Here is a 67526-nt window from a genome sequence, read left to right as displayed (position 1 = left end):
AGGTAATAGCAAACAAGTTCCATTATTCTTATGCATTTGAAGTTATAAAGCTGGATATATGACCAAATTGAGGCTACCGCATTACCGTGTAGATATAGTGTAAAAATGCTCGAGGGTGCTCAGAAAGAAACAAATGAACGGCGCAGAGGCGGACGCTGGTTTTGAAGTGAGAATTATCCGTGCGTTTTTGTAGCAGAAAATGCGCGCGGTCCGGAGCGATCGAGAGGCACTCTCACGTCGCATGCTTCACAGGGCCTGTTTTCAACAGCCGTCGTGTAGGCTGTCACGCTTAACACATGTTTATCTCAGCTTTGGCCTGGCGGTAACATGATATGGCATGGCGAAACCGGCTTGCGCGGCTCCCCACAGCATTGGAGACGCCGCCGCGATGGACCGTGAAACGCAAAGAGAAGACAAACCAGGCACATAGCAAGGGGGGGGGGGGGGGGGGGGCATGGGGCTCGCCCCCCCCAAAAAAAAAATCTTCTATTTTGCTTGGACCTCCTTTCCCCCCTCCCACTCATACAGTCTATTTTGCTGGGACCGCCTCCCCCCTCCCACTCAAAACTTTAATATCATAAACTACAAAAACGACCACTGACAAATATTATGAAAGCTTACACGTGTGCTTTAAATGTGACACTGCTCTTCAGCGGTATTGGAACTAGAGTTAAATCAAAGTTGGCTGCTCGTTCATTCGACAGCTGCACAAGAACTACCGTATTAATTCAAAAATAGAGACCCGTGTTTTTGTAGTTTTTTTTTATATATTTTTTTTTCGGCTGTTTTCTTTTTCTAATTATTATCAGAGATTAATTTGCAATGAAGACAAAGAAGGTCAATCTGGAATAATCCTGAGAATGAATTCCGTGCCTATTTACTCATTGAGCTAACCCTCCAACACGTCAGCCGCTGCTCCTAGCACTCCGGTGCAAAGGGGTGAAGCCCGACGCATGCACGCTCATGTGTGGTGAGATGTAGTGAAGGTTGACAGGAGCGGCACAAGTGCCACGGTACTCTACAGTCACGGCACGAAGGCGTGTGGCAAACATGATAATCGAGTGATTTCACCAGGAGCACAAGATTCTAGTTCTGTCTTATCACAGTATACCACCATCCTACTATTTTGCAAAGCTTTCTCGAGACTTTCAGTTCCTGACCTCGCGGACATCGTCTGGTAATTTAGACGATGTCGACGATCAACTGGCCAGCGCATCAACCAACCAGAGTGATTGACGAACAATGCCTATACTTCGTTTCACCCGAAGTCGACACTACAGCCGACTCTACGAGCCAATGGAACCAATCAAACAGCATGAAAGCACGACATCGTGGCATTCATCTCCCTGTACGTGTTTTTTTCATCGGCTAAACCAATCGGGTTTAGTGAATGCCCCGTGACTCGCGCTTTTACTATGCGTGTTCGAGGTTGGATGCATGCGAGCTTTCGATTGTGCTCATACCTAAGATGAAACGAATTATATGGCGAGTAGAGACGCCGTGAAATATATTCGTACCATTTTGTTTCCTTCTACTTTTCTAAATATTAGGACCGACGGATATTAAAGTATTTTTACATTTTGTTTTAAGCCCATCCTGGCGCAGTTATGGCGCAATTTTGAGCGAAAATGACGCTTTGGCACGAGATTTAGCAGACTCGTTCCTGGCGGAATTTGGCGCAAATGGCGCAGCACTTCCATCACTGTTCCTTCATCAACTCGCCACTTGATCCAAAAAGCAAGGAAGAACCAAGAGACACTCAGAGTGTGGTCAAATCAGCGACCCCGGAAGTGTATTTCAGGGGGGGGGGGGGAGGAGGAGGAGGAGGAGGAGGAGGAGGAGGAGGAGGGGCTAGCGGTCAAAATAAAGGAGGCGGGGGGGTTGGTGAAATTAAAATTGAAAGGGACAACTATTGCCAAGATTTTACTGTTTATACAAGGTTTATTATCACTACCTATACCGTGTGTCCGTGCATTCATCCAAAGTTTCTGTCACGAAGCAATGAGATGTTGACACAGTCGGATCCAACAGTATATGCTACGGTGGCATCGATCTACGGTGTCGATGTAAAATGCACTGGAAAATCCAGCGCCTGCACGTAGAAAGCTCACATTTTCAACGAAGGTGTATCTTAATCGTGGACGCATTTCTGTGAAATTTCTTGGCGCGGCTCCGTTCCTGTGAAACTTTATAACAACGCATTCTTGAAAATTTTGAAGAAGTTTACCACAGGTGAACGCAGTCGTCCTTCGGTGGTAAACCTTCACTGGTGCTGCCCTTTTTGTATTTCAACATGTTTTATGTTTTTATGATCGTCTTTGGAAAGGGTGTAAAACAGTTTGGTTGTATAATAGGGTGTTCGCCTGAACATAGCAGACTGGCTCGCCAAGAACCAAAGCAGCAAGAACTGCTGCCAAATGTAAGGATGGGGGGCCGAGGACTTGTCAAGCTGCATCATGCAGCTTTTTTCCTCGGTCTCCCTCCGTCATACACTTTTGACGGAAAATAAAACATATTATTATTATTATTATATGGTATTTCGAAAACCAGACACAGAAATACAGGCGAGAATGCCGCGATTCTTTGATGTCTCCGACGGCCACCGTGATAGCGGCGCTTCAACACAGACTGCAGTGCGATCTCTCCCTTGACAACCTTTGTCGCCTGTTAAGTCCTCCTCTTGCCTCGGGAGTTGGGAAACTTTATTCCCTCAACTTGCTACACTTGAGGCAGTACCACGTTCAAGGACTTCTTTCTGGCGCAGACCATCTCCCCACGGAAGCGATTACCCGACCCTCGTGGTTGCTGAGACTGGCAAAACGACAATAACAAAAAAACGCAGCTGCAAAGAAAAAAAAAAAAAAAAAAATTGTGTGTGTGTGTGTGTGGGGGGGGGGGGGGGACGTTACTGTTTAAAATAGAAGCAAAACGAAGAAGGTGGCTGGCTGGGTGGACAAAACCAGTGCGCTGCGCGTTCCCCTGCATGGCCAACTCGCGAGTGCAGTATGGGAAGGCAAACGACCAAGCAGGGGAAGAGAGATCTCCCTGACTGTGCTATGCAAACTGCAGGCGTCGGCTTTTTTTTTTTATCTCTCCAAATTTATTTGGAGCTGCCGCGTCGTCCGCGGTTTACTGACACTTTGCTTTAGCTCGTAATATTTTCTGGAATTTCGTGGGCGAAGGTTGTGCCCTGATTTGGTGGGTAATCAGCCGTAACAAAAACAGAGCCACGTGCTTTCCCTTAGCCAGGTACGTGGCTTGGCGGAGCTGAGTAACGACGGGAACACGGAAGAGGGAGGGGGGGGGGGGGGGGGGCTGCAGGCATTGTTCAGCAGGCCTTGAGCCAAACGCACGGGGACTCAGCACACTGTCCAGCATTCCATGGAAAATGTCAACAAGTGGCCGTCCACCGCAGATGAACAGTGGGAGCGGAAGAATGACCTTCCTGCTTTCGCATCCACAAGTGCTTAGGTGTCCTCAGAGTTTTGTCTTCAGTGTTTGTCTCAGGCACGTAGCCAGGAATTTGTCGCCGAGCGCCCATGACAAAATTCTGTACGAGTAGGAGGGGGGAGAGGAGGTCCCAGCAAAATTGAAGATTTCTGGCTATGTGCCTGGTTTGTCTTCTCTTCGCGTTTCACGGTCCATCGCGGCGGCGGCTCCAATGCTGTAAGGAGACGCGCAAGCCGGTTTCGCCATGCGATATCATGTTACCGCCAGGCAAAGGCTGAAATAAACATGTGTTAAGCGTAGCAGCCTTCCTATACGTGGCGTACACAGAGACATGCCGGCTATTGAAAACAGGCCCTGTGAAGCATGCGGCATGAGAGAGCCTCTCGATCGCTCCGGATCGCGCGCAATTTCTTCGACTCTTAACACAGTTCTGGTATTTATAGATGCGGAGAAAAAAAATTGAAGCATTTTTGCGGAATGTGCTATGTTTGCGTTTTTTTTTTTTAGAAATTAACAGCGTCGATACGTAATGATAAACATTTTGAGTCAATCCTCCTTATACGCAGTTTGTAAGTATTTCTAGACCGGTATCCACAACAGTATTTTTTTTTTTTTTTTGGGGGGGGGGGGAGAGAGAGAGAGAGAGAGAGAGAGAGAGAGAGAGAGAGAGAGAGAGAGAGAGAGAGAGAGAGGGAGAGAGGTGCCCGAAATACCAACTTCGCGCAATTCGCAGGAAAGCACTTCGCGCTGAGAGCGTGCTTCTAACTTTTTTCCGCAAGGACTTTTTTTCGCGAAACAGATTTCGGTTAAACATTTCGACAAAAACCCCGAGACTGGGACAAAAAGGGACGGACAAACACAAACCCGTGCTTGTGGCACGGGGTTTCCCAATTCTCCCTCTTTTGTCTTTCGTCTCTTTTGTTTTGTGAAGGTTTCTCCCTCTCTTTCCTTCGTCTCTTGATTTGTGTAGGATTTGACGGCTATATAAGCACCCTTCGTTGTCAAATAAAATTCAGCTGTGTTTGAGACCTTGTGTTTGTCCGTCCCTTTTTGTCCCAGTCTCGGGGTTTTTGTCGAAATGTTTAACCACCATCTGCTTGTTTGCGCCCTTACCTTTTGTTCACAGATTTCGGTTTTGTTCTGATGGGCATTGGGTCTACAAAATATCTTTTTTTACGTAAAAATCAACAATGGTCACCGGACAGGGTCGGCCGAAGTTATCTGAAAACACCCCATAGGAGCTTGCGCCGAGGCTGTGACGTGGCGGCATACCACATTTTTGCTGGATAAACAAAGTTAATTTTGGTTTGAGGTGTCATGGTGCTGTCTAAACAGTCCACGATAAACAACATTTTTGAGGCATCAATAAACTTACCATGTCATAAATTTCACCAATGTTATTGTGTAGAGGAAATCATCAAATACCTATTCTTTATGTGTAGCCATCCATATATAGCAGATCACAATAAAGAAAAAAAAATCCATATATAGCAGATCATAATTTATCTTGCCACATTTTTAGATGAACTTGTGATACGTAATTCAAACTTTTTATGATTCACACAAAATTTGTGACTTCCTGGAGTTTGAATTAATGAGTGTCTACTGTACGTCACATTCAAAGTGAAGGTCTAGCGTCTTGGGCCTGCTGGAATCTGAACCTTTCTCCACTGGCAGTGCATTCAAAGCAAAATAGTACAGCATTGCTTTTGCTCTTGGCTGCGCATTGTGATAGGTGTGAGTGGCAGGCAGAGTTCAATAGAACCAAGATTGTGAGAAAATTCCAAACAAAACGGGAATGCGAGGTACTTGAGGCATTCATGATAAGGGCCGATGGCACGAATGCGTGTATCAGTGCTCCTTCTGTTGCCCTATCCGATAAAGGAGCAGGCTTTTATCAGTCAAGCTACGCTAATTCAAGAGTGACGGCAGGCATGCCAGGTGGTCAATGAAAGTCCATCATCTTTGCGCATGTGCGGTTTTATTCTTTTTAAATGTTTCCTTCAATAAAGTTCACTTGTAAGTTACGCCTCGTCCTGTGTACTTCTTCCTCTGCCCGTTTTTTTTTTTTTGTTTGTGGCGTATTTCCCACTATGCATAAGTACCAATTATCGCAACTCGCAGTGTTAATTTTAGGGGCGAAGCTCCTTAGAGGGGTATTCACACGAGGGAGAAATGCCGGGGATTTCTCCCCGGCACGCGCGCATCGCGAGATGAAAACGCGAGGCTTTTGCACATCGCAAAGCCTGACGTTTTTGTCGCGGTATGCGCGTGCCGTGGAGAAATCCCCGGGATTTCTCCCTCGTGTGAATACCCCTTAAGGGGGATTTCTCCCCGGCACGCGCGCATCACGAAATGAAAACGCGAGGCTTTTGAACATCGCAAAGCCTGACGTTTTTGTCGCGGGATGCGCGTGCCGTGGAGAAATCCCCGGGATTTCTCCCTCGTGTGAATACCCCTTAAGGGGGATTTCTCTCCGGCACGCGCGCATCACGAAATGAAAACGCGAGGCTTTTGAACATCGCAAAGCCTGACGTTTTTGTCGCGGGATGCGCGTGCCGTGGAGAAATCCCCGGGATTTCTCCCTCGTGTGAATAACCCTTCAGGGGTATTTCTCTCCGGCACGCGCGCATCACGAAATGAAAACGCGAGGCTTTTGAACATCGCAAAGCCTGACGTTTTTGTCGCGGGATGCGCGTGCCGTGGAGAAATCCCCGGGATTTCTCCCTCGTGTGAATACCCCTTAAGGGGGATTTCTCTCCGGCACGCGCGCATCACGAAATGAAAACGCGAGGCTTTTGAACATCGCAAAGCCTGACGTTTTTGTCGCGGGATGCGCGTGCCGTGGAGAAATCCCCGGGATTTCTCCCTCGTGTGAATACCCCTTTAGGGGGATTTCTCCCCGGCACGCGCACATCACGAAATGAAAACGCGAGGCTTTTGAACATCGCAAAGCCTGACGTTTTTGTCGCGGGATGCGCGTGCCGTGGAGAAATCCCCGGGATTTCTCCCTCGTGTGAATACCCCTTAAGGGGGATTTCTCTCCGGCACGCGCGCATCACGAAATGAAAACGCGAGGCTTTTGAACATCGCAAAGCCTGACGTTTTTGTCGCGGGATGCGCGTGCCGTGGAGAAATCCCCGGGATTTCTCCCTCGTGTGAATACCCCTTAAGGGGGATTTCTCCCCGGCACGCGCGCATCACGAAATGAAAACGCGAGGCTTTTGAACATCGCAAAGCCTAACGTTTTTGTCGCGGGATGCGCGTGCCGTGGAGAAATCCCCGGGATTTCTCCCTCGTGTGAATACCCCTTTAGGGGGATTTCTCCCCGGCACGCGCGCATCACGAAATGAAAACGCGAGGCTTTTGAACATCGCAAAGCCTGACGTTTTTGTCGCGGGATGCGCGTGCCGTGGAGAAATCCCCGGGATTTCTCCCTCGTGTGAATACCCCTTAAGGGGGATTTCTCCCCGGCACGCGCGCATCACGAAATGAAAACGCGAGGCTTTTGAACATCGCAAAGCCTGACGTTTTTGTCGCGGGATGCGCGTGCCGTGGAGAAATCCCCGGGATTTCTCCCTCGTGTGAATACCCCTTAAGGGGGATTTCTCTCCGGCACGCGCGCATCACGAAATGAAAACGCGAGGCTTTTGAACATCGCAAAGCCTGACGTTTTTGTCGCGGGATGCGCGTGCCGTGGAGAAATCCCCGGGATTTCTCCCTCGTGTGAATACCCCTTTAGGGGGATTTCTCCCCGGCACGCGCGCATCACGAAATGAAAACGCGAGGCTTTTGAACATCGCAAAGCCTGACGTTTTTGTCGCGGGATGCGCGTGCCGTGGAGAAATCCCCGGGATTTCTCCCTCGTGTGAATACCCCTTAAGGGGGATTTCTCTCCGGCACGCGCGCATCACGAAATGAAAACGCGAGGCTTTTGAACATCGCAAAGCCTGACGTTTTTGTCGCGGGATGCGCGTGCCGTGGAGAAATCCCCGGGATTTCTCCCTCGTGTGAATACCCCTTTAGGGGGATTTCTCCCCGGCACGCGCGCATCACGAAATGAAAACGCGAGGCTTTTGAACATCGCAAAGCCTGACGTTTTTGTCGCGGGATGCGCGTGCCGTGGAGAAATCCCCGGGATTTCTCCCTCGTGTGAATACCCCTTAAGGGGGATTTCTCTCCGGCACGCGCGCATCACGAAATGAAAACGCGACGCTTTTGAACATCGCAAAGCCTGACGTTTTTGTCGCGGGATGCGCGTGCCGTGGAGAAATCCCCGGGATTTCTCCCTCGTGTGAATACCCCTTAAGGGTATTTCTCCCCGGCACGCGCGCATCACGAAATGAAAACGCGAGGCTTTTGAACATCGCAAAGCCTGACGTTTTTGTCGCGGGATGCGCGTGCCGTGGAGAAATCCCCGGGATTTCTCCCTCGTGTGAATACCCCTTAAGGGGGATTTCTCTCCGGCACGCGCGCATCACGAAATGAAAACGCGAGGCTTTTGAACATCGCAAAGCCTGACGTTTTTGTCGCGGGATGCGCGTGCCGTGGAGAAATCCCCGGGATTTCTCCCTCGCGTGAATACCCCTTTAGGGGGATTTCTCCCCGGCACGCGCGCATCACGAAATGAAAACGCGAGGCTTTTGAACATCGCAAAGCCTGACGTTTTTGTCGCGGGATGCGCGTGCCGTGGAGAAATCCCCGGGATTTCTCCCTCGTGTGAATACCCCTTAAGGGGGATTTCTCTCCGGCACGCGCGCATCACGAAATGAAAACGCGAGGCTTTTGAACATCGCAAAGCCTGACGTTTTTGTCGCGGGATGCGCGTGCCGTGGAGAAATCCCCGGGATTTCTCCCTCGTGTGAATACCCCTTTAGGGGGATTTCTCCCCGGCACGCGCGCATCACGAAATGAAAACGCGAGGCTTTTGAACATCGCAAAGCCTGACGTTTTTGTCGCGGGATGCGCGTGCCGTGGAGAAATCCCCGGGATTTCTCCCTCGTGTGAATACCCCTTAAGGGGGATTTCTCTCCGGCACGCGCGCATCACGAAATGAAAACGCGAGGCTTTTGAACATCGCAAAGCCTGACGTTTTTGTCGCGGGATGCGCGTGCTGTGGAGAAATCCCCGGGATTTCTCCCTCGTGTGAATACCCCTTTAGGGGCTAGCCATGTCCGTATGTCCGGCGTCGGGTGCTCGTGCTCACGAGCACGTGAGCACGTGCTCCCGTGCTCGTGTAGAGCAAAAAAAAAAAAAAAAACCCGCATTTTCACGTGGTGAATGATGTTGATTGGGGCGAAGCTCTGGTGGTGCTTGTCTGCATAGACGGTGAGCCGCAGCATGCCGAGCCTTTCGTTCGTTTTCATCCATGTCAGAAAAAGAATGTGTGGTATGGAACGTGGTTATATACGCATTTGAGCATTTGACCGCAGCGTGACATGAATGAAAACGAACGAAAGGCTCGGCATGCTGCGGCTCACCGTCTACGCAGACAAGCACCACCAGAGCTTCGCCCCAATCAACATCCTTCACCACGTGGAGATGCGTTTTTTTTGTTTGTTTGTTTCAGGTCTAAACATACAGTTCTAGCTTTGTCCTTCGCCGAGATCCCCCGTCGTGATGTCACGAGTGACGTCACCCTCGAGACGTCACGCGGGCATACCCTCCCCTCCTCCTCCTCAAGAACTGCGCTCTAATTCGGCATTACAAAAAATTGTAAACGTCTTTCTTCTTTTTTGCTCTGGTTTCATGCACTGGCACAGGCTAGTGCAACTAAGTGCCTAAAACCATCAAAATGATGCTGAAGCACTTTTTTTAGAAATCTGAGTTAGGAGCACGTTTGCAAGTCCGGCTTCAGGGCATCGCCTTCTTGTTCGGCCGAGGTGCGCTTGGGCGCGGCCATAATCCGATTACGACGCCTTAACCAGGCTTCGTAATCGGATTATTACGCGCCTGAGCGCACGCCAGCAAAACAAGATGGCGCCGCCCTGAAGCGTGTGAATCCAGTAATCGCACTAAACTTGGGCAGAAGTCAACGTAACCCCCATTTATTTTGAAAAAAAAAAAAAAAATGAACAGCGATGATTGCAGAGGTTTAGGATTTAGGGCAGAAAATCTTTCTTTTGTGTGCGTGTGTAAAGGAAGGGGGGATAGAAGGGAACCTGTATATTTTTTCGGTGCGCTGCCGTGCATCAGCGGTCCCCACGCTGCAGAACTGGAAGCTTGCCACCAGCACGCGTTCGGAAGTCGCGCACACAGTTATGGTCGCCAGTGAATACGCGCTAATATACACACCAATCCCCCCCCCCCCCCCCCCCCCCCCCATCCCTCCTCCGCAACCTAAGTGATGGACATCCCCCATCCTCTACCCCGAAGAAGAATTCCTGGCTAGGACACTGACTTCCGGGACATTGCTTTTGTGCCCATTGTAGCTTATCTTCCGCCCACAGGAGCAGAAAAGCTTGGCCCCTTTCCTTCCTACTGCCGTCTTTTCTTGCCTAGACTTTCCTACCAAAAATAACCCACAAACCAAGTTTCTGACAGGAAGCACCACTTCTGCCGAAAACGTACAGCTGCTGCGATGTCTACACGTGGCTTCCATGCCATTTGGCAGAAGATCGAACTCTAACCCCTTTGTTGTCCCCACCCTCGGTGTTTACACAAGGCCTGCGCACATGCCAACAGGCCTTATGGGCATGTCCATGTCATCTTCTACAATAGAGCGCAGGTTACAGTTTAATGTAAAAAATACTAACAATCGACGAAGCGACGTTAAGTGCCGGATCTATCCTCAGAGAATGCGAGCTTGACCCACTTCGGCTTTTGTGCGGAGCTGGGACCTTGCATGCTGCATTGTTCACGCAGGCCAGAGTGGAAACTAGAGCCCCTCTTCCCCCTCACCGGAGAACATGAACTCCAGCCGAACGCTGACGCCGCGTTCGGTTACGTCGGCCGAGCGCTGAATCATTGTATTTGTTGTCCCCATCCGTGCAGTTCTAAAGTTAACCGCTTGGGGCGTCGCGGTCAGTGTTGCCAATTTAGCGGTTTTCCCGCTAAACTTAGCGGTTTATGGTTCTGTCTAGCGGGATAAATTATTGTTTTGCGGGCGGCGGGATTTTTAGCCGGTTTTATGTAATCTTGGCGGTTTCCTAGAGATATAGAAATATATCGATTTTCTGTCTACTATGCACCTTTCACATCCATAATAATAAGGATAATAAACCACAGTAGTCTTCGCTTACTCTCAGTAATGTTCTGGTTTGTGAGAGTAATGCCTGTGACGTCATCAAAACATTAAGGCGTCGAATATCGGAACATGCCTCCCTGTTATGTGCGCGCACGTTTGAACAGCATGAATGGTCCAAATTTCCTTTGACGTTTTTGTCACTGTTTCGTGAAATGGACGCGGCGAAGTACGCTCAAAAGTTTAGAAATGACTGGCTAGAAGACCCCAAAGACCGGCTACTGGAAGTTCCTGGTGATAGCTCACGAGCCATATACCGCTATTTCAAAACGGAACTAACGGAACTATCTGCGAAGAATGTGGATTTCGTCGCGCACGCTGCAACGGAGAAGCATGTTTCGACCGCTGCACCTCTCTCCTCTGGTAGCAGACGACTCGACGAGTTGAACGGGTCTGACCAGGTCACGCACTGCTGAAGGGTCCCTTGCCATGTTCGAATGCGCTCACTCTGCAATTTTGGCTTCGGATCACCTGGGTGAACTGTGGCGTGGCGTGACGAAGTTCTAGTCACAACAAAAGGAAAGCTTCCTTTCAGATGGTATTGATATATAATCTATATTGTTATTATACCTTTGTTAAGAATTAAAGCAAAAAAAAATGTTTAATCTTTTTGCGCTGTGTTTTGGATTTAGCGGTTTTCGGGATTCCGACTGCGGGTGTTCAATTTTTGAGTTGGCAACACTGGTCGCGGTCGTTCCTCCTCCCCAATAAGGCAACATGATGCCCCGCGAATCAAAGCAATCAGCAGGCTTGTAGTGGCACCACATAACAAAGATCAGTGTCACACAAAGCAAGCCTTCAGGAAGTCAGACGAAGTAGAGTAGTGTTCATGTAAATGACATTTTTTATTGTTTTAATTTACAGCAGTAACAAGTGTAGTACTTTACATAACAAACCGTAGCCAAATGCAATGTCGCATTCCATCCCAAGCTACGGTGCCGGGGTTCCCTGGGCTCCGGAAACCGTCATGAACTGACATAGTAGCTCTATCGACGTCGAGGACAAAGCTTTTCCCTTCAAAGTAAAACACCGCTCATCTGTGCAAAGTAACGTGGCATGTCCACTGGTAAAACTCTCCCGTCCAAACCAAGCACAAAATGAGTCAAGGAAGCATGCTGTTCAACGTAATGTGATGAGTCTGTTGCTTAAAAATGTTTGAATTTATTCCAACAACTGTTTGCACAGAAGGATGAGGCTACATTGTGGCTGCACAAGCCATGTCTTTAAAACAAGGACTTAGTGTAACTCATTTCTCGAGCAACTTTTGCTGCAAATGAACGGAAATAAAACATCTCCTTGAGTCGGCCTCAAATCACCCATTCCGACAAAATAGAACCGCCAGTCTTTCCTCTTCATATCAAAAACAGACAAAAAAAAAAAAACTTTCAGCTTTTTTACTCTGGTGAAGAAGGAAGACCAGCGTAGCTGTACTATGGTGGTAATAAAGTAATGGCCAGCCGCAAGTCGGCAAGCCAAAGTGGCAAGGCTTTAAAGGTTGCCGCTACCCATCTATGAGCGACGGCAGCAACCATACAACCGGCAAGCCGGTTGTCTGGTTGCTGGCATCGCTCATAGATGGCGGTAGCTGTTCAGAGTTTTGTGTGGACATATCTTTGCTGGCGGACATGGTACTCGGGAAACTAGCCCTTAACAGCTCAGCTGTAAAAAAACTGACTCCTTTTAGTTATGCCATTTTAATGTTTACTATCCCTAAAATTACCTTTGGGTTCTCTCCCATTTCGTTTTTCTGCCAAATCCTCTTGTGCAATTTCTAAACAAACCCCTTATTTTTGCTTTCTTCGCACTCGGACAACTGCCATCCCCCGTTTGCGTTGGACACAAACATTTCTACCAAAGAGCTCAAGTTCAACGATCGTCAAACAACTAAATAATCAATTAATTCTCTTACAGAGAGTTCGCCATCCCACTACAGCTCTGAAGAATATGGAACACAATTCACTGTCCTTTGATGTCGCTCCAAACTTGAACTGCTCCACAGGAAGCATAAAAAATGCAACAAAGCGCGTTCAAGAAAACAAAGAAAAAACGACTGACTTCGAGGTGGCCAATTTCTTTACAAAAATAAGAAAAAAAAAACGAAGAGCAAACACCATTAAATTACTCTCTGCTCGCTTTTTGCAGGTGGTCACAAACTCACAAAAAACATCCCAGTCGAATAATCTTGCCATATGTTGTTGTGGGGATTCTTCGATTGTCTTCAAGACAAAGGACTGCGGTGAAAGTTACGCGGGCATCCCAGAAGATGAAGGGACTACCTAGATGCCGAGGCGTTCGCACGAAGTGGACGAGACGTTTCGACGAACCTGCACGTAGTAGAGAGATCGCAACGAGTTTTCCCACGACGCACAAAACTCCGCCAAGCGCGTTTGGATGCTTCCGGCTCCTGCGACCCTCGAACCATGACGTCACGAGCCGAAACTCGAGTCCGTCCGTTACAACTACAAAGGGTGGAACGAGTTTTTGACCGGTGTGTCTAGCACCCAGACTCCCGCCGTTTGGTCGTGAATATGCAGACGATAGAGTGGGTCCTTGTGGCAGCGGCGACCCGTCTCGTGTCCGCTTTGGTTTCAGTTGACTGCCTGGCTGCGAAGCGACTTTCGGCAGAACAGGCGTCTGCTGCATCCACCTCCACAGCTTTGTCGTCGCCACAATTGCAGCAGACGGCGGCGCGACACTTCTAAGACGCCGTTGGGCAGAACTTGCAGACACAGTAAATACGCTAGTCGGAGACGTGGTGCGGGCACCAATCATAACTAGAGGCCGGATGGTTTAGGCAAATAAAAAGTACTTTATCTGGCCAGGCCTTCGAATGCGGCGACAGAAGGGCCCGGTGGGAATTCAAGGGGCGTTCCCGGCAGCTGGCGGCGATGCTAGAACTCGACAACGAATTCCCAGAAGGTGGCGCCGGGCCCGACACGAAGCTGGTCGCGAGACGCGGTCCACAATGCCCCGTAAATTTTCCAACCATTTCCAGCCACGCGCGCGAAAACAGTTGCCCAAAACATCCGTCCTCCGGCCCCAAGAGCCGATCTGCGAGAGTTGAAAAGACAAACGGCGTGCTGTCGACGAGGCGCGTTTTCTCCGAGTCCCGGGGATGCGTCAACAAGTCAATTTGTCTAAAAAAAAAAAAAAAAAAATGAAAAAAAGAAGAAATGTGGAAACCGCAGAGGGGATCCAACGTTGGGCCGCCCTAGGAGCTGACGGCCCTCTCTTGATCGGGCGGTGGGACGTCGTCGTACATTTCGCGGTCGCCGGGGCGGCCCTTGATGTAGAGCGGCGCGCACTTGCCCATTGCGCACTCGTGCGAGATGTGTACGCTGACCACGTCTGAGCCGGGGATTTCGAACATGGGCTCGAGGAGGATGGTCTCCTGCGGGGGGAAGACGGGAATCGAGATTCAGACACTGTTCAGACTGGTATACAGTAGTGCCTCGTTAATATGAACCCTGTTAATGTTCATACCCCACATTATAGACAGAATTGTTGGAAACGAACTGGGTAAATGGATGCATTTTTGTCTCATTACTGAGGACGACTCACATTATGTGCTCTTTTTTGGGAGAATGGAGGTGCCCATACTGCCACAGTGCATCAAGCCACTGGAAGCAATCTGTAGCTTGGACTGTATCACATGACTTTTGGTTGGGCGGAGCAAAGTGTGGAGTGTGAAGTCACGTGGCATGCATATAGCACTGGGTTGGCTAACATAGCTCGTAGTGTCCGTAGTGGTACACTGTAAAGCGATTCAGAGTACGCGAGGTCAGAATGTGTGTCGTACGGTTGAAGTCATTGCGGGAACCAAATAGGTGTTCATAACAGAATCTGGACCATTGCTTGGATATGGGCAGAATAGAAGTTAACATTATATGCCGACACAAAAGTGATGACGCCAGTTGGGAATATTAGTATAGCACTAAAATTGTGATCAAAATTACAAACCAAACAAAACCTAAATAATAATAATAATCAGTAGCTAATATCAAAATTAGAATGATAAAAGTGGAATTTGACTTTTTGTAGCAGGCAAAATATTGGTTTCGAGCAGCCACTGATGCTTTTGGAGCAGATGCCAACATCTGTTTACTCATCACTTGAGAATGAGCAAGTTACTGCATCACTCATCACCTTAAACCTCGTGTAAGGATCCGCTCATACCACACGCCATGCTTTTCCTTACCTACAGCGTAAACACTGTCGCCATGTCAACCTTTCCTAAGTTAACATGGCGACAGTGTTTACGCTCCATTGTATTTAGGCGGGGTTCGAGTATTTGGGGATTCTGCTGTCTGTCGGTGTGCCCCTTTCCGCCTGATATTGTCGCCCGTGACGTCAGAGAGTGGGATGGTGACAGGCACAACTGCTCAGTAAACAGACATCGGCAGCCATATTTTGCTGGTTAAAGCGAACCCCCTTATCCTTGACAGCGAGCGGAGAAATGCGAAAAAAGATTGTATTGGCCATTTTAACACAACCAGCGAGGAGTGTTGTCTGCTACTTCCGTCAGCTATTGCACCATAATTGTGATCTTTGCGAAGTGATTGTTGCTAGCCACAGAACACTATCACGCAGAAAGGGAATGCTTAAATATGTTTTTATTCTAGAAGTCGGGGATATATATGAGAGAGAAAGATGGAGATAGAGGGGAAGAGAAACGAGCATATAGTGTTGTAGTACAATAAAGTAAACAAAATTCTCAGTGGCCAATGGCTGCATGATCTTTTCTCGGATAACTAGTCCGTAATATGATACCTCCTTGTACGCAGTAGTTTCTCCTCACTTTTACTGTGTGAATGATTGCTATAGTTATCAATGGCCTCATCTGAATAAAAATATATAAAATATGTGTGCTAGTTTCATGAAACTGGAACTTCGAGTGACTTCTCATATAGGGCACTACTAAGTGTAGGCTTTGGAAAAGTACCCTACTTTGGGGAGTTATGGCTCCTTTCTCAATCATATAATGAAACATGTCTTTAATAGAAATGGATGCCTAAATAGAATGACAGGAACCCAAAGTTTAAAAAAATTGAAGGTGATGTTTTCTTAATTTACATTAAAATTTTTCGTTGTTTTATTTTTTTTTATGTTTCCCTAGATATATCACGATTACCATATCACTGAGCTACCTAATATATATATCATATAATAGCCATATATAAGTAGAATACTGTCTGAAAAGTATATGATGGTGATAAATTATTTCATGAGATACAGGTCTCCAAATTTTGCCCATACTTTGTTTCTAAAAAGTATTAGAATTATCCTAATTTTATTGTTTTAATTATTCACTCTCAAACGTGCCCCCTCCATCAGCGCGCGTTAATGCAACTGTCCACCTCCTCATGCCTTACAACTTTTCCTGTCCCCCAATTTTTTTTTTTTTTTTTTGTCAGAATTAAGTGTGGATTTGTTTATACCTGACACTAGGCAATGGCATATAAAAACATCAGTTGATTTAAAAATGTTGACCAGTCACTCTTTGGTCGATCTTATCTGGAATCACCCAGTTGCACTTCAAAAAGCAGCCCTGAGCTTTAGCGGAATTGGAGCCAGAGTTAGTTGAAGTTCGCTACCCTTTCCATCGACTGCGGCACAGAAACTCTACTGACTAGTATGTAAAGATATAAAGACCCACATTTTTTTCATCCTCTCCCTGTCAGCTTTTAAAAATTAGAGATCAACCTACAATCAAATAATTTCAGAACCTACTGCGCTAGGCCAGGCGCACCCCCATGTCAGCCGCCGCTCCTAGCACTCCAGTGCAACCAGTGAAGCACAACACATGCACGCTGGTGTGAGGCGGTGAAAGTTGATGCGAGTGGCAGAGGTGTCATGGTGTATCGTAGCCACAGAGTGGAGGCTTGTGGCAGACGTATGCTAATCAGGTGATCTCATCAGCAGTGAAGGGCCCTGGTTTTGTCTTACTACAGCAGCCACAATTGCACTAGTTTGCACAATTTTTTTGCAACTTTTAACTCCCGACATTGCCGACATCGTCCGAAAATTCAGACGATGACGAGGTCAGCGTGGATAACGAGCAGCCTCTATACTTTGTTTCATCGTAAGTCAATGCACAGCCGACGACACCAGCTAATGAAACCAATCAAACGGCGTCAAAAGCACACAATCATGGCATTCGTCATCTCTCTGGGCGGGTTCTTTCATTTAAACCAATCAAGCACAGCGAATGCCCCGTGATTTGAGCTCTTAATGTGTGTGTTGGGGGTTTGAGCCTTCGGCTGTGCTCTTAGATATCTAAGATGAAAGAAAGTATATGGCGAGTAGAGATGCTGCGGAATTACATATTGGTAACATTTTTCTTTCTTTCTACTTCTCTGATTATTAAGATCAACCAATAATTAAATATTTTAACTTTTTTCCCTTCGTTTAAGTTAATCTCGGCGCAGGCGTAATGTAATTTTTAGCAAAAATTTAATTTTGGCACAAGATGTGGCAAACTTTCCTTCATGGCGCAATTTGGTGCAAATGGCACAGCATTTTCATTAGAGCACAACCAAGGTAAAAAGGATAAGAATCACAATCACATTCCGATGAAACCATGATGGCAATAGGCACCAAGATAAAAAAGAATACTGGGATCAAAACTGCGATCAGAAACTGCACCGGAATAGTAACCACGGTCAATCGGAATCGGAACAGAGATCAGAGAGCAAACTCAGAATTTTGGTTAAAAGTGGGATGAATGCCCTTTCCCGGGGGTGAGAAGCAAAATGCAATCTCCATGTTTGTTCAACAGGGACTTACCATGATGGCTCTGAGACCTCTGGCTCCGGTTTTGCGTTCCATGGCCAGCCGGGCTATCGCCCTCAGGGCGTCCTGGTCAAAGGTCAACTCCACCTGAAACGACATTCACATTCGCCCTTCTCACGGTCCCACACACTGATCCAGGCTGAGTACACAAAGAGTGCCTCCTCTCAGTTTGTTCAGCGACAGCAGACTCCAAGACTACACTACATGGAAGGAGAGCCCTCAGTCGAAATGTGCTCGCCGTGCCAATGGCTCCCTTTCGCGGGTGGGCTAACAGAGTACCGTGGTAGCCGAGGAGTGTTCCCTGGTTGCCACTACGGCACTGGTCTGCCAGAATCAAGTGGCACACAACGGGAACTTCTATGCAACAGCCCCAAACAGCATGAGTCAGCATTGCAGCAAACACTAAAACTTAGAATGAAAAAGGAACGACTCAAGCTGATTCCGCAGCCACCGCACGTGTCTAAAGGCCGATGTATACTTTGCGCTTTCCACTTTTCCTCCTTTCCCATATTCTCTCTACCTTTCAACTTGCCCTAATGCAGTCTTCCTCGCACTTTAGAAAAGGAGGACGCTACAACGGTCATCTCTGCAGAAAACCGAGGCTGTGTGTCGGGAGCTTAAAGGGGCGGTGCAACAATATTCAGTTGGAATGTTTTTCACTTTACACGAACTTACTGGCACTAGTAGGACTCAAGGATACTCGCACGCAACGCCACTGACCAAGAAACTCCTTTGTTGCGCTGTAATTTCGAGGACAAAACCGAGTGTTTTCATTCAATCTCTCCTTCGAAGAACCTGATGATGTAGCTGGGCGGTAGCAGTACCGCCCAGTGACGATATTTGAATACGGCTCATAGATTGGACCTGAGCATGGCGTGGACACTCGATTTGGACTCGTGATAATCAATAGCTCGAGAAACATTCGGGTAGTGTCCTGTGTCCAATCGCTGCAATGACGACTACAGCCGAACCATAACAATGTCTGGAAATCAGCGCGTGTCCTGTGCCATGTCAACTCCAGCGCATGGCTATGATCAACATTGGCGGCATATAATCGGCTCCAAATCACGGGGCCGCTTGTTCTGGCTGCGAGTTGAGGGGGTGAACTCTGCTCGTTTTTCTTTATTTTTTTTCTGCGACTTCGATTGCATGTGGTGAAAACAAACGGGTATTTCACAGATCATTAACATCAGGGATTCGTCCTAAGCGGTATTTGAGCAAAATACAAATATCAGTGCATCGCCCCTTTAAGGCAGACAACTGTAGGGCACTGCGGAAGGCTCGAGCGCCAGACTCGCAAAAGTGCATAGATTCCAAAATGTGTAAGTGGGGTCAAACAGTGTGTCATCATGTTGAACCTCTGCCGTATAAGTGTGGGAATGACACAAACAACCGGATGTGGGTGGACTATGACGTCGCCCTTACTTGGAGGTAAGGGCTCACACCTGCACCTTCCTATTGCTTTGTTTTGTGCATGCCAAGCAACTGCCACACATGACAACCCAATAAAGGACTAGGAAAGTAGGGAAAGAACTAGAAGCTAAGGAAAAAGAAGCAAGCAAAAAACAAGAAAAAAACCCCTTTGGCTATCAAAAAAAAAAAAAGAAAAAAGAACACGAGTTAGCACAGAGAGGAGTGGCTCGAAGTATGCTCACTGAAAAGTAAACTGACACTTTTAAAGGTTGACATACAACCTCGGCTTTCTGCGGGGAAGATTATTCTCTAAGGGTCCTCTCCGAAACTACGAGGGGGCCCGTGTTGGGGCAAGGTGGAAAGGATACAGGAAAGTGCAGCAGAAGCTACAAGGGTGAGCTACGGGATTCCAGTGTCCCTGCCAAGCACGCAAATGCTTGTAGATCTTGCATCGCTTGCACACAAAATGAAGCAGGCTAGAGAGAAAAGCGCACCTTGTCCATGCCGATGAGCATCTGGTACTGGGGCACCAGTGCGTTCCTGGGCTCGGTGAGGATCTGCACGAGCATGTCCTCGCTGAGGCTGTGGAAGGGCACCAGGACCGGGAAGCGCCCCACGAACTCAGGGATCATGCCGAACTCGATCAGGTCCCGTGCCTCCACGCCACGCAGTAGGGCATCCCGCTCCGCGTTGTCGTCGCTTGCGCTGGAGTGCGGCGAGGCGTTGGCCAGCCCGGCCTGGGACGCCGCACGCCGCCCCGGCGAGTCCAGCACGGGGGCTCCGAACCCCAGGTACTGCAACCGGATGGGCGGAGGGGGGGGGGACACTGAGGACACGTCCCAGCGCGGTATCCCAGCGCACTCCGAGTGACTCTACGTGCTCTGCTTGTGAAGTGGAGTGTTCAAACAGTTTTAAATGTTTTGCGAGAATATGTTGAGGGCCAAGGTCTGAACCCCAGGTACTGCAACTGAAGACAGGACAATAGGTATGCGTCTCGGCACGGTGTCCTGGCACACCTACCGTAATACCCATGCCACACAGACATGGCAAATGCCATTCAGGGCAAATCTCATTTGGGCACCGAATGACATTCCATTTCAAGCCTGTGCTACACGTACATTTCGAATGTCATTTTGCGCCATGATGATGATAGTGCCTGCTCTCTGAAGAAAACGAATTGTAAAGTTTTTTGTAAGCTAAATATGTTTGTTCAAGGTTATGATCTCTAAAAGTGTCTATAGGTAGTTTTAAACAAATTTTGCAGTCAATTACTTTGTTTTTTTGCGTTCCCGCTGCAATTCATTTGTGAGTGACGCTCTATTTGCTGTAGCTGCAATAAGCCAAAGCCAAAGGCAGAAGCTGACCAAAGCGAAAGGAAATGGCGCCTGTACAGTCGCGAGTGTCGGTCCTTGCACCGAAGGACGGTAAACGGATGCGACGGTTAATGAGCGCCCTCATTTATTTACGCGCCAAGCACCGTGCCGAGCAGCAAAGGCTCTAAGCCGAAGCTGAGGACGCTCACTCTCGCGTTCGTGAAATTGAAGGGCAGCTGCTCTCAAACTCCGTGGCTCTGGCTGCTGCTTTCGCTGCGCACTGCCCAGCGCACCGATCGCGGCTGCTTGCGGCTCCATCGGAAGGAACTTCGAAGTTCGAACTAAACGTAACCAAACCGAGAAGAAACGCGAAAAAGATGGCGACGCAGGCAAAGTGGCTGTGTCTACTGGGTTAAAGAGTAGTCGCTTGCAATTATGTGACAAGCCGCGCTTCAAATCTAGTATAAAGGAATGCATACATAAAAACGAACACAAATAAATAACTTTTAGTACGGATCTACTTTGATGAACGTAATCACATTGGTGTTTTTTTACTTGGGGCCTGGGGTAGAGGCTACACATCTGGCCCATGACTGAGTGCGAATGAGTTCCGCCGAACCCCTTTGGTGGCAAATGACATTTGCAGCGAATGCCATTCGTGTAGGCCGTGTAGCACCAGTCAAATGACATTTGGGGTGAATGACATTCGTTGTAAATGGCATTCGAGTTGCCCGTGTGGCACGGGTATAAAATCCCTTATGAACGCTCATCCCCGTTTTGGGGGCAGATTATTAAAATTCCAGAAACATAGCCCACCCCCCCGATTCCTGCCGGGTAATGATCACGCAATGTCGGGCGGGAATTGCAACAACTGCGGGATCTGCGGTACCGATAAGTGTGACAAGCCTGCTTGCCACGGGTTCTCTCGTGTTTATCTCTCTGTAACACGCGAATCTGTTACATCTGCGATCTGCGGTATTCATTCTTGTGACATGCAAACTTGTAGCTCATTCCCGTGCTTTTTGGACAGCAATATCAGTTCCCACGATACGCGGGTTTATAGCGGTCTCCAGCGTGTTTATCGCACCGTGAAGCACGAATCTGCTGCATCAGGGTTCTGTGGTATCCGTTCTCATGACGGGGTGTTTGTAGGGAATTCTCCCATGTTTATTGCATCGTGGAACGGGAATTTGCTGTGTTCGCGAACTGCGGTGTCAGTTCCCAAGGCCCCAGTGTTTAGCGCAAATTTTTTAGAAATTAGCGATAAACATTGGGGCTTTGAAAACCACAAGTGCAACAGCAAAAAATTATAAATCTTTTGCTGTTGCATTTTTAAAGATCACCTACCCCCTATTTTTCACCACTTACGGTATCTTCCCATTTTGGGTGGGCGAGCTTACGGGGCTTTAAGGTATAGTCACCAGTTACGTGCAGCGTTCCCAAAGGTATAGAGATGAGAGTCTAATGCAAGCAGTTGAAGGAATTCTCCTTTTACCCGAGCCCTCCTTTATGCATCCCACACATCACTTTTGTATCCCTCAGAGATCAGTCAGTCGCTCAATATTCATACAAAAAGGACTTCCCCCTTTCTACTGCCCATGCCTTTAAACACATTGTTTTTACTCAAGATTCTAAAATGTACCATGATTCTGGTTTCATATCGGATTAAAAAATGGTATTCACACAGCAGCGAAAGCCACGGAGGAATGTGCGCGACATCAGCAGAAAATGCAACTCTCTCCTCAACTTTGTCGCTCACATGCAAGACGGGACAGTGGAAGAGATGTTGACGTTAGCAGTCTAATTTGGCGACAGCTAACGTCGTCACAGCCTCCACAGGGCGAGCGGACGAGTCAGGGAAAAATTCAGTCCTCGCCGTGACGTCACTCCAGTTCGCCGTAAGGGGGCGCCACGCGAACTTCTCGGGGCTAATACTAGTACCCCATAAAATTGGTTCACGGGGCTGAAACTTTGCATGCCCTACCTCTATATGGCTACAAACACCACCTGCAAATATCACTCCGATTGAGTGAGCGGTTCAAAAGTTGACATTCCCAGGTAGTGTCCCCTCCTAATGCCCTAGAATAATTTTTCATTTCTCTGTCTCGAGTGTCTTTGAGTGCTGCTTTAGGTTTTCTTCAATATTAGTAGGCGCTTGTCACTCTGCGTTGTCATGCTGCCTAAGCTCATTGATGTAATGTTATTCTTTGATTGTCTACATTGTAGTGCACATGCTATACCCTGATCATCCTTGCCTTGAACGCCCTCTAGGTGTCTGGCAATACTTACAAACAAATAAAAACAAAACAAAAAACAAGCTGATCTGCCACCAGACAAGGATTATGTACCGCCTGAGCATTCCCCCTGCCCTCCGCCGCAAAGGCGACATTACTGTGCCACACAGCGAAAGCACGTTTTCGTCATGTGATCAGCGTTCCACGGAGGAATCCCTGAGGTTTCTCCCTCGGGCAAATACGGCTTCACCTTTTGATGCCCAGGGCTGCTCAGCAGCAACAACTCAAGAATGATTTATTTCTCCCACGTCATGTGCGCCTCAATAAATTTACCGCCCTCTATCGCAAGGGCGGGGATAGTTGCGCTTAGCAGTGAAGAATTGAATTGCATCTTCAAAACAGATCACTTGCCCTTTAAAGCCAATGTTCACAGGGGGATGTAAGGTATGATGGCATGCACCACTGACCTCGAAACTCAAAGAAAAAAAAACAGGCACAAATATTGCAAATTCAGTTACAAGTGTTCGTACCGCGCAAAATGCGAAGTGCACCTGTGCCTTCTCCCAGGTCATAACTGCTTTCGGTCATTGCACGTAAAATAATGCCGCAAATGCCCAATGCAGCATGGCCTATGTTGCTTTTTGTGCCATTGAAAACTTAACTTAAGCCGATGCCCAATGTTGCTGACAATGAACATTTCGAAAACGTAATTACGAAGAAAGGTTATTTTATTTCTGAGACCAGATTTATGTTATTCTATGTGTTGCAGCACCACGCCAGGATTTCTAGGTTCTGAAGTATTTCAAGTAAAGTTTTGGGCGTCAAAGGGGTTCATGTGCAGGCAAGTTTCAAATATACTTTTCTAAAAAAAACAAAAAAATGTGTGTGTTAACCGACCTTCTCGTTGCGCCTCCTGCCCACGATGCGGTCGAGGCCGTTGAAGGCCCCTGACGCCACGAAGAGGATGTTGGCCGTGTCCACAGTGAGGGCCTCGCCTCTGAGCTTGCGAGAGCTGCGCTCGGGGACGCTGACCAGGGTGCCTTCCAGCATCTTCAGCATGCCCTGCTGAACACCTTCTCCGCCCACGTCTCGTAGCTGGTGGATACCTGGCACAGCGCCGATCTTGTCCACCTCGTCCAGAAACACGATGCCTGTGGGGAGAAATTTCGGCCCTCTTCGTCGCTCCGAAGGTCTCTCAAAAGTTTCGGCTAGTGGCAGAAGTCGTCCACAATTGTCGCCAACACGAGATTGGTATACATCCGTGTAGAGCTGCAACTTTGCACAATTCATTCCTACTCCGAACCACGCTTTCATGAAACCATCTTCCAGCATCTGTGGTTGCAACGTAAATGTCTTAGCATAACTGTTTTGGCAATGTTAACTTCTTAGCATGCCATTAGCAAGTAACTATTTTCATTCCTAGAATTTGCTGATGTCTTCTTATCGCTATACCTTGTAACTAAGCCGTAGGTTTTTCAGTTTTGACCGAAAATCGCCAGTGGCAAAAGTACAAAATCAGATAAAACCGAAAAATACCAATTCCAGGAAATATCTGCTCTAAGCAAAACTTTCTAGAAATCCAGACGGTGTTTGTTGAAACCCTCCCTTCTTAAAGGTTGGTCAGGTGCATACCCTTACCTAGAATCGAGCCCCCTGCCAGCCTCGATTTAATGAAATCATCAAGCTTAGAGGGTGGTAGAACGCGAGTAAGGTCAATTACTCGGTCACCACGGACTGTCACAACATCTCTGTTTTGTTCAGGACCGAGCTGAACGATGGTGTTTGAAACTACACTGGCAATCGCGAAAGAAGCAGAAGTGACGTGACTTCCTCATTGCGTGACCATTTCTGCAAGACAACAATTAAAATTTTGCCGTCACACAGAGAAAAAGGGCTACTTCCCCGCCTCCCTCCCGCGTTTCTACCGGCGGTGTCAACAGCATCGCTCGTGTCGTTAGAATCTTTTGCTTTGGCAGACTAGGCGCAAGGAGCAGGCTAGAACACAAGAGAATGAAAGCAGCCGTGCTGTGTGTAGCGTGCAAACATGATGCGCATGTGTAAGCCTAGAATGAGAGTGCATTCAACTGAGCGATTCCTATCATGTGGTTTACGAACACCACAATGCGACTACTCTGGGCAGGCCACATAAGACTTCTGCGGGACAGAATCTGGATACATCTGGACGCTTTCCGGGGTTAAGGCTTGGTCACAAACTTGCAACCGCGTAGCACCGGCAGAGACGAGACTGGTTTTTAAGCCTTTTCCGACAACTTAGGATCTGCTGCGCAGTAGTGCACATGGTATTACGTCTTCGCAAGAGGCTTAAAAACTGGTCTTGTCTAACTCGGTCGTACTCGGTTGCAAGTGTGTGAACGGGCCTTTAGAGGTCGAGCTTGCAACGTACGTCGCGCAGAAGTGCGCAATCAATCCCTACCCGTGCAACGCAATCGCCGAGCAAGCACGGAGAATGCAGTTCAGACGGTCGTTTGTAATGTGTGAGGTTTCATTGGACAATGCCGACGGCGTGTCTTGGGAACGTAGCAGCGATGTTGACAGGAACGACAGCACCGGTACGGACGAAAGACATTAAGAACAACAGGGAAGAGTGCAGTCGTCTCGCCACCAACGCGAGCTTCCTAACTGGGATAGCCCCTCGGCATCTCGTGCGTGCACGTGCAGCTAAGCGCGCCAGAAGGCGTCTAGCGTGTGCCAGAAGCCAGGCATTCAAAAGAGGCGCCCCGTTATTCTCCCACGTTCGCCGTAGAACGCTCCCCTAAAGCATGATTTTTTTTTCTTGTTTTGCTGACACGCAACATGGGGGGGTTCGACTTCCAATCGTGTAAAAACAGTAACATCCCTTAAAGGAATGTCTCACAAGTGCCACCAAGGAAGTGTTTGAGTCGTACAGAACCGAAGTCAGTGTTGCCCGACACGAGGCTTGAAGAAAGAAGGTAGACGAGGAGGGAGAAGATGAGGGAGTGAGTGCACCCACCCTGCTGAGCCCGGTCCACGTTGAAGTTTGCGTCCTGCAGCAGCTTGGCGATGACCGACTCAATGTCCTCCCCCACGTAGCCGGCCTGCGTCAGGGTGGTGCAGTCGCAGATGGCAAAGGGCACGTCCAGGCAGCGGGCAATCGTCTGCGCCAGCAGCGTCTTACCTGCAACGAGCAACCCAGGCAGTTGCACCACCCGCCCTTGGGACGCAGTGCAGCCTCGCTGCGCAAAAGCAGCCCCAAAAGCCAAAGAAAAAAACCCCAGGGCTGCACCTGTCATTGACGGAGCCCGCACAATTCCATGCCACGCGGAGAGTTTGTGTAATAAATCCTGAGGTAAACGTCCGCTAGCATTATCCCACATTGAATTGGTGGGGCATAGAAGCAGACGTCGGTGGTCCTGGTGAGCCCAGCTTGCTGCCGAGCCTTTAATGAACACAAAGCAGCAGCAAAGTACCGCCTTCAAGAACAATATTTTGTGTTTCTTTAGCTTGACTTCTCAAAAAAAAACCTGTACCTGTATCATGCATGGTATAAAGAGCAAAAAAGAATGTAGAGCCCTTCCACTTCATGTGAAGATGGAGGATCAGCGAAGCTGTTATCTTTACTTTTAATTGTAATGCGATTAAATGCAAAGGTGCAAGCGAGCTGGACAAGAATGACAAAAGTAATCCCTGGAGAAGAGGAACAAGGGGGCAAAAGACAAACACAAATCTCCAGACACAGCTGGGTGACTGGTGCGCGACCGAAAAAAATCTGCCAGGTTCGGGCAGCTGATAAAACCTGTTTGCTCTACTGACTTCTGACCCCTGGTTAGCTCAGTTGGTAGAGCGCTCCACTGGAAGTGGAAAGGTGCCGGGTTCGATACCCGGACTTGGCGGATTTTTTCGGTCGCGGACCAGTCACCTAGCCGTGTTTGTCCTTTGTACCCCTTGTTTCCCTCCTCCAGGGATTACTTTGGTCATTCTTGTCCAGCTTGCTTGCACCATTGCATTTAATTGCATTATATTCATAACCTTAAAATACAAGTCTTTCACCCTTGTTGGGTGTTAGACTGGTGGCAGCTGATAAAACCCGTTTGCTCTACTGACTTCTAAGCCCTGGTTAGCTCAGTTGGTAGAGCGCTCCACTGGAAATGGAAAGGTCCCGGGTTCGATACCCAGACCAGGCGGATTTGTTCGGTCGTGCACCAGTCACCTATAGTCTGTTGCAACCTATGAACGAAGGGCGAGGGTAAGACGGGCCGGGGAGGAGGAAGCAGACGGAACGCTAAAGAGAAAAGGAGGTTTTTCCCTCTCTTCTCCAGCGTTCTGCTTGCTTCCTCCTCCCCGGCTCGTCTTACCCTCGCCCTTTGTTCTTATGTTGCAACGGACTATAGCTGTGTTTGGAGATTTGTGTTGGTCCTTTGTCCCCCTTGTTCCCCTTCTCCATGATTACTTTTGTTATCTTTCCGACGTCCACGATGGCACCTAGAGGACGACGTCTAGGACAACCTCAAAGATGACTTCTTGGACGACCTAAAGGACAACTCCTAGAGGACGACATCTAGGAAGTCTATAAGGACTGCTCCTAGAACGACCTCGAAGACGACTTCTAGGACGACGCCTAGAGAAATTCAGCCTTTCCACTCTGGTGAAAACCAGAGTGGAAAGGCTGGAAAGGCTGCCGCCATCTATGAGCAACGGCGGCAACCGGACAACCAGCAAGCCGGTTGTCTGGTTGCCGTTGTTGCTCATAGATGGCGGTAGCTGTCCAGAGTTTTGTGTCGACATTTGTTTGCCCGCGGACGCGATACTGGGGAAGCTAGCCCTTAACAGCTTCGCTGTAAAAAAAAGAAAAAGAAACTAAGGTTGACAAGCAATTGCACAATGTCGCCACATTGCAGAAAAATGAATACACTTGTAGTCCGTTGCAGGCTAAGAAAAGCGAAACAAGACTTTTCCACAAAGTTCTCCGCTTGCCATAATTGCAGTACTGCTGAAATTCGGAAAAATCTGTTATGCATTAAGAAACCAAAAACATTCTGATGTACAGTGCAATCCACTTATAACGATATTGAGGAAACCCCTAAATTCTATTATATTATAGCCAATTATTGTTGCGTCTGGACTAGCAACTAATCGTTTGTCTAGAAACTGATTGTTAAAAGCAGTACATCGTTATATGTGGTATCGTTATAAGTGGATTGCACAGTAATTCTAATAAAAATCAGTTGTTGGTCGGCGCTCTGTGCACTTCTGTTTGTCCTTCGTTCATGTTCCTACTGTTTTTAGTTTCTTAACTGCAAAGATTCATGGCCTCCCCTTATCCAGTATTCACTCTGCTAAGGAGGAAAGAGTGGAGGGCTTCTTGGAAGGAGCTTGTCCAGCTTTCCCTAACCTGCAACAGATTACAGTGTATCATCTGCTTTCTTTTTCCGGTCTTCAGTCGCTCTCTTTCTTGTTTGTCCTCATTCAACGTTCAACTCCAGTTTTTACCCTTCCCCCCTTGATGCCACGGGACGGCAATACCGATGACCTGCTACTCCCAAAAACTGCGAAGTCCTCACTGCACGTGGGAGAGAGGGGGGGGCACCCACCAGAGCCCGTGGGTCCGAGCAGCAGGATGTTGCTCTTCTCGAGGCGTATCTCAGAGTCCGGGGCGTCCAGCACGTCCGTGCCCCGCCCGGAGTGCCCCGCCCCGTCGGCCTCGGCTGCGTGCGCAGTCTGCTGCGGCCCCTGGTTCTGGAGGCCCAGCGCGTGGCCATGGGTGATACCCGAGATGTGCAGCAGGTCTGCCGGAAAAAGTGTGCCCCACATTTCAATAACAAACAACGATTTCTTAGGATTTACATTTCTTCCAATAATAGGCAACTGCTTAAAGGGACACTGAACAGAAACTTAAAATATACCTATCACGTTCAGAAATAAGTGAAACATGATCGAGAGTATCGGCTAATGAGAATCACATGCTTATATTTTGGACAAATAGCCTCATTTCTAGTTCCAAAAAATTTATTCCGGCGAGCACTTGAATATTAGCCGTCGGAGAGTGCGACACATCACGGGAGACGTAACGTCAACTGGCCCAACGCGGAAAAAACTGCTTCGGGGCTGGTGTTGTTATGAGCTCTGCCGCTTGGTGTCGTCAACATGTCACAACCTGGCCGTTTTTAGTTCCCGCTCCCTGCAAGAGTTGAATAATCCGGGAGGGAAGGGGAAATCTGGTGCCACACGGCACGTGCGCATGCAGCTTGCTTCCATGCTTCTGCAGAGCGGCACTGCTTTTAAGCCCGAGTGACGTAACCCCATTCGGTTTATTCTTTTTAAATAATGTTTTGCCGACTTTTTGAGCAAAAAAGATTGGTGTCTCCGTGGTGTGGCCAGAACATGGTCGACATTTAGACAATCAAATAGACGCAAGAATTTTGTCGCAGCTTCTCTTTAATAGGCCGATTTCACTAAGCGTTCCAAGCACGCGTAACGCCACAATAACTAGTTCGTAGGAGGCAGGCATCAGTTCACAAGACAGCTCGTGCTGCTTTGTGCTCTGCTCGCACAGACCCTCTGCGGGGTCATCGCTCAAGCAGAAAAACTACAGCTCCCATGATGCATGGAAGCAGCGGTGGCGTAATGAAACTGGCTGCAACATCGGTCTCTTGGTGCCCATAGGCTTACCGAGAATAGTGGGTTTTAGAATAGCATGTGCAAAAGCTTTGCGCATACAAAAGAAATAGTGCTGCTGCCACTGCGCAAGCACCGGACATAAGCCACGTTCTGGATTAGAGCACGCCAACGTCGCCATTTATTAATGCGAAAACATCAGCTGTCCCCTAGAGCGAACCGACATCATCAGCTTTGAAACCACTCCAAACGCTTTCCAAACGGCACCTAAAATCTCCTTTCCCAAGGGAAGCCGATTTGTCATGTATTATGCTCCCATTGGCTCTTGTGCGGCGTAATTCCAAAAAAAGCCACCAGAGAAGCCCTCTCCATAGCGGCGCAGCACACACAGCAGCGCGCCCGCCGGTAAGAGGAGGGATCGGTGGCGACAGAGCCAGAGCTTGTCCGGGCACACTCCAGAGAGGCCGCACGACTGAGCTCAGTGTGGCACCGCCATGTCATGAAAGCATGCGCTTGGCCATCTGCCAGCGACATGTGGCCAGTCACACCACTACACCACAGAAAAACCAAGGGAGCGGTAGAACGACATTCATGCTTTCGCATTCACAACTCAAAAGAAGTAGAGGTGTGCAAATATCAAAATCTTTCAAAGCGAATTGAATTGAATAATAAGGGTTACAAATCGAATCGCGTCAAATCTTTTCCAATAACAACATTTTTTAAAAATATTTTGTATTTGATGTGAATTAAGAGGAGACACTGCTCTTAGAGGCAAAAATATAATAAGAAAACATTTTTTAATTGTGGTTTTTGAAGATTCGCAGACACTTTTCGTCTTGTCCTGAACGAGTTTTATTAAACAAGTCTCTTATCTTGAAATATTGTCTTGGAAACGAAGAAAAATTGCTCAGGGGATGTTTTTTTGATATTATTTGTGTGCTTACGATGATACACGTGCCGTTACAACTTCATCAAATTTATCGCAGCGTTTGCGTCACAACCACTTTGTCAACTCCGGAATCCAGACGTCATGACAAGCAGAGGACGGACTGCGCTACCACACATAACTTTCCAGTGCATCATATAAAAAAAAAGAAAAAAAAAAAAAAAGGAACTTAGGTTGGCGTCCTGGGTTTCTCCAAACACAAGACAGGGAACTCGACCGCGAGTTCACGCTAAATGGCGAGTTACGCATTACTCATAGTTTCCGAAGTATTCGAAGAACTCAATACTTCGAACATCGAAAGTGCGAAGCGAATCGAATCGAATAGCAAGCATTATTCACCAAGTATTCAAAGTTTGAAATATTCGCAAACCTTTAATAAGAAGTGCTTAGGTGTCCTCAATCTTTTTTTGCGTATGCCGTTCTAAAACTCGCTGACTCCTAACTATTCTAAATTACTACGGCTCCCTTCCTCTCAAAGGAAGACCCAAAAGAAAAAGCAGAAACTACCGATTTCTACGAGACAGCGTAATGCTGTGCGACATTGCAGCTCACAGCTTGCTAAGAGGAGACAACAGCCCAAAAAAGTCACGAGGACAAGTAGACAAGTAGACAAAAGAAAAAAGTCACGAGAACAAGTAGACAACAGACATAAACACAGCACTGTGTTTGTGTCCTTCATCTACTTTGACCTTGTGTCTTTTTTTAGGTGTTTCTTCCTGCTCCCAATATGCACCAACTAGCCCACTCTTAAAATTTTATTACAGCTCATAGCTGCAGTCAAACGCACAACTCATCGGTGAAAAAAGCTTCCACATTTATCGACAATATGTCCCTGCAACACGAATGGCCCCGAGCTCAGGAGAAACAAAAGCCTGCGTCTTCTTCCACAGAGCCGAAAACTAAGCTACTCTCCAGAAAGACAACACTTCAGCCGCTTTGTCGTTTTAAATCATAGTTTTTATTTATCTAAAATTGTGGCAAACACTTTTCTGTCCTTTAAAAATGTAAAAACGATCGGCGACGGAGCAAAACAACATTGTCCGAGGATCCCGAGACCGTGTCCAAACTCCTGGAAACCGCACTTTTAAACCAGAACTGCCACAAATTCCGCACTGGGCAACAAAATGGCGGCACCCGCGATATGAATGCACCGTCAACACTCAGAGTGTAAATTATCTGGCGGCTCTATACTCCCTAGGCGAGATCCTGCAGTTTGTTCGCCCGTGCGTACATCCAGCTGCCAAAGAAAAATTCGGTCAGTGGCGTTTCGAGAGTAGGGCTTGGCGAGTCCCGAGCAATCACTATTGCTCCCAGCCAATGGGTTGCGGCATCGGCCGACAAGAAGGCCGAACGACGAATTACAAAGCGAGAAATGTGAACGTTACAAAAAAACACCCTATTCAAAATTTTGGTAATACTATAGCTGATATACCTCGAAATTGCTTCAACACATTAAGAGACACATTTGAGCTACTAGTACCACAAACTGTGAGTCGCAACAATTTTTTAAAGTTATTGAAGTTTTAATTTTAGTCCAAGAGGTCGAGAGGCTCTACTGGCAACAATGAAGAATGAGTAAAGCTTAAGTATTCGAAAAGTAAGTTCAGTTTGGGTAGCTCTAAAAAATGCAGGGCGAATTGCTAGGCAATTGTGTTACATGCGTGAAACCTTCTAGCATCACAAATGCTTAGTGATACTGTGAGTTGCAAGTCGCAGACACCTACGTCCACGGCGCTCTTCAGCCGATAGTTTAACACTTAGCATATGTACACTTGATAGTTGTTCTCAGAATGAAGCGGTACCACCACTAATAGGGCTGATAAACCTGGCGATCTTCCAGAGCCTTCCATACTCTCAAGATCCTCTCTACCTGTGGGCACAGGTGGTCGAGCTCCTCCTCCTCGCCTACCCCTCTGGTCACATGACCTCCCTGGTAACCAATCAGCATCGAGCATCTCACTCCTCTTCTCCCACCGTTCAACCAATTGGTTTTGAGCCTTGAGGCCACGCTTTCATCCAGGCTTCACGAAATGCGGAACACCTAGCCAAAGAATGTTTCACGTTAAAATGTGACAAAGTGCCACGTTGCCGTTTGCCGGATGCAGAGCAAATGCCCCGCAGGGCTTTCCCGTTAAATAGCACCTCGACTCATGACGATGTGTCGTGACACGATTGAAAGACACTCGCTTATTAATTTAGATGGTCTAGGTTAAATTCCCGCATGGCGCAAACGCCTTTTTACCACGATGACCTCTTCCCCCCCACCCTCCAAGTCAAAACCAATCGGTGTCGAACCTCGTGGCCACGCTTTTATCTGGGCTTCACGAAATGCTGAACAGCTAGCCAAAAACATTTCACGTTAAAACTGCAGGAGCTTTAAGCCGCCAGCAACCACAGTGAGCGGGACCTCACCTCTCGTGGTGAAGGTGGTGTGTGCCTGGCTGTCGACCGTGCCGCCGTTGTCCGGCTTGGTTGCGCTTCCGGCGGCGGGCAGGTTGTTGTAGATGCGCTTGTAGTGATTGTACACCGCCACGGAAAGCACCTTCTTGGCATAGTTCTGCCCTATCACGTGCTGGTTCAGGTACTCGTAGATCTGTGGGGCAGAGGAAACCGCTTTTGTTCACGCCTTCTGAGTCTGCCGTAGTCCGTCGCAACGCGAGGTTGGCAAAAGACATGCCGCCTCCGGCACACGCTCGTCGCCTTCCGGCATGTTTGGCTGCATGTGCGCCGAAGGTAGAAAGCTTGTGCTGGAGGCAGGGCACCTATCACCGATCTTATGTTGCAACGAACAACTATAAGTCATTCTCTTACAAGGGGCACTACAGAAGCCTACGAGTCTATGTTTTCGTGGCAATAACCCAATCTATGCAATCCACGCAACTGAAAGAACCCGAAATTACGATAATGCGCAGCCTATTTCTCCAATAGCAATATGGCTGAAGATCACGATACCTATGCCCCTTTTCCTGACAGCTTATCAGGAAAAAAACAAAGGACGCATCACAATCTTCGATTATGTTTTTAATAAGATAATACCTAGCTCGCGGATTATCATGATTCTGGGTCTTATAGCACCCCTCGAGCCCACAGATTGAGTTATCGCAATAGAAAGACAACTTCAGAAATTTCTTTAGGGCCTTTCTAACTTCAGCAAGTTCAAAGTACAACACTTTCATGGAGTACTGAAGCCATTGAAAAAATGCAGCGCGACATGCTGACACGTCTATGACACCATAGATTATCTGTAGTTTGTTTTAAAGTTGTAAAACCTAAAACTGCTCATGGACTTTTAATAATTCTGAAAAGATGGGTGAGTGCATTTCAGTGGCATCCCTAACGCTAAGGAACATCCACTGAACAACATAAGAGGAAAATCATAAAGAGGCAAACCATGCTGCACGACAAAGTTAGCACAAACACAGCTTTAAGACTTTTCTGTGTTTTCTTTAGAAAGGTTGAGTGTCAAACCCCAAATCTTGCAACCTAAATTGGCATCTCATGTAAGTGCATTCCACCCCTCTAGTAGTTCATCTTGATGACAGCCTATTTGCAGTGAAAGGAATATGGGAAAAACTTGAGATTGCGTGTTTGTGCTAAACGTATCGCACTTGGTACAGTTGGTACTCCTGCACTAAGCAATAAAGTATCCCCATATCCCATTAATGATAATCCACACTTTTGGGCTGTGGGTAGTGCCAATTTCTTATTGCCAATCCGTACAATCACTCCCTTCTGTAGGTTTCAGAGGACCAGAATGTGTTAAGTTTCAGCTACATTATGCCACAATTTCCATAGAAACACGGACACCCAGCAAGTGGCTGGCTAGCAAAGGTTTGTGCATTTGTGCCTCGCCTATCTGTCTAGCCTCGCCAGCCACCCAGAGTACCACTACTGTTACTAATAAAGATTACTAATAATTAATTTATTATTAAACGAGTGTATGAATGAACAAAGGTTTGCCGGGAAGGCTGCTCACCTTTTTGGGTGGTGGCGGAGGCTTGCGGACGGCGCCGGACTTGTCGGAGCCGATCCGTGCCTCCTTCAGGGTCTTTTTAGTGTCCACATCCGAGAGGACTACGAAGAAGTGGTGGCACTTGTCGCACTTCACAAACCTCGTCGACGCTGGGGACAGAACCGAGGCATTATTAATTACCGTACAATCGGATACTGGCAATGAGCTCAAGCTGGTGCCTGCACTCAATCGGGTGTCGTTACTAAGGACACCTTCGTTTCCCCCCAAAATCGTCCATAATGTGCACTGCTTTTAGTAACGAGACAAAAATGCACACATTTGCCCACTTTGTCTCTGAAAATGTTGTCTATGTTGCCACGCATGTCGCCGATCGAGTGCAGGCGTGGCCGAATGGTTACCGTGCTTGGCTTTTGCGCGGAGGCCCCCGGATCGATTCCTGGAAGCGAAAGCTCCTTTTATTTATTCTTTCAACTTAGCGTTTTCGTAAGTTCAAGAACCTTGTCATCTCATCAAGTTCCGAATGTCCTGCATGCCGAACGTTCTATGCCGAATGTTCCAGAAGCCTATGTGGGTACACAAGGTGCTCCGCGTGGCGGTCCGAGGTCAGTTTTGCTCTTGCGCTCGATCGAGCTACTCCGTCGACCTTAGACGCCTGCGACGCTACCTCTTTGTTTTGTTTTGAGTACAAGTTTGACCCTATTAAACGTTTAGTTTGCTTCAGTTTTCGTTGCCTCATCAATCTTCATTCGTGGCAATATAGTGGGGTACCCATATTAACCGGGCCACTTATATTGTGGCACAACTGTAATTGGTTGCCCAAGCACAATATCCACCAGCTTTCAAGTTAATGACTGAGGGGTAATGTACGGGTACCAGTAGCCAAACATAGATAAAGCAGGCAAAACTATAGCGGAAAAAACGAGAACGCGAAACGGCGACAGGGCAAGTAATGCAGCAAATGTGCCATGGTCACCGACAGGATCAGAACAACAGAGAGGTACTTCAATTGTTCCACCTCCGGCACAAGTTTCTTCGACATCGCTGCGACGTCTTGTAAGCCTTGAGTGCGCACAAGCAGCCCGAGCACGACAGAAGGTAATGAGCGCATGCCGGATGCCAGGCATCATAAAGAGACGCCCCGCCGTCCCCACTTCGTTGTCGGTGACCATGGCAGACGGAAAGAGGGCGAGACCAGAAGACGAGCAGAGCAAACAGACGAGCAGACAGAGCAGCAGACAAAACACAGAAAACAAAAATCCTTAAGCCGCAGTCATACCGCTAATACACCGTACAAAAGACAGTCTGCAACACTATCCGAGGCGTGTTTCTTCCTCGTACAAAGGCCTTGTCCTATTGGTCGCACGAAAACCGTCTGCAGGCATGTTCAAAACACGGATATGTACAAAGCAAACATGCTTCAAACATGCTTAAGGCGCGATACTTCTGTCGTCACGTCGGCAGTGAACACGGTGTCCTTTGTACGATCCACGAGCTGTATGACTGGGGCTTTAAATTACGAGAGGAGATGGACAAAAGCATGTTGCAAGCAGGACATCTTGAAACAAGGTGGGTGATAAGGCAAACCAGCAAACCGGCCTTCGGAGAGCAACGCAGGGACTCACAGACAAAGGTCTCGACGTGCGTGCATGGATTGCCGCACTTGGGGCAGCACAGGTGTCCGTCCCTGTTGCCACCCCTGCCTCCGGCAGAACTGGCCCCGGTGCCCTTGTCCATGTTGCCTCCTCCGCCGGCGTTGCCGCGAAGCCCAGTGTCCCCATCGCCACTCCCGCCGACCGCTGTGCGGAGCGTGGCCACCAGAAGCAACCGGTGGTCGGGGAAGCCGGAACACAACGGTGGTAAAAGACTCTTCCGGAGTGGACTAGAGACACCCTGACCGCCCTGCGACAACCGGTCTTCTGCAACGAGACGGAATGGGACACAAAAGATATGGATGGCACTTTTAATTGCAGAATGTGTTCCATCGGCCGAACCTCCCAAAAAACCGTCATGAAAAACCGTCACGAAGAGTGTCATGAAGGACGGCCACCATCAGACATCAATTTTGCCCGCTAAATATGTTGGGGAAATTAATGTCACGTGACCCGAAGCCATGTGGCGACAATTTCTGCAAGGTGGTAGTTTGCGTTCAAATCATTGCGTGCTCACTGGTCTTGCGTGATTGATCTTGTGTAACTTTTTAAGGACCAACTTAAAAAGGCCATGAAATGGTTTCTGAACTACAGCACGATTAGGCTCGAGATTAGTCGCCGTCTCCTATAAACTGCAGAACTGAAAACTGATTTTGCTTGTGTAACAGTGTGTGTGGACCAGGAAAGATGCAGCGTAAAGGTTGAAAGGAGTGTGTGCACGTGTGCAAGAAAAGGTGAGCACCGAGACTGGGTTGTTCAAGCCTGAGATAAGCGTCCAGTGACAAAAGGTCTTCGGCATGCTATAGGTGGTGAAGGTGGTGAGATTCAAACTCGTGCTACTTTTTATTTACAAAAAAAATTGAACAGATTGGGGTGTGAGAAACCTCTGTTTTACGCTCTCTCCCGAGCCCCGTGTGTAGTGACATACCATAGGGAATGTGAAGCTTTCGGCTCTGCAATTTCTTCAGCGGAATATAATCCATGTCACCTTACGACAGACCATCGCAGATGCTACAAGCCATCCAGTCAATCCAACGTCACGTGACAGTGCGCAACCCCGCGCCTCCTGAAAGACATGCAACACTCACGCGGCTTTGGATTGGTTTCGATGGCATGACATATCCACTGTGGAACATCAGAAGGTGAGATGGAGCATAGCAAGCATTATGCTACAAGGAGAACTGTTCCCTCCCACTAACCCATGCCCTCACAATTTCTTTTGTCCTCGGAGAGCGAGGATAGGTACCGCGCGGACAGGAAGACTGGATGGTTTTGTGGGCTTGGAGTAGCTGGCACCACTGAATCTCTCATGTAATAAAGTCTTGGCAGTGATACAAGGCTTTTGACATACTCATTGACAGGATTTATAAAATGGCTTTAAATTGATCTTGCTTATTCAGTACGGGCTACCTTGACATACGTCACGAAATGTCCCACTGTGGTTCTCATAAAGGTTACAGGCCGGGGAATATAATAGAGCAGAATCACAAATATTCTGGGAAAAGGTGACAGGTTTCATTTTTACCTGCACCAAGACAAAGAAAAGAAAGTAACAAAGTTCAAAAACAAAGTTCAAGCTCTTTCTCGCAGTAAAATCGTGTCATGGCCCTTTTAACAATGCAGCCCAAGGTTAAAGGGCACTCTGGTCGAAAACGAAATCAAAATAAATGGCAGGTATCATTAATATGTCACAAAATATGATCACAGCCGAAATATAATGTCAAAGCGAAGCCACATACTCCACTAAAACCGATTTTAAAGATGCGACCAGCTGCTCTTTAGCGGACGGCAAGCGAGTTAGCTTTTAGTCTAGGAATACTGGCGCAGCACCCCCGTGACATCCCGTCGCGGGGCAGTTGCGGATGATTTCGCACATTGTACCGCAGCACCACGGTGACGTCACATCACGACCGTATGGCTGATGATCGATGTTGCCATCTCTCTAGCACAGGGGTCTCCAAACTCTGGTCCGCGGAAGTCTTCTGACCGGGCGGCTGACCGAGGTCTTGCCAACGAGAACCGACCCGCAGCCCAATTCCAGCAGATCCGGGCTAGCGGTGCAAAATGAAGTGCTTTGCGTCTGCATAACTATATAAAAAGTCCACTGCACTCTCATGTACATACTGCACTTCCCTGTCCTCTGTCACAACTACTGCATATTGTCAGAATTACCTAGTTTTATCATTTTCATTAGTCTTCTGCCCTTTTGGAACATGCCAAGGTTCCCATGCACTTTTGATTTATGCCTGGTGGGTTTTTCTGGTCACAAGTGTTGTGTAACGTGACGATTAGCTAGATCAGTCGTTCTCAACCATCGATGTTTTGCGGACCCCTTGTGGATCGGCGGAGATGATGGAGGACCCCGTTCGTAGTGAGGGGAAGGGAAAGGTATAGGTTAAATATAATAATGATTAAATAAATGGATATAACTAAGGGCTAAAGTGAAGTATACTTGTCTTGTTGATATACACACGAGAAAACACGCCCGAAAACTGAAACATTTCTTCTCAACCTGAAAAAAGACAACTTTTATTGCCGCGCATGACTGATGAGGCAGGGCTTCGCGGACCCCTAGAATGCCTTCGCAGACTCCGATCTGAGAACCACTGAGCTAGATATTAAATTTATTTGAAGTATGTATATTCATACAACTTTTTTTTTTTTTTTTTAATACTTACTCTAACATTAATTTCTGCATTTACATGCTTATATGGGTTTATTTAGTTAGTTTTTCTATGTTCATATTCACTCTTTTTTTTTTTTTTTCTGGCCTTCAAGACTGAGAAAGATCGCTAACCCGGCCCCTGGCCAAAAAGGTTTGAGACCCCTGCTCTAGCAGATAGTTTCTGTCTTGCCGTAGATGCTCGAAACCGAACTTTGAGCAGTGATAGTATTTATAAAACTACACACAATATTGAGAAAAAATTTAAAAAAAATTGCACCTTATAATTTAGGGGTTTCCTTAGCTGAAAACAGTCGTAATCCCAAATTAAAAAATACCGACCCCAGTTGCCCTCTAACAAAACAAGTCACACAAAGGACATTTCAAAGGAAACAGCTGCTTGCAAATTGCCATTTCTCTTATGCTTTCCGACGCTTGCAGCCCTTTCGAGTTATGCCCAAAACAGAGAAAATGGCAAACTCCAATGAGTAAATGTAACGCATATCACATCCCTGATCGTGAAACACAATATATGATGTGGCAAAATTCTGTACATAATTTATGATTCAATATTTGTCCATTTGTTTAGGCTTCAGTTTCCGAGATCTCAGGATGAGGTCACAGGCCAAGGAGCGCAACTGCAGAGGCAGCCACGTGAGACCAAAAAGCTGTAATGTGGCGGTACAGGTGTGCTCAATATGCTAGACTGAAAGCAGACGACAAAGCTGCGCCGCCTCACAGGTTTTTGGGCTCGTCTGACTGTCGCCATATTTGTGCTCCCTGGTCTGTGACAAATCCCAGCCCCAGCAATCAAATCCGGTAATAAATTGCTCACAAAAATTTGGCACATTTTATGCTACATACCATGATCAGTTGTGCAATATGCATTATTTAGAGTAAACTGAAAATGCAAAGCAAAAATGGAATGTGTCTATTCCTTTACTCCAGGTTTCCCAAGAGTTAGAATAGGCTGAATGCTGACCTCGCGTACTTCCCAAAAATGATCGTACAGGCGGTAGTTTTGTTTAAAAAAAACTCACTCTTTGCAACTTTTCTCAGAAAGAAGGACCGCGTGGGGTTGACCCTGCATCTTATGGCCGACATCTCAACTGCAAGTGAGGCACAAAAATAAGGGTCAAAGATTAATGCACATGCTCCACAAAGAAAGAAAGGCAAACAGAAGATGCAAAACACAATCAACAAAAAGCTCTGTTTTGTTACAAGTTTTGCCACCCTACTATATTTAGTTGGAAGCAACCTCAGCACCACTAGACCCTCCCACTCCTCCGACAGTAAATCAAGTGCACAGCAGTTGACAGGTCTTTAGCCGAGTCACCATACTTGACAACCTGGGCACACAAAGGAATATAATAGCCCTCGCTTATCTGTTTTTCTAAGAGCTATTTTGGGGCAGAAAACACGACTGATAAGCAGCAGCTGACCTAGCACGGCTCGCTCAGTCCTGGCTTATGCCATTTTCGGTTCAGGGCCGAAAGACCTCTCCCCCACAGACTAGAGCCTCTCCTTCCGAGCGAACTCAATCGATTAATTAATTTGTGCGAGACAAACTCCCGTCAAAGCTGACAGACCCGTGGTACCGCCAAGCATTAGGATTCACATGTTATGTGAACTAGGAAGATTATAAAATTTATCCTTGTACTTATTACAACCTTTGATGGCAGAGTGAGAAAGGCAGGGCATGCCTTTTGAATGCCCGACCTCCAACACGCTCTCCATGCCTTCCTCCGTGCTTTGGCCAAAGGGTCGTCGAGGGTAGGAAGTTCATGCTAGAGGCGGGACAACTGAAGCCACCTCGTGCCCTTTCCACCTCGTCCGTGGCTACAGGGCCCTAAACGTGGTGATAATCGAAGCACATGTCGAGTAGTGTACGAATGTTTTATATCGGGACTAAGCCAACTTTTCTTTATTTTCGTGCCCCGACCACTTCAAAGCTGCATAATAAAGAGCTTTTCCCCCTTGTCTTTCAAAAGTGTCAGCCTTGTCTATGCGTTTTGAGAATTCTTATGAGCCCCAATTTGCTCCTCAAAAACACGACAGAACATTCACAGCTTTCCCTCTCTACCTTGAGAGGTGCTTCCACTCGTAGCTTCTGCAGTGCTTCTGCCGAAGCTAGTTGCGAGAGTGCACGCGAATGAGACGCAGGACAAAAAAGCCACATTCTCTTGCAGAAATGTGGGGCTGCAGCAGTGTGGAAAGTACGATAGCCTTGACAATGTAGCACAAAATAGCTGATGCCGAGTATAGGGGCAGGACAGCAGAGGAGGAAAACAGAGCAATGAAAGGGCTCTGGAAGGATTTGATTAACTGACTCTACTGACAGTGATCCTTTCCTTCTCAGCCTCTTACAACATTACTACCACAACTTTCATGGATCACTGTCCTGAATGCGGTGTCAAGAGAGGCGCGTTCTGCCTGTACGAGGAACAGGCAAGGCATGGCGATTCAGGCGACGACGATTGCAGTTTAATTCTTTTCCCTTGTTCCAAATCAGTTTTTAGATCCTCGTACAAGAGTTGTTCGCTGTAGTTGTTCCTAAAATGTTGACACTGAATGCATCTCCTGCCTTCCTTCCGTAACTGTCCCTCCTCCTGTTTGGCATTTCTGCTCACAAGGCTCAGTGCCACTGACAATGCCACACCACATTTCGGTTTCGGAGAGAGATGCATTCAAACTCATGACTATGCTGCGTCCACAAAGATAACCAATCAAGCACGATCCAGACGCAGATGTCTAGTACAGATCAAACTGAGCAAAGCTTCCCCTTCAACTACACTACCACACTCCTCTATGCCAGTGCCATCTGCTATAGAAGGTCACTCCTCCACCTAACGATAACCACGATGACGACTTCACGGCACTTTGCACAGATGTTCATCGCTCCATGTCCCATGCTGCAACGTGAATGACAGAAAATGGGCACACAAGCTTAATGCAGTAGTCGGGATAATAAAATATACAATCCCTGGAGCAAGCAGCATGCCTAAGGGTGAACATATCTTCTCTAACAATCCAACAAACGGCAGCTGGTATACTGCCTATACATGGCATGTATAGGCAGCTGGTATACTGCCTATACATGGCATGTGCTGACGTATCAGTAGCCATGTGAAGGACCTTGCTGCTGTTTGCGTGCCCTGTGCAGCGTAGATTTCACACCACTAAATTTGACTTCCTCAACAAGAACAAGCAGGAATGGCCATTCGTACGGTGCAATGATGCCAAATGCAAGCCGTGTATACATATGCACTTCACAGCTCTGTATGTGTCATATGCTCATGCAAGCCGTGTATACATATGCACTTTACAGCTCTGTATGTGTCATATGCTCATGCAGAAGTCTCAGGAAAAGTGGGAGAATATTGTTGTCATACACAGTTTTTCCTTTTAGTTTATTATTAAAACTATCCAAGACTGGAATGTACTGCAGAAAGAAGTTATTACTGTTGCCGATGGCACTCACTTTTGGAATACATTAGATATACAATGTGCAGGTAAACATACTTCTTGCTTGCTATGTGCATGTATTTTTGGTGTTTGCCCTCTGCATATAATGCCTAATGACACAGAAGGTATACATGTAAATAAATAAACAATGGCACATGGACAAAAAAAATTAGCGAAAGTAATCTAAGAGCCTTTTTTCCTTCAAGATCAACAGCCACCAGCTTGTTGTTGTCTCTGCAAGATAAGATGGCAGTCGTGATATCCAAACATCGAAGGAATAGCCAAGCCAGTTCCAGACACACTCAGTCATGCAACTCGAAAACATTAAGGCGCAGCATCTGAGCGGCAGAAAGTATTACTCACTCGTTTATCAAGTAACGATTTACGTGAAATATGGCAGGCGATCTTATCAATCGTTGCAACGCATGTACCTCGTGGTAATTTTGTTTCTCGCTAGAACAGTTTTCTTCCAGCGCGTGTGACATGATCGCCTCGGTCGTATTTAGTTACATTACCACCGCGTGTACGAGACATGTCACATTTTTCATTACCTGCACGATCCAGGCGATGAAACAAGAAGGGAACTCGTGCGGCCGATATTGCATAACTCGGCCGTCCTTATCTCGCACGACTGGAGACCTATCACGTATTGCTGGGTTCCGGACGCGAGCAGAAAGGTTCAATAAACTTGGGTGTTTTTCCGAGAGAGCAATGTCGGAACTTGGAGTTTGGTGCGCAGAACACGGGAGAAAACAACAAGAATGCGTGCGTGCGGGACTCTTTAAAATGGTTCGCGTAAAACAGTCACCGAGAGAGTGTACGGGTGCAGAAAGAGCTGGTTGACTGCAATCGCATTCGCTGCGTCGCGTCTCCGTACGCACTCTAGGATTCGCCGAAATTCGTTCGGGTTTCGTAGGTATAAGCCTAAAGGGAAGCGGCGAGTCAGTCAACACAAGATGAGGGGTGTTGTTGAGTCGTGCGAAGTCCTTACCTCGGCGAGAAGTGAAGGGGGGGCCGTTTTCGATCTAAAACTTCCGCTGGAGAAACTGCCGTGCGTGCGCCCGCAATTTTGTGCCGCGCATGAAAGTGGATCGGGAACGCAGCCTCCGCTCGACTTGCACAACTCGCGTCAGTGAAAGTGAACCGGAGATCCCAAAGCATTCATTTCTCGGCTGGCCTAGTGAACGTCAGGTCAGGGGCTGGTCGGGTGCCTCGCTGTGCTTTTCCGGCGCGCCTCTAGAGGGTGCCACGTGATTGCGGTTCCAGCAACAGTAGCAACAACCGCAACCTCGTACAACATTTCAAAAGTGGAACCACAAAATTTAAAAAAAATAAGAAAATTTACAAAATAAAATTGTGTAAAAAGTAATTCATTATTTATTTTTATTCAGTGTGGCTTTTGGATTCGAAGTAAACTCTGTTGACTGAATGACGTCAGGCGAGTGATTCGGTTGTTGAGTTGTTGTGAAGATTGTCTAAAAATTCATTTGTACGGAATTTACTCAACGTTTGTAATAAATATATAATTTATATTTTGTTACGGACGCTAGCGAACCCCTAGTTCGTGTACATCTGTACCAACCTCGTTGCTAGCGTTGGTTGCTTGCCGTATCGTGGTAAACATCAGTTTTCGCTTTCATTGCGTGTTTTGAATCCAATCCAATCCAATCGTCGTGGGCATCGTTCGTGTGTGAAACGTTCTTGCGTTGCAGCGTGGTACGTGGTTTGTCGGCGGTTTCCTACCGTTCCGATCAAAAAAGTCATTCGCCATGGCCGACGACGAGTATGAGGCGGACGACGTCGGCGGCGGTGACGACTTTGACGACGTGGACGAGGACGAGAACCTCGACGAGATCGACCAGAACGACGACGAGAACATCGAGCTCCTGCAGGCGTCTGACGGCCAGCCGCAACAGAACCAGAAACGCATCACGACCATGTATATGACCAAGTACGAGCGTGCCAGAGTGCTTGGGACACGAGCGTTACAGATCGCCATGTGTGCTCCGGTGATGGTTGAGCTCGAGGGCGAAACGGACCCGCTTCAGATTGCCATGAAGGAGCTCAAGGCGCGCAAGATACCGATCATCATTCGGAGGTACCTCCCCGACGGCAGTTACGAGGACTGGGGCATTGATGAACTCATTATCACCGACTGAACAGCCCGATTATGAGCCGAACCCCTTGAACGCTGCCCGTGTGCGACGCAGTAGCACCTTCGCTGTACCACGGTGTCGATGCCTGGTGCTACGCAATAAAGCAGTCCTCGTTGACGGCTAACTGTGTGCATCGTTTAATGAGACTTGAGGCGAGAACGGCAGGAAGAAGGTTCGGTCGTTCCGCCTCCAGCGCGAGTTTATTACCTTCGACAAGCTTCCCGTACACTTCGAGTGTGCTGCTAAAGCACAGTGAAAGGCACGGAGTGCGTGCTGGAGTCTGGGTGTTCGAAAGACATGCCCTGCCGCTCTCATTCTGGTAGTGACTATAGTTGATGTATGATACTCAGGAAACTTCTAATCACAAATAGAGACAGACACGAATGATGTCGAAAGCGGTTGTCCATGTCCCCTTCTTCGTGTCCGTGTGTTCGTGCTTACAAGTGTCCTGAGATATATTGTTTCCTTTACATACTTAGAAAGAAGTTGGGTCCTTTGTGACGCGTAATGGAAGCACACATTGGGGCGCAGGAAAACCTTTTCGTAAGGTGGATGATCGATTTCTGGGTTGGCGGTTCAGCGATTCAGCATCCGTCAGTTTTGAAGAGATGCATATGTGCGTTTCTAAATGTGTGGCGTTACTCTCTCTTCTGTGGCCTTGCAATTGGTGGGAGTGATCGACTGCCTAGCACACTGTCGTGATGACATCGGGCAATCGCAACAAAATTGCCAAACGAATGGGGAATCTGGCAGCTTCAATGTGGATCTTCCCTTTGAAGGACTCCTTGTTGGCCCCACCATTGTCACTGACATAAAGCCGGGCCATGGCTCAGACTTCTTGCTTCATGATTTGTTCTTCTGTATTCTTATCGCATAATGCCGCAAGCTCATTGGCTGCGGTGTAATAATCTATGAAGAGATGCACGACAAGTAGAGGGTATTTATTTCCGTTTTGATATCCATCCGTACCTCAATGTGCACATCTTTCCCTAGTAGCCAGTGCCCATTCATTGGCCCTCGCATGGGCTCCGGATATTCCACCTGAAAATAAGGATGCATGATAGAGAGGCAAATAATAGAAAGCCAGAGTGGGATGTCTGGGGCCAATGGAATGGTATCATTCAAAGTGCCTGGACAGGCGTGTCGGGGATGACGTTCCCTAGGTCAGTACTCTATCCGAAAGTGAACGGTCGCACACGCACGGTGTCACAGCTGTGAGTAGCTCTTGAAAAGTTTGGTTTCAGAAACCGGCACATTATGATTGCTAACTTTAATGTGCGGCATGCATACTTGAGTACTAGATTACTTTAGAAATGAAATTTAATTAGTTAAGACAACTTTGTTTCCCAAAGTAGTTGATTACAATTAGGTGTTCTTTTCCTGCTAGAGCTTCCCGACGTCGATAAGGTGATAGCGTTTTTTTTTACATTAGGGTGGATTGATTCGTTCCTTGTCTCACCCTTGAGGAAACATGCCACATCTTAACTTCATCACATTTGGGGCCTCTGGTTTACCTACTTCATTAATAACTTGATACTAAGTGTTTGTTTGAAATGTGTCAGTTGTTTTATTATTTTTTAACACCACCAACATTGCCAGTGCTTTTTTTTTTTACCGTAGCAGTTTAAAGTAAACATCAGTTAGTGTTAGTAGGGAGCTTTAGAATAGCGCACGCTAAAGCTTTGCGCACGCAAAGAATAGCGTCTTCGCCACTGCGCATGCTCCGAACGCAAAGCAGGTTTTGCGCTTTGCGTTTTCAATTTTAGCGTGCGCTATTTCTCGGAAATAGCGTGCGTACGCAAAGAGTCTTTGCGCTTCTCCAAAGAGGATCCATGATGAGAAGTTTACTAAAGCCAAGACGAGCAGAGTTAAGCGAAAATGGCGGCTTCCAGGATTATATCAGCGGCTGCTTTGGCGGCGTCGTGAGTGCGACGTCGGCGGCATCCTCGCGACTGCGATTTTCAATACGAGATGAAATTGTACTCGGTTTGGCAACGATCACCGGCAACTTGATGCTTGCGACGCGCGAACACTTCTCGGCGAAGGTACGATGTGCGAAGGTCAGTATACACGAGACCTCTCTAGCCGAGGCGACGCAAGCGGGCACGACCGGTCAACCGCTCGCGTCTCATTCTCGTGTTTAAACAAATCTAAAATGGTACCCTGGACCAAAAACTTGTTTCTTTCTAAAGTTACGGAATTTTGTGTGTGAAATAAAAATTGTGACTGTATCTTGGTGGCGTCGCAAGCGCGAGATGCTTGGGCTTTTGCGTCGCGACGGAGAAACGCTATTCTAAAACTCTCTTGCGTCGCGGGCGCTAATACAAGCGCTAAATTTAGCGCTAGCGTGCGCTAAGATTGCGCACGTTATTCTAAAACTCCCTAGTATAGGCACTGAAAAAATATAGAACTAAATACAGTGGTTTCTACTCCAGGCGTTTTGGCTAGGGGGCCGGATTGGGGACCTGTTGCAGTCTCGAGGGCCGGAAATTAGGTAACACAATATAAACGAAAAAATATTAAATGAATAATCATGAAAAAAAAAAAAATTATGTGTGGTGGACAAACAGATATACTGTAAAACCCTTATTATTATCGAGCCACATTTTCGCAACAATTAAGGGCACGCGAAAATTTCGGTCCGTAAGAGTTTCAATGCAGGTGTCTGGAATTCGTGAATTTTAGTGGCCGCGATTATGTTCTTTATGACCGATTCGCGGAAAATAGTGGCACCGAAAAGAAATAGTTCTACAGTATTACTTTAGTTTTATGTGCAATATATTGTACTATTTATAACATTACAAAATGAATGTGAGCGCGAGAACTCGCCAGACATACATCAAAGCACGTAGGAAATTCGACAAATTTACACAGGGCTAAAGAATAAAAAAATGGTAGATCAAATCAGATCACTATGTACGATATACGCGAAAATGCAAAGCAATTTTTTCATAGTTACACAGACACGAAGCAGGGAACTATGAATAGTCATTCTGGCCATGAAAATGTACAATAAATAGTATGGCGAGGGAACCGGCGTTTTGATGCTGTTTTCTAGAAACGTGCGAATAGTGGATTTTGAGTTTAAATGAAATAGTTGTTTTGGCCGAATATTTTCAAAATGAATACCAGATAGTTTCTCGAAGCTTTTCACTACTGCACCTTGCCTAAACAAAGGCCCATCTGAACTCGTCACGGTCGTTCCCAAGCTTCCACTCGTTCATAGCTAAGCTAATTTTAATCTATCTATATTTATGAGCTATGACCTCAGAAAATGCCTGAATGGGAATGACAAGTAAACAATGCATTTGGCTAATTGAGGAGATTTATAAATATTCTTGCTATATGCAAATATCCTTTATTAAATTTAAAATATGAGAATGAAAAAAAAAGACAATCATGAACGATGAACGTAGGTTGTCAAGACACCTGTGCCCAACCTATATTCTTGCATAATAGCCACAGTTTAATTTTTAGAATTGTACTGTAGTGTTTATTTCAACATTCAGAAAGTTTCCGTTTCTTTTTACATACACCACGCGCGCGTGCACCATCCCGCATTGAAAGTGGGCTTTCTTCTTAAGAAGTGACTGCAATATTTGTACTTTTCAAAGTGTTGATCGCGGCGGATTAGTCCCGCTGCGTGCGCTTCCTGCGGAGCACTGGTGTACGGCGGAGAAGCAACACCCGCGAAAGCGAGCTCAGCGGGTGTTGCTTCTCCGCAGTGCACCAGTGCTCGGTAAGAAGCGCGTTCAACGGGGCTTACCCGCCGCGGTCAACACTTCGAAAAATACGAATATCAGGGTTCATCTCGAAGCGAATTTCGAATAACCTATTATTCGGAACTACTATTCGAATATTCGCACAACACTACAGTTTTCTCTCACTCTTTTTGTTATCTTTGTTCGCGCTTTAAATGCGTGTCAAAGCTTTTTTTGTTTTGTTTTTACGAACGTTTATTATTTGCGTTGGTAGCAACGGGCTGCGGGCCTGACGCCACTGGAAAAACCGTGGCCATCCACATCCCGGCCGGAACGACTCCCACGGGCTGGGGTTTGTAGACCCCTGGGCCCGTTTGCTCGAAGCGCTAACCGCGGCTAAAGTTAGCCGCAGTACCTAGGAGAGGGATTTTGAGATCACGTGACTGGCTCGGTAGGGATGCGGGGAAACATGGCGGTGCCCCAGTGAGTGAGCGCCGGTCGCTTTGGAACTAATATGTCGTTGTAGCTGCAATATTGGGCGCGTTAGTCAGCAACGAATGGTGCAGGAGGCTTTCGCTTTGCCTTACCTCACTTAAACCGCAAAGGATGGGCAATGACATCACCGCATTTTTTAGATAGTATTTCGATTCTGGGCATTCCTAAGCCTAAATGAACGCGATCATTGTCGGCATGGCAACGTCTTTGGAAAGCGGATTGTTGATAGCACACAAAAGCAGACAGCGTCCCGACAGACGTTTTTCTACATTCTCCAAGCATCGCGACGAGAACGCTGGAAGTGTAATTCTATGGTTCACGCGCGCTGGCCTTCCTCTTATAAAAGATTTGAAGTAAAAAAATCATAATAAGGCTTTAACGAACGCGCGTGCAAGGCAAAATTTGTTTTATACTTTTTGCTTTAGAACGGTCACTACTGCAGACGCCAGCACGTGCGACGCGTGCAACTACAATCGTAGCATGCACCTCGGTGCTTGGATAATTTAGAAAAAAGGTCTGTTGGGACGCCGTCTGCTTTTGTGTGCTATCAACAATCCGCTTTCCAAAGACGTTGCCATGCCGACAATGATCGCGTTCATTTAGGCTTAGGAGTACCCAGAATCGAAACACTATCTAAAAAATGCGGCGATGTCATTGCCCATGCTTTGCGGTTTAAGTGAGGTAAGGCAAAGCGAAAGCCTTCTGCACCATTCGTTGCTGACTAACGCGCCGGATATTGAAGCTACAACGACATATCAGTTCCAAAGCGAGCGGCGCTCACTCACTGGGGCACCGCCATGTTTCCCCGCATCCCTACCGAGCCAGTCACGTGATCTCAAAATCCCTCTCCTAGGTACCGCGGCTAACTTTAGCCGCGGTTAGTGCTTCGAGCAAACGGGCCCAGGTCTACTAGATACTCAAATTATTCTGGAAGTGAACAACAGTAGTCGTGGGTCGTGATAAGGTATTCAATGTGCATATCACAACCACATTACTTGAAAAAAAAAAATCTCCATTTTAATGTAGGGCATTTTCTGTGCCCCTCTGCAGATGCTGTCGCTTCCTCAGTTCCTCAGCTATGAATCTGCGGCCGGCGACCAGGCAAACTTTGGGCGCTTTCAAAGTTCCATGAGTTGTGAATTTCGCCCGGTTCGTGGCTAGTTTAGTCCCATGTTGCAGCGCAAAACATTTCGTCAAAATTGAAAGATAAAAGCACAATTTCCGTTTGAGGCTCGTCAAAATATTAGGCGCTGAAGAAATCAGCCATCTAGCGTCAAATCCTCATTTCTGACTCTTTTGCCCAGGTTTTACCAAGGGCGTTTAAATACTCCAGGATCCGGCATGGCGTCATGCTCAGCAATGCCGGCAAAATAACACGATTCCAGACTGAGACTGCCTTGCGCACCGACACTGCTCTCATGGCTCTTATCGTCTCTGCGCCGCTCGGTCGGCTACGTTAGGCTTAGGTTACGTTTGCTCCGTGCCTGTGGTGTGCTTCGTCTGCCCGCTCTCACGGCTGGCTTTCGATACATCGGCAAAAAAATTTCGATGCGCACGCGCAGTCGCAGCACGACAGAAAGCAACGAATGCGTGCTGAAAACGAAGCTTCTACGCCACCCTCAAACAGGTGTCATTCTCAGCGTTCGTGAGTACGTTTCCGAGAAACGCTGCCAGTGCGGACGCGTCACCGAGACATTGTGGTTGCTCGTTTGGAGTGGGTTAGAAATTACTAGCCCGCTTTCCGGTTCCCAGATTCTCAGCAATGTTGGCTAAATTGGTGGATATTGTGTCAGGCAAGTGCCCAATCAATATTTTGCGGTATTGTCACGTATATCTTAAAAAAAGAAAAGAAAAAAAAGTGAAAGCCGTTTACAACTTCCTGTAACGCCGAATTGGAGCGCAGCTCTTGAGGAGGAGGAGTGGAGGGTATATTCCTCCTCCTCCCTCGTGATCATGCCTGCTAGTCCTCCTGCTCCCCCTCCCTCTCCTTTACCCCTCCCCCCGAGGTCACGTGACCCCCCCGGACCATACTAGACAATGAGGGGAGGAGGAGGAGGGCAGAGGTCCGGGGGGTCACGTCACCTCGAGGGGACGGGATCACATGACCTTGGGCGGGCCGTCACGTGACTTCGGCGGGGGGGAGGGGAGTCACCCCCCGGGGTCACGTGACCTTGGCGGGGGAGGAGGGGGGAGGAGGAGGAGCGGAGGGGGAGGAGGCGGAGGGGGAGGGGCGACGCCGACGCCGCACAGGCTGGAAACGGGTCATGTGACCCCCTCCCCCCCGAGGTCACGTGACCCGCCCGGACCATACTACACAGTGAGGGGAGGAGGAGGAGAAGGAGGGGGGAGGAGGAGGAGGAGGGGGGAGGAGGAGGAGAGGGAGGGGCGCGGTTACGCCGACGGCGACGCCGACGGCGACGCCAACGGCGACGCCGACGCCGCTCAGGCTGGAAACGGGCCCCTAAGAGCTGCGCTCTAAAAGCACTACTTGAAACTGATGTACGAGCCTCATGGCCGGAAGTCACGTGGCTACAGCCCGTCCGCGTTTTTCTTTTTACTCCGCTTCTCCGGCGTGTGATGCAGACGACGAAGTTGCGTGCACCCCTTGTCGTGCCATTGTTTCGCTATGGTGGCTAGAAGGGCAAATGTGACGGGCGCCGTATGCGCGCAATGATATTGTGAGTCGCGAGGCGCGATTAGTTTTCGAGAGCCCATATTGAAGAGAGGGTCCATCTTAAAGGGACACTGACAGGGTAGTTATGCTCGCCAAACGTTTTATTTGTACAAGGTTTTTATTTGTACATGACATATGAGAGCCCAACAACCCAGAACACAATTTGCGGCTGTAAATTCGTCATCTTTCCGCCCGAAAACCGCCGATCGAGTACTGGATGGTTTGAGTCGCGCTCATGGGCGTATCAACCCGGTGGGGGGGGGGGGGGGGGCGCTTGCCCCCCTCCCTTTCCAGTTTTTAGAGGGGGGGGGGCAAGGCATATGTTTTGCCCCCCCCCCTCCCCCCTGAAACAGCCGCCACTGGCAAACACTGGCCGGCGGCGCCCAAGGGATACCAAGGGCACCGCCCCCCGGCCTTGGAAAGAGGGGGGGGGGGTCTGGTTTGCCCCCACCCCTACCCCCCCCCTCAAAAACAAGTTGGTACGCCACTGGTCGCGCTCACTCTTTTCTCCGTGGTCACGTGCCGTTTCTTTTTAGAGCGCAGCTCTTAGGGGCCCGTTCCCGGCTTGAGCGGCGTCGCCGTCGGCGTCGGCGTCGCCGTCGCCGTCGGCGTCGGCGTCGCCGTCGCCTCACGAGGGTCACGAGAGTTACCCTCACGAGGGTCATGAGAGTTACCCTCACGAGGGTCACGAGAGTTGCCCTCACAAGGGTTACTAGGGTTACCCTCACGAGGGTCACGATGGTTACCCAGGTCAAGTGACCCCCCCTGGGGTCACGTGACCTGGGGATACCCCCCGAGGTCACGTGACCCCCCGTTGACGTCATAGCCACTGATGACGTCATCAGTGACGTCACTGATGACGTCACCGGCATCCGCATCGTCATCGTCACTGATGACGTCATCAGTGACGTCACTAATGACGTCACCGGCATCCGCATCGTCATCATCATCACTGATGGCGTCATCAGTGACGCTACTGATGACGTCATCGGTATCGTCACGTGACCCCCCCGACGTCACGTGACGCCCCAAGGTCACGTGACCCCCCGCCCCCCGAGGTCACTTGACCCCCCCCCCCCCAGTACCCTTCCCTCCTCCTCCTCAAGAGCTGCGCTCTAATTCGGCGTTACAGGGAGTTGTAAACGGCTTTCATTTTTTTTTAGAGCGCAGCTCTTAGGCGCCCGTCCCCGGCTTGAGCGGCGTCGCCGTTGGCGTCGGCGTCGGCGTCGGCGTAACCGCGCGGTGCATTATGGGTAAATTTCCCCGCTAAATCTAGCGGAAAAATTTTCCCGCTAAATTTAGCGGAAAACTTTCCCCGCTAGATCTAGCGGAAAAACTTCCCCGCTAGATCTAGCGAAAAAACTTCCCCGCTAAATCTAGCGGAAAAATTTCTCCGCTAAATTTAGCTGAAAAATTCCCCCGCTAAATCTAGCGGAAAAACTTCTCCGCTAAATTTAGCGGAAAAATTTACCCGCTAAATCTAGCAGAAAAAATTTCCCCGCTAAATCTAGCGGAAAAATTTACTCGCTAAATCTAGCGGAAAAAATTTCCCCGCTAAATTTAGCAGAAAACATTTCCCCGCTAAATTTAGCGGAAAAAATTTCCCCGCTAAATCTAGCGGAAACAATTTCCCCGCTAAATTTAGCGGAAAAAATTTCCCCGCTCAATCGCGGAAAATTTTCCCGCTGAATCTAGCGGAAAAAATTTCTCCGCTAAATTTAGCGGAAAAAATTTCCCCGCTAAATCTAGCGGAAAAAATTTCTCCGCTAAATTTAGCGGAAAAATTTCCCCGCTAAATCTAGCGGAAAAAATTTCCCCGCTAAATCTAGCGGAAAAAATTCCCCTCTAAATCTAGCGGAAAAATTTTCCCCGCTAAATTTAGCGGAAAAAATTTCCCCGCTAAATCTAGCGGAAAAAATTTCCCCGCTAAATCTAGCGGAAAATTTTTTCTGGGGGTCACGTGACCCCCTGAGGTCACGTGACCCCCGTGGTCACGTGACACCCCCAGGTCACGTGACCCCCACGTGACTTTGGGGAGGGGATGTGACCCCACCAAGGTCACGTGACCACACCCCCTCGAGGTCACTTGACCCCCCCCTGAAAACACGTGAACCTCAGTACCCTTCCCTCCTCCTCCTCAAGAGCTGCGCTCTAATTCGGCGTTACAGGGAGTTGTAAACGGCTTTCATTTTTTTTTTATGGTTTAGACACAACCACGAAATATAATCAGTCGCGGGTCATCGAAAGCACACACTCAATATTAAGAATAGAAAAGAAATATGGTACCCATTTTTTGTGGTTTCTAAAAAGCCGCCAATCCGTTGATTGACGAAACAGAAAGTTGCACACCCACGTGACTTCCGCCAACTCAATCCTCCTCCACTATATTCCTTCTTTCTCCCCAGTCCAGTTTCGGTCTCGAGGAGTTGCATTCTTTTTTTTTTTTTACATTATTAAAAATATTCTTGACGCTGCAGCAAAATATTGATTCGGTAGTCTTCTGACACCACAATGAATCGCCTGGCAAAAAATGAAACAAAAATTTTGGGCGGTGTCAGTGTCCCTTTAAACCATGGGGATCGTTTGCAATTTAATGGCGGACACCTCCGGCGGTGATCGGTTGCAAGAGCGCATGCGCTGCGTTCTCGTGTGGCGAGAAGGAAAGCAGCAGGAAAGGCTGATACGTTCGCAGACAACCAACGCTTTCGTCTGCTTCTCGTAGCTTGTATCGCAAATGCGGCCCATAAGCCACGTGACCCTGATCGAGCTGCTGGGGACTCTCTGTAATACAGGCTCTCCAAAAACTTTGGGGGCCGCTGATACGCCTGCTGGCTGCAGTGCCCCTAGCGGCCTCCAAAAGTTTCATCGCGGAATTTAGGCGCACGGCATATTCAACAGGTGAAGCGTGCGAAATTCATGTAGTTCAAAGAAATTCAAAGAAAGTACAGCCTGACATGCTGTTGTATCTGCAACATGTCAGACAAGGGCGCAAGTAGCAGAGCGCACGCAGGTACTGATTGGTCGCAGACATCGAGTTCCTGCTCGCCGGCCCAAATGAAAGGCGCACGTACTGCGCTACGCTGCGTCCTCTGCGCTCAGCGTCGAAGTATAAGAAAGATTTCACATCCCGTCGTTGCTTCCGCCTTATGTTCTCCGCTTGAAGATCGATTGACTGGTAGCACGAACGACAGTTTCGAAGTAGCGGCCCCACATGCGTCGTAATCTTGGTCCGACACGCGCCGCCATCACGCCGTCCAGCCTGTGCAACTCCCTGCGATCTGTACAAGCTTTTTCTTTTTACAGCGGAGTTGTTAAGGGCTAGTTTCTCCAGTTTCGTGTCCGCGGACAAATAAATCTCGACACAACGCTTTGGATAGCTACCGGCATCTATGAGCGACGGCGGCAAACCGACAACCGCAGCGCAGCGCGTCCCCATTGGCTCGTCCTAGGGGTAGCCATAGCAACAGCTCGACGCAAGCAGTCGTAACGCCGCCAAACGCAACTGTGTGGACGAGCCTTGCACGGCGCCAGTGCATCGCATTTCTTTTCCTTTCGCTTCCTACTCTTCACTAGTGAAATAGCGGTCACGTGCTCAAAACCGCACCAAAGCGCTGCGGTGAAGCGATCTCGAAAAGCGCAGAGTTTTGAGCGGAACGTATGTTCAGTTTTGCGCTCATGAAATGTGTAGATGCTGCACGAAATCTAAAAAAACAAAAATCATCCTAATTTTTTTTTTTTAAATCCAAGTTTGTTGTCGCCTCTCCTGTAAGAATGACGGCCGCTTCACCCACAATGCTTTGAACAAAAATGGGAACTCATTGGATACTTTGTTCCGTAAGCGGTTTAGGTACAGTTTCTCTAGTTATGTGTCTTATGTAGTACAAGAAAGAAAAGAAGGCCGCCCAGTTTCCACTGTCCGTTTCGTGGCTCCTACATTTGTAAGGTGTTGCTTCCTCGCACCTCACTCGCGCCCGAATGGAAGAACACTTCCAGGGGTAGGCTCGCTCACACTTATCTTGAAGGGACCATTAAAAATATTGAGCTCGAATTTTGATAATATTGAGAAAAAAAAAAAAAAAAAACACAACATGGGGATATTTTTAGATGTCTTGAATCTATGCTCAGTAAGTATTACTTAACTGGAGCAACCAAACATTAAACAAAACTACAATATCTGAAAGTCACACAATGTCTCATTTTGCCCTGCCCCAGCTGGCAAAATGAGACAACGTGGTGGGGTGCAATGAGACACGCTTAAAAAAACCTGATTTGCGTTCACTTTTTGCAATAAAACACTTGAAACACACTGTGTGAGCTCCAATGCACTCTTCATGAGCCCACTCCTTGCATTCCATGCACTTGATTCATATTGAATGCGGGGCTGCTTGGCTCCAAAGCTCATTGCAAACCAGACATTGTCAATCTCTTGTGGTGTGCATCGCACGGTCTGCAGAACACTCGGACACTAATAATCTTCCTTTTCAATTTCACGTTATTCAAATGAACGCCGGATTTTGGTTGCTTTTGCCAACATCAGCTTTGCCGTGCGAGGAGATGATGTCAGAACAGTGCTGCTCTCCGACCTGCTTGTTCCCTTTTTTCTATACTGCGTCAGGTACAGAAGAAATTGAAGATAGAGTGAGACTTTTTGTGTGCTGACCCCCTTTCGTCCGTCGCCTCCGGTTTTTCAAAAATCTGTAACAGAAGAAATGCTCTTGAAACCTGAAACCATCCTTTGGTACGCCAAGAAGTGTGGCTGCAGTGCGAAGGGAGTGGCGCTACTGCTTGACACTTTCAAGAGTAGCTTTGTTCATGTCACTTTCACGCTATGAAGCCCTTGTTGTTTTTATTTTATACGTTCGAATGATTCTAGACACAGGGAGAAAAAGAATATGGCTCAGAAGGAACCAGGACAGTTGTGCGTTAATGGTGTGCTGTATAGAATGCCAGATTCTATACAGCACACCTCTCCACAAGTTCCACCACGGTGTGTGGAACTTGTGGAGAGGAGTGGGAGCTCCTCTCCACAAGTTCCACACACCGTATCTACTTTCCGGTATCTAGCTCTATGTGACTTAGTCTGCAACGCTTCCGTCCTCGCCTCGAACAACAAGGAGCTCCCACTAGAATTGTCGAAGATGAGCTCCTTAGTAACGTCCTTAAACGATCTGTACATTTCGAAGGCCGATTTAGTCCGCATGCCTGCTTCCCATATTTTCCTCTCAGCTTCTTTAACTTTCTTCTTAAACTTGATTTTCTCATCCGTCTACCTGCTATTGTTCATATTTACCATGATGGAACTTAACCCGAGACTGGGGTGGAAACAGAAACTTAAAAGTAGAAGGGACAGAGACAAGTGAAGTAGGGCAAACTTCGAGGTGTGTTAATGACAGACTAACAGAACATAAGAGAAATGTAAGGATTAACGCAACTAATTCTGAAATAGCTAAGCACATAAATGAATGTAACAATTGCACTGTTCTGTGGTCAGAGACGGCATCATTGCAGTTGGGAAACAATGCTAAAGCATTTTTGGAACTATAAACAGGTTTTTTGTTTTTTTTTGTTTTTTTGTTTAAGGGTGAAGTGGTTTTGCGCTTTTTAGAGTGAGTCCTTCTGTCTCTGTCTGTTGTGGTTGTTGTTCCGGTTTGGAGATATTCTTCCCAGTTCTCTTTGTGTTCGCGGAGATCGTTGGTCTTTGTACTCAAGTTTTGGGTCTTGTTGGTTCGTGGGTGTAGTGTCAGTGACACACAAAGAAAAAAAAGGGAAGGAAAGGGAAAAGGAAAAGTTTTTCTTTCCGGAGAAGTGGATGGTTTGCCCCTGTTCGTAGTAATGATTGAGGGGGCGTCCCTTTGCCTTGATGTCTTTAAGTTTTTTTTTTTTTTTTTTTTGGTGTGTTGTGTCTGAAAGGGGCATGTTGAGTGTTTGGGTGACCTTGTGGTTGTGAGTATATAAGGATGTGGGACTAAATAAATCTTTTCGCTGCGTTTGAGACGTTCTCTTCTTCACTTGTCTCTGTCCCTTCTACTTTTAAGTTTCTGTTTCTACCCCAGTCTCGGGTTAAGTTCCATCATGGTAAATATCCACCAGCTCGCCTGTACTTTAACCGTTTTTTCACTAATTGTTCATATATTTAGATTGAAAATTTTAGCGCACTTTCTCTATTTTTGTATCGACGCTTCTCATGTGTAAATATCTAAGAACTCTCGTGCCCCTCGTTGTGCATCTATTTCTCTTAGACTATCCGCAAATTCTATCTTACTGTCAGCTTCCCTGACCCCGAATGAGGGCCGTCCCATATTGCCCTGTACACCTTGGTTCGGTGTTTTACCATGTGCTCCCAGGGCCATTCTACCTACTCCACGTTGCTTTATTCCTAGCCTTGTTTGGACGTCCACTTTGATGCACAAAACTGCACTTACAAAAGTCAGGTTCGGAACCATCACTCCTTTACAGATCTCCCTCACCACTATATACGTGTTATAGTTCCACAGTGCTTTATTTTTGATTACAGCTGCATTTCTGTTGCCCTTACCAGTTACACATTTTGCACGTTCATTGAGGTATTCTATACGCTTGTTCATTCATATTCCTAGATACGTGTATTTATCTACTCGCTCAACCTCTAATCCTTGTATCTTTATCACTGCAATTCCGTCATCATTGAACACCATGACCGCTGATTTGTCACTACTAAATTCTAAGCCTAACCTGTGACCCTCTGCGCCAAATAGAGGGTGTCACAAAAAAAAAAAAAAAAAAAGATTACAGTTTTTTTGTTTTTTTTTTTACTGCAAAAATAAAGTAGGCATCGCCGAATGCTCATTCTCTGCCCAAAGGTAGCGCTTGAGGTCACAACCAGCTTCCGAAGTTTCAGCCCGAACGGACACCTTGATCAAAAGTTAAAAGCGATTTTCTGAAAATTTCAATAAAAAATGGAGCCAATTTTTGCCCGTTTTCGGTTTCTGGCGCCATAGAGTTCCATGTATTCGAAAACTCTGTGGGACGCCATTTCCCATTGAACATTTTAGAAAATAACTTATAACTGATGAATAAGGTATCGGATCGGGCTGAAACTTTGGCATATTGTTGTGACCTCTAGCGCTACCCTTGGGCGGAGAATGAGCGTTCGGCGATGCCTAGTTTATTTTTGCGGTAAACAAAAAACATGTAAAATTTTTTTTTGGTGACACCCTGTATATTCATTAGGAACTGAGGCTCTATGTTGCTATCGGCCATTAGCACTGTGTCATCAGCATACATCAGCCCTTAAAATCACTTTTGATTTTTGGACCTTGCCTGTCGTATGAAACTTCAAACCCAAGATTGCTTTTTCCCAACTTTTCTATTAATCTTTAAATATACAACATGAACAACAATGGCGACAAAGGGCATCCCTGTCTAAAACCTCGTTTTATCTTTATTGGCTTTGCTATCTTTCCGGCCCATGTTATTAGTACCATGTAGTCTTTGTAAACATCCCTTAAAAATGTAAATATTCCGTCGTTCACATCTATGCCCCCTTTATATCTGAGAATGCTAACCAGACTGGTCTACTTTCCTTTTCTGCTACCCCGGTACACAGTGTTAATGAAAATGAATTGTTCTCCAACCTCCTTTCTTTTTCGCCCATTTTGTAGGCTTTTAAGCACGTTCTTATTTTCTACCCATGCCTGTAATTTTTCCTTGACAATCTGAATTGCCAACCGGTAGACTTCTGATATTGCTGTTATGGGACGATAGCAGTGTTGTACACGTTCCTCCGAAAAAGGAACGCAAGCTCGTTCCTCTTTCCTTCTGATTTTTTTGAACGGGTCCCCGTTACAAGTTTTATCTGAGAAAAAACAACAACAAAAAAAACTCGTTTTCGTTGCAGTTAAAAGAATGAAACGTATCGTCACATTTACGTCACATTTGTATTTTGAAGATTACCATATTTAGTTAGATTAAGCAAAGTTTTCTTTTTTTAGCTATACCATCAAATGGGTACGTACGATTTTGAATGCCGTGATGGAAGAGCACAAAGAGAAGAAACCAAGCGGAAGCAGGTTTTTCTTTTGTTTATATATTCATGTTTAAAAAAAAAACTCAGCTTTTAATCATATTCATGTTTGTGGTGAACGATTTAGACGAGCTAAATGTACTGTTGAGCCATATTGAACGAGCGTTTTGCAACAACCTAACACGTTTCAATCTAACAAAGTCCCTTGTTCGAACGTAACAACAGTTGCTTCTCGATGTTGCTGTCCGCAAGACGAGCAAGTGAAGGAGAGGGTAGGGCTTTTGAAAGGTCAGTCTTGAAAACTACAAGTCATTCTTCGTGAAGGTTAGATTCGATGTACAGTTTGGAGTTGGGAAACAAGGGGAGAAGAAATCAAGATTTAGTTTTGTGTATATTTTATGTGACTAGTATTTGGGACACAAGGGTGCGTTCGATGTCAGGTAACCTCTTCTTTTGTTGTAACTGTGTAGGTCCCTTTGTGGAAGCTCAGTGATGGCTGTAGTCGGCTTTAGATTTCTGGGTGTATGAGGATTCGTGAAAGCAAAGAAAGTAGCTGAGCTTGAAAGTCTCTCTGTCTGTGTCTTTTCCTTCGACTAAAGGTTTTGCTCTCTTTTTCTACCGCAGTATCGGACACTCAAAAAAGAATCAATGTGCACTAGCTCTCCTTCACCCGACTGTTACCAAGCGAGGAACACACAAAATAAAACCTAAAATAAGTAACCAAAAATTTACCGAGATCCTGCTCTTTGTAATATATTGTTTTTATACTATTAGAATTTCCCTCTTACAGATAAAATAAAAATTACCTCGCTGGACAAAAACAAGGAACTCCGTTCCTTTTCTCGTTCCAGTAAAAGTGGAATGAGTTCCCGTTCCACCGATGCAAAATGGAACGGCGGTGTTCCTTCGTTCCTTCTAAAAGGTACGCGTTCCAGGAACGCCGTTCCGTACAACACTAGGCGATAGTTACTTATGTCAGTTTTGTCCCCCTTTTCCTTGTATATTAAACTCATCGTGCTTATCCTCTTTTGTTCCGAGGCAGTTCCGAGGCCCTTCATGATAATAAAGGAAACTGCCCCGGCTTTCCTTTACGGTTCCTTGGATTCGGGTTCTAACTGTTTCATCAACTTTATTAATATACCATCTGCACCTGTTGGTTTACCCGTTGGAACTTGGAACTCTGCGTTCTGCCCTTTCCGTTATATTTTTTTGTATAATAACCTCTACATCACTACTTGAACTGTCCTCCACTGGTGAGGCTCTTCCTACGTGTCCTTGCTGCTTGAACTTCTTTGTCATTAGTGTTCCTATATATTCCACTGCCTCATCCACTTCAAGCTGATTACCCTCAGGCATGACAATATACAGTACTATATACTGTCTGAGACGCACACGCCACCTTCCGTCGCTTTTCTCCTTCAACGCACGAGTAATTCGTGAAATGGAATTTCGACGTCTGCTCCACAGCCGTTCCTCAAACAAAGACATTTCGTTTTCGCTGCGACAGTTGTGGCTAGCAAATGACTGCCTAATTTAAAGTATAACGTCGTTTATTACATCCGGTGGCGATCGCCAGACGCTAAGCGATTTCTGAGTTCCTTTCCTGAACTCATTACTCTGACTGCGGCCGCTCGATTCTGGGTCGCGTTCCGTGCTCTGACCAAAGGAACTTCAATTAGTTCGACTCTCCTTTGTGGTATCCAAACAAAACGGTTATTGTGGACGCATGTTTGTGCGTCCAAAGCTCAAACGTTATCTACACAAAGCAAAATAAAAATGAAGAAAAGAGGCAGTTTGCAGAGATGTGGAATACCGTAAGCAGAGAGAAATTGCAATTTCAAGTAGCATTTTCGCTGCTTTTTGAAGACGAGAGTAACCTATATTTAGATCGGGGTTAACTGTAACCATACTTGTTATATAGTTTACCTTTGAAATTGCGTTAAGGGACAGGTGTCTCCAGACAAAATTCTCTCTTGGTGTATCCTTTCCCAGAAATTTGTGCCATCGTATGCTTGCGCAATCTCTCAGCGGGTTACGGCAGCGCTCCCATAGAAGCCATGTATTCAATATATAAATATTGCCGCAACACCAAAACATTACGAATTTGAACAGTTTGCCATGCTAATACTCCATTCTGTCGTATGCCGCTATTCTTCCGTCAACATTTCAAGATGATGACGTGTAAACGGCAGGTTCCCCAGTCGAATAAATATTTTGATGTATTGCCACAACAGACAGTATCCGAGTTAATCAAAGTGTATGGTTAATTCTTGGATATAAAAACTCGTAATTATACAAACGAAATATAATCCCTCCCCAATATTATGGCAAATTGTTGTGTCTAACATAAAGTCTTACATCTGCAGAAAGATATGTTTCGGAGGAATCTTATTCAAAGTTTTGAGAAACAGCTAAGTTCAAAGCGAGCACAATTTAAGAATGCAACAAAGTGCAAGATTTGCCATACGACTGCAGTTAACCACAAGAATCGATAATGTGTTAGGGACATTTTGTTTTTTCTCAAAATTATTTTCTTGGGTTCCTAAGACCAATTTGCCCAAATGAGGTGGATTCGTTCTCCTTTATACATTTACGATAATTTACAGTATTTTGCTACTGAGATCAATAAATGAGGAAACAAAGCCATTGTGCTATATTACGATAATCTAAAATTATAAAAAAAGTTTTCGAAATATTTTTGCTTATTAATAATTTTATTTGATTATAACAAAGCTATTTTTATTATAAGAAGTGGGAGCACTGCGGTGAGTACCCAATTAATAAGGGGATGATTGTTCTTGTGAATTTAACATTCGGATGCCAAAGGTAATATTTATTTACGTACTGAATGTTTACATTAAATTAATTATCCCAATCGCCCTGCACACAAACACAACAACAACAACAACAAAAAAAAAAAATGGGTAGAAGAGTGTTATGAAATATGATATCCGAGTTGATATCAAATTTCTCGAAGATGGCAGAAGTCGAAGATTCTGAAATAGCACCGGCCTGTAGTCAGCGGCCTTTAATTTTATATTTTTTCGCCAGTTGAGAACTCGGTCGATCTCAAAACGTCCCCAGACAAGGCGTGGGTGGCCAAATTTTAAATGATGAACAAATACCTAAAAACAGTCAAACCATGTCCAATTCAAGAGAAGTTTTCTCAAAGATGGCTCATTTCAGAGGATTGAAAATAATAATCATCTTTATTTTGTTATGTCCACAAACGGCACACAACATAAATAGTGGTACACAGTCCATCATTCGAAATGAAATGCAGACAGCCACATTGATCCAAAATTATACACACATTATCGACTACAGTGTCCGTCGAAAAGTTGTCACGTCACTAAATATGTCTACAGCGGATTGGTCAAGCCTGTTAAATTCCAGTTGCATTCTTGTCAAGGGAGACGTATGGTATAAAGTCAGGGTGTAGAACGGGCTCTGAAACCGACTAGACCGCAAGGGAACGTGGAAATAAGCAGTGTTTAACAAAAGTGATGAATCAATATACTTCCGTTGACAACTTTAGGTAAAAACATAAAATCATGTAAACTCCTTCTATCGAGCAAAGTGCGCAACCGTAGTTTTTTTAAGTAGTACATTATAGTTGTAGTAACACTTGCGCCCGAAATGCCTTTCATAGATTATGCCCTTTAAAGCGTCTTTGAACAGGCTCAATAGAGCATGACGCAATGGGGTTGATACAATACCAGACGATTGAAGAAACTCCAGTTTTGTACGCACTAAGCAGCAAAATAAACGCACAAGACAACCAGGCGAAGAAAATTCCCTCGTAAATCAAGATGTCGCCCAAGGTTCCTAAGAGAGGCATTACATACCGCCTGAAACATGACACGATTATTAAAATTTAAAGCGAAAGCTTGTAGTTGATGGCCCTAAATTTCGTATTTCGACACTAGTTGAGGACTCTGCAGATATCAAAAAGGTCCTGGAAGAGGCCGTGTGCTCGAATGGGAAATGATGAACGAATGCCTGGAAATAGTAGAGCCATGTCCACTTCGCAAGGCAAGTTTACTAAAAGATGGCTCATTTTAGAGGACTTGCCATTGCAGCAGCTTTTAGTCGAGGGTCCTTAGCTTTTTATATTTTTTAACGAGTTAATCTCTCGGTCGACCAGAGAAAGTTCCTGGATGAAGCGCGGGTGCCAGCCAGCCTTTCAAAAGATGAACGAGGGCGTAAAAACGGCCAAACCATGCCCCTTTCGAGACCGGTTTTCTCAGAAATGACTCATTTTGACATATTTGCCATAGTACCAAGATGTGCTCGAGGGCTCTGTATTTTTCATTCCCCCTTTATTTGGAGACTGGGTTGTCCTCAAAAAGTTCTCTGGCGAGTGCTCAAACTTCAAAAAATGAACGAATCCGTAGAAACGGCCGAACAATCCCCACTTTGACACCGGTTTTCTAAAAAAAGACTCATTTTAAAGTTTTTGATATAATTGAAAGATAATAATAATAATAATAATAATAATTTATTCAACAGGAACATTATGAGAGAGATTGTGAATGTAAGGAATCATCGCCGGTCTTGTTATCTATCTCATAATCTGAAAAAAAGTGGCGGCTCATTTTGAAGTGCCAGTGGTGTTTTCAGCGCCGCACAAGCTTTCCCATCTATGTTCAAAAATAAACAACAAAAAAAGAGAGGATATAGTGTGCCAAAAGAAATACGCAAAGCAATGCGTAGAGTGTGCGCCGTCAGTGGTATATAACATACCAAAGAGTTGCGGGAAATCGTATGTGGGCCAAACGGAGCGTTGCATAAATGAGAGAGCCAGAGAACATGTCTAAACAGTGAAACAGTCCCCGTCGGGCAATCTCGCGGTGCACTGCGATAGGTGCCCATGTGGCCCGGAATAAAAAAAAAAAAAAGAAGTTTTGGGCAGAAACGAAAAGAAAACAGCGCGAGAAATACACGAGGCATTCTGCATAAGAGAGCAAGGGGAGAGAGGGCCTGTGTTTTAGTGCGCCGTCACTGCACTTGACAGATAAGGAGTTTTTCTTTCTGAGTAATACAGTTTTTCTAGGGTTGTAAACATGGTACTGCCCTAGACGAGGTGACAGTATACTGAGTGAGAACAAAACAATGCGTTGTAAATTAATACTTTAGCGCCGGTTGGGAGCACGAATTGATGACGATATTTTAATCCTATAACACGTGATAACTTTGAGATAACATAATGTATATGTAGATATGCTTGAGGGCTCTATGTTTATTTTATTTTACTTTTATCTGGAGACTGGGTTGCCCCCAGAAAGTTCCGCGACGAGGCGCGGGTGCTCAAAATTCAAAAGATGAGCGAATGCGTTAAAACGGCCGAACCATCCCCACTTTGGGAATATGCTACTCGGTATGGGTTTGATATTCGATGATTTGGTGTTGATGGACGCGGATAATGAAATTATCATCCGCGGTTTTGCACCGTCAGCCTCGCGCCTGTTGCAGGAGTGGTAACTTTAGCGCGCCACCTATTTTCCGGTGTGCTGCGTTTCTTTCTAAAATTTAGTGATTTTGTGGTTTTCGATGACGCTCAGCAGGTTTCCGATTTGAACAATATGTTCCTTTTACTAATTAAAATTATTCAGCAAATTTGCGTATATTATTCAACTTATCGTGACGGCCCCCCATATAATGTTCCCCTGACCGTATAACTTGCGTGATTATACTGTACTAGTGTAGCCTCAACAAATAAAACGAAAAAAAAAGACGTAAAAAGCCTAAAATGAACACCCGGTATACATAACATAAATGTAAAATTTTACAGAGCCTAAGACGACTTGAAGGCGAAAGCCCAAGCGCCGATACATTAAAGACAGACACCCGTCTTAATGTGCTGAGTCATCCTTTTTAATGTCCTGAGTCGTTCTTCTTCATGTGCTGAGTCATCATCTTAATTCGCTTAGTCATCCACTTCATTCGCTTTAATTCCTCGTAATTCACTTTGATTCCTCTTAATTTGCTTTACAGTCCTTCTTAATTCCCAATGATTGCTCTTACTTCTCTTGAATTACTCTTAATTCACTTTAATTCCTCTTAAATCACTTTGATTCCTCTTAATTCGCTTTGTCATCCTTCTTAATTTTATTGCCTTTAATTCGCCTGATTGGTTACGTAAACGTTTTCGTACTTTTCGTGTCGCCGACGTGTTTCCGCTCAAGGACTTTGAAGGTCGACTGAACGATGAGGCATATAAGAATTTCACCTTGATAAATGTAATATTGTAGTACATTCGGACGTGGCATAAATTCCGCATGAGCGATAGATTTTATACTTAGTTTCAGCTTAAGCCCAGACGCAGCCGACGCTACGAGCTAATGTGACCAATCAGGCAGCGTCAAAAGTGCAAGTCACTAGGCCTTTTTGTTTATAATTGGTTCAGCGATGATAAAACACGTAAAGAAACGCGACGAACACCATGGTGGTGCGCTGGTGATATCCCACACTGCCTGGTGATAGAGGGAGGAAATTGGCTTAGGAAGGCCGGGAGGAATCATATGTTTGTCTTTTCTAGACTTAGGCTAGGTGGCACAAGCTACCTCCCGATCCAAAGGGCTCAGCCGGATTCATCCATCCATCCATCCATTGTAGCGTCGGCGGCGTCTGAACTTGAAGGTGAAACGAAGTATAGGCTATCGCCGCGTGCGTGACGGACTTGGCAACGCATGCTGCTGTCACACAGAGGAACAGAGGAACACATCTAAAAAAATCCCAGCCCATTCTCGGCTGCCATCGAGTGTTCCTGTTCAGAAAATTCCTGAACGTGCCGCGTGTATGAAAGTAGCGATAACGCGCTGCTCCGGGACAGTCACCCTTTCGTCGCCGACGCAAAATGCGTGGCACCTTTCCCTTTAGGTTTGTATTCGCAATTTCGCCTCATTAAACGTTTATTTTTCATTCTAAATTTATCTGCTCTTTTTATTGGTGACAACATTGCGCCGGGCAGGAAGTGGATATAAATCAACGCGTAAAGAAGTCATGTGCCTGAAAGACATAAGCTGATAATACATCTTTACGCACGTCCTGTACGGAATCAACCACTAACAATAGCGCACATTTTATGCCACTCCGTGCGGGAACTATAGGGGGCGCTTTGAAAAACGCGCGCAGCGCCGCTAGCGGAGGAGCTGGCGTTCGACTGTGAGGCGCGTTCAGCAGCCTGCGGCGCCTTTTCGCATGTGAAGCTGTGGCGGCGGAAGCGCGCACGGACGAAACTTTTGCTTTTTGGGCCGATAAGTTGAGGGTGACGTTGCATGCTGGGGCAGAAGGGCATTTAGCTGTTCTCCATTTCTTGTATATTGAGTTTGAGTCGTTATTAGGGGTAATTTCTCTAGTTGCGGCCGAAAGAGGAGTTGGAGCAATTTTCCGAAAAACAAGACGGCCGCCACCTTAATTGCTCTGAGTGGGAAATTTATTTCGCTCGTCGCTGTAAACCTAGGACTGCTGGAACGATAATATTTGGAGGCGGGTGAGATGTTCACTAGGTTTGTGCACGAAGAGTGCCAAGTTTCTTTAAGACAGCAGGTGTGAAAATTATGTTTCTAACGAATAAAGAAATAAAGCTGTACGGGATGTCTAATATTGGACCCAAAATGTTGTGTTATATCGGGCTGTGCAAAGTGCAGATTTGGGCACACAGGTGCTTGGACTTGACAGTAACATGACACAGCACTTATTATACAAAAAAAAAAGAAAAAAAAAGGTGGCATAGGGAAACCAGGTGAAAATTTGGTTTGGGCGGCGTAACTCAATGGGTACCGGTTTTGACCATGAAAAGGCTGTCAAGAGAATACCACTCGTCGTGGGAGATGGATACTTTATAGATAGGAAGGGACTAGTGGACTGTACTTTCAATTGAAACAACTTTACGAAAGGTGGTTCCAAAGCCGAGAAAACAAAGTTGTCGGCCAGCACACGTTTTGGCCGCCAAGGGCTTTTGCGGTCAGCTGTTGTGTAATAACCTGTTGTGCGAGGTGCTGATTTTCGGCGCACAGGTACTTTGACATGCCCGTCACTTGGCACAACACTTATTATAACAAAAAGAGTTGGCATAGCGAAACCAGGTGGAAATTTAGTTTGGGCGGCGTAACTAAATGGGGAACTGACTTTGACCGTCAAAGGCTGTCAGATGATATCACTCATCGTGGGGGGTGCACACTTTACAGGTAGGAAGGGACCAGTGAACGGTACTTCCAGTTCGAACCACTTTGCGATAGGTGACTCTAAAGCCGAGAGAAAAAATATTGTTGTCTACAGAACTCGGGGTGTCAGCGTTTCCACATCCAAAAGGAGGCTGATCAAGAAAGAAAGCACACCACATAAACTTCCACACTCAAACGTCGATTCTCCAGTAATTCCTAGTTTCATTGTTGTTTTCTTTAGATAGATTTATATTTGTCACTTTTTTTACAGTTCGAATCTTTCTTCATGAAGTACAGATTGTGTGCCATAATTGTCCGGAAATATCATCGACACGTACGATGGGGACGAAACTTCTTTGGAGGGCATTCCTCCAACGAAATTGGCACTTCATACCCGCGAGTGTGGGATGGTATTTCAGTTCGTCCCATCGGCGCTGACACATGTAGGCGTTACTGGTACGAGAACAAACGCAGAGCACAAAGCGGCAGTGTAGAATATGTCAGCCGTGCCGATACATGATCGGGAGACCAAATTTCTCGCGTCGTACGGCACGGCTCCATCGTTGTCGCTGTCCTACAAAACATCGGCGAGGTGA

General features: G+C 46.8%; 2 protein-coding genes across 2 annotated transcripts; one reads left to right on the top strand and one right to left on the bottom strand.

Annotated features, from left to right (window-relative positions):
• Positions 1 to 11519: 11519 nt before the first annotated feature.
• LOC8030332 (ATP-dependent Clp protease ATP-binding subunit clpX-like, mitochondrial) lies at positions 11520 to 42971 on the bottom strand. The gene is made up of 11 exons (XM_029993683.4): positions 42726 to 42971; positions 39310 to 39378; positions 35581 to 35874; positions 33962 to 34107; positions 32398 to 32578; positions 28016 to 28210; positions 25438 to 25602; positions 23343 to 23596; positions 19393 to 19692; positions 17480 to 17572; positions 11520 to 14084 (listed from the first exon to the last, which is right to left on the bottom strand). Exons 2-11 carry the CDS (start codon positions 39371 to 39373, stop codon positions 13905 to 13907), a joined length of 1872 nt encoding a protein of 623 aa, XP_029849543.2. The 5' UTR covers positions 39374 to 39378; positions 42726 to 42971; the 3' UTR covers positions 11520 to 13904.
• Positions 42972 to 43392: 421 nt separating this feature from the next.
• LOC8030331 (DNA-directed RNA polymerases I, II, and III subunit RPABC2) lies at positions 43393 to 44010 on the top strand. Its single transcript, XM_002400137.4, has one exon. The coding sequence runs from the start codon at positions 43504 to 43506 to the stop codon at positions 43891 to 43893; it is 390 nt and encodes a 129-aa protein (XP_002400181.1). The 5' UTR covers positions 43393 to 43503; the 3' UTR covers positions 43894 to 44010.
• Positions 44011 to 67526: the final 23516 nt, after the last annotated feature.

This window comes from Ixodes scapularis, unplaced genomic scaffold (assembly GCF_016920785.2).
Source record: "Ixodes scapularis isolate PalLabHiFi unplaced genomic scaffold, ASM1692078v2 PGA_scaffold11__112_contigs__length_91849675, whole genome shotgun sequence".
NCBI classification, from domain to species: Eukaryota; Metazoa; Arthropoda; class Arachnida; order Ixodida; family Ixodidae; genus Ixodes; species Ixodes scapularis.
The sequence above is the reverse complement of the archived record's forward strand: the minus strand, read 5'-3'. Positions and strand labels throughout refer to the sequence as shown.

Bases quoted from the DNA above. Each gene is read 5' to 3' on its own strand.
- LOC8030332 (XM_029993683.4), bottom strand. From the start codon at position 39,373: ATGTCGGCCATAAGATGCAGGGTCAACCCCACGCGGTCCTTCTTTCTG. The intron at 25,603-28,015 runs GTGGGTGCCCCC...TGCTCGTTGCAG, and splicing joins GCTCGGACCCACGGGCTCTG to GTAAGACGCTGCTGGCGCAG. The intron at 23,597-25,437 runs GTGGGTGCACTC...TTCTCCCCACAG, and splicing joins CGTGGACCGGGCTCAGCAGG to GCATCGTGTTTCTGGACGAG.
- LOC8030331 (XM_002400137.4), top strand. From the start codon at position 43,504: ATGGCCGACGACGAGTATGAGGCGGACGACGTCGGCGGCGGTGACGAC.